This window comes from Clinocottus analis, unplaced genomic scaffold, assembly GCF_023055335.1.
Source record: "Clinocottus analis isolate CAN_PGR_092001 unplaced genomic scaffold, fCliAna1.0.p SCAF_5, whole genome shotgun sequence".
Taxonomy (NCBI): Eukaryota; Metazoa; Chordata; class Actinopteri; order Perciformes; family Cottidae; genus Clinocottus; species Clinocottus analis.
Genome location: NW_027176207.1, coordinates 13,697,719 through 13,768,622, shown reverse-complemented (window position 1 = coordinate 13,768,622; position 70,904 = coordinate 13,697,719). Strand labels below are relative to the sequence as shown.

The window sequence follows — 70,904 nt, the reverse complement described above, 5'->3', positions numbered from 1 at the left end:
TAGAGAGTGTCATATTTCCTTTGATTACACAGAAGATTCACATAAGTTTAAGAACATATTAATATATCCACAGGAGTGAAGTCTCGAGACTGTCAGAGCAAAGTTACAAGTCTAAACTGTTTTTTACGTTGCCTTGCTCTGCTGATGTTAATTGGCCTTCCACAGCAGTTAATAACCTTATGTACATAAATGAAATATATTATGAAATATATGAAATATATATATTATGGTTACATGACTGTCTAAGGTGGCATATCAACAATATATACCAAGCTTATTAGGATACTTCCATTGGACTTCAGAATTCACAACTCCAGCTGACACATCTTTGAGGTGTCTGATTCTCATGAAAACATGATGGTGCATCTTATGGGGTACATCCTCAAATTGAACATTTTAAAGTAACCAGCCCCCAGGGCTTGAGATAGCGAGAACATGCAGGGGTTTCTTTTTGAGGGGTTATATTCTTTACGAGTTAATCCATTGACAAAAATTTCAGTTTATTACACCCTGAGAGATGAAAAAGAAATCAATGCTCTTTAGTGTCTTATCAGTTTCTTCCAAAAACTGAAATCTGGTTTAAGTTTCTGGGGACATGTACTGATGATGAAATGTTATCAAAGTGACATTTTGTGCTTGATCTTAAAATTGGCCTTGCTTGCGACAAATCCTTTGCAGATGCCATACACGCAGCTGACTCCCACCTGCGTTGAAATCATCACACCCTGAACGCAGCCGCCAAGGTGGGAGGAGAAAGACTCAGGCATGAGATGCAAAGTCAGCTCAGATCCACATGTGTCTGACAGACAGAATGAAACTCTCCTTTAGAATTGCTCTTGCAGGGTCTGGAGGGCCTGTCAGTTGACTTTGGTGCGCTTTAGACTCAGGGCTAATAAGGATGTGCTGTTGGGAATTTGTGTGCATGACAGCGAAGCAGAAAGGGAGGCTTTCATTAGCCACGGGGCCTGTGCAAAGTGAAGCAGAGCACAGAGTTGTAAACTTGAACTAAAAAAGGTTCAAATACTGCAGAGGTTTCGCAAGGATTTAAGGAAATTAGTGCAAATAAGCACCATCTTCTCTGACTAGATGCAGTACATTAGAAGATCAAATGGGCAAACAGTCTCTCAAAGTCAAAGACATCCTGCCACTGACAAAAACAACAAAAATGTTTTGGTTGACCATCAATCATTCTGAGATAATACAGATATTACTCATCCGTGGCTAACGTATCAAATGAGTCAGCAGTGCCATCAAACGATCCTTTCTACCTTTGTGGCATTTCAGCCAATCACAGGGTGTGAAATTGAAGATCATCATGCAAAACAAAGAGCAAGGGTACAAAGTCCCAATCCCAATGTCAACAAAGTGGCCTGCCATACATTTACACAGAAACATTAACAAAAAGGATGAAAGACGGTAACGTAAAATAATTTTGCCAAAAATGAGAAAATAGATTATTTTACAATTACCTCTCATCTCATAAGGCAAGAACCGAGAGGATGTTCAAAGTAAGGTTTAAAAAATATATAAAACCAAGATAAATACGAGATCGGTCCATAAGGTCATCTTGTACCTGCCCTGTAACCGAGCTTTGAATGTTTAGAGAACGTCCTCTCTTAAAAACTAAGACATGGATTGTGACAGAGAATGATTAAAAAACATCAGAAGCCTCCGTAGGTGCCCCGGTCTCATTTGGGGAGATGCTGTTTTCAGTCTATGTCGCACTATGAGGGACTCATTAAGTGCTTCAGAATCATTTAAATTGAGGGTTTGGAAAAATTATACTGTGACCACTTTGGGAAATAAAAAGAAAATGTCAAAACAGCAGCAATAACAGCTTCTAGCAGCAATCCATTAAGGCCAGCACACCATTAGTTTGAGACACAACATTGCTACATTAACAACATTCATCTCATCTCACTGTGTCCCCTCTCAGCTTATTATTGATCAGTTCATGTCATTTTTGCACATTTATCTACAAATAATCCTCAATCTATTTTATGCTGATCGGACAACACTCATAATTCAGAGTGTTATGAACACACAGGAGAAACCAATGCAAAGCTTCAGTTATGTATTTGTGGCTTTGTATATTATGTTCAGCAAATGTCATTTATATCCTTTTTGGCATTATTGCGAGTTCCCCTACATTGAACAATAGCTGAAGTAGTAATAGATGATAGATTAGCAACATCCCTTCAGGAGCAAAGTGTGTCATTGTTTGTTGCAAAAGCTGTTTTCCATTTGAGATTGACTGAAGGATTATCAAAGTGGGTCTGAAGTGAGTTGATACAGTTTAAACACCTGCTGTAGTATGTATTATGAGCAGATATATACTTTTTTTTAAAAGAGATTACTACATTAGCAATGACTTAATGTATAAATTAATGGATTTATATATGATGTTAGAGAAACATGGTTATACCTCAGACTGAGGTCATGTGACCGTCTGTTGTCATCCAGCTGAACCTCCTCTTCAACAGGGTCAACAGGATTGACCTCAAGGGAGATTGGCCTTCCACTCACAGCAGAGAAGCAGAGGATGGTCTTCATCGTGTCACACTCACTGGCCGGGGTCTCAGGGAATGTAAGTGTTGACTCAGCCCCTCCAGCTGTCTTGAGGCCTTACTTCATAGTGACACAGGGATCCTGAAAAGCGACGGCGTCCGACTTGAACATGAAAACATCTTTGGCCAACTTTTAAAAACTCTAATATTTCTTCATGGCATGAATAAATAAATTAGAAATGATCAAACTTAAAGTATTAACTTCTCCAAAACAACAGAATAGGATGTTGAACAAGCAACACTATAAATTAAATTTCCACACACCAAAAACATAAATTAATGAATGACTATAGTTGTTAGAATGTTATGTTAATATTTATATAGCCTCCTTAAAGTTTATATATCAATAACAAAAGATGTTTTACTTAAAAATTTTCTTCCACAATGACTTGCATTGAATCAAAAGCAAAATAAGATGCAGCTCCAAGATGAGGATACAGCTTCTATGCCTTATTAGAGTGGGGAGGAAAGAGTGAAGACATGTGGGAGAGAATTGGATAGGATGTGCTGCAAAGGTCATGTTTTGGATTTAAATCAATAGTTTGCACCTGGTTGACGATTTCTTCTTCTTCTTCTTCTTCTTCTTCTTCTTCTTCTTCTTCTTCTTCTTCTTCTTCTTCTTCTTCTTCTTCTCCTCCTTCTTCTTCCACACGTCTGTGTCAATTAATTTTACTTAAAAAAGGTAACTTTTTTTCTCATGCTTCCATGGGCGCGTGACTTAAAAGCTCCTGACAGAGCCAGTGACAAAATGACAGCGTGTGGAAAGAGTGGAAAGGCAATGAGAGATTCTTGTAGACAGCTTCATGTTACTTGTTATTATTTTGAATGCATAATTATTCCAAAGCTGTTTACTCCCTGAAGTTTAATTGGCACAGCTCATGTAGATGTGCAATGCTTTACAATAAGCATCAAGAATGCAAATAAAGTAAAATGGGGCATGTTTGCCAGAGCCAATGCATTCCCCTGACTCCCCGTCACAGCACAACGCTGAAATTTCATTACTACTAACAGCCTAGCATGCAATTTTTGGTTTTATAACACTGCTTTTCTCACATTGCTGTAATGCATAACTGTCTCTATTGACATGGGAGAAATTACGTTTTCAAGCAGTAGTCAATCTAAAATTATTTCAAGTATCTAGAGACGGCGTGGTGGTGTGGTGGTTAACTTAAAACTGCTGAAAAACCTCAACGTCCTACAGAGACTAAAATAAGTCTGAGAAAAGAGAACAGCTGTGATTTAGCCCGACAAAATGGGAAGAAGACGTGAAAAGAGGATGTACAAATAATATAACAGCAGTCAGGCCAGCAAGTGCAGACAGATGGCAACATCTCAAGGCAAAGCCAAATGAGAGGAGGAAATATAACTGCAAGTACACCAAAAATAGATGATGCAATAACGCTCTGACACTACATAGAAAGATGGAAGCTGAAGAAGGAGACGAATGGACGGAGGGTAAACTAGACAAGAAATCCTTGGAAACCTTTTTTTTTTTTTTTTTTTAGAAAAAGAATGCTGGATGGCGAGCAGCCGTTCACATCTATAGAAGATAGAGACATGCAGCAATAGAAGAAGAGAGGTTGAAGCAGAGAAGTGGGCGGGTGGCCGTTCAGCGCACAAGCCTGAAGGAATGAAACATTACGCCCGGATAATGAAGATGGTTCTGCTCGGTCACACTCCACATTAGCCCGGAGTCAGGCCGACCCCAAAGTGTCAACAAGTTAATAGACTGGGTATCAGTGACTCTTTCACACTGCTGCTCTCCACCAAAAATAGCAATTATTTACAGGAATTTTCTAGATAAATAAACACAGATGCCTCCACATGGAAATTAATAACAGGGCCACAGCTTGAGGTACAGCCAAGAGTGAGATCATTTAATGAGTGATTGTATGGCCACCGGCATGACGACCATGTTAGTGTTTATTGGCGTTTCTGTGTCGGTGAAAGACAAAGCTAGAGCCGTGTCAGCTGTGTATTTTGGGGCTTCCTTTGTTTTCTATGGACGTGAAAATCCAACTATACCCAGTATGACGCATTAAAAATAAAAAATAAAAATAGCACATTGTTATCCTGCTCAATACCTTTTTGTTGTTGTCTTTTGACAGACAAAGTTGTATCAGTACACAATGTGGAGGGTGATTATACAAAAATGAATATCGGTGGTGTGTCATGTTGTGGGAGAGAGAAATAATGAAACTGTCTGACAGAGATTAGATGTCGAAAGAAGCAGGTACGATGGTGGTTAAATTGTTTTCCTTGACAATGCAACATTGCCAAGTATACTACACCTTCTATAAAGCAACTAGGTGGATAATAAATAAGTCTCAGTGTGGCCATCAGTGCTCTGAGTTTAAGTAATGTCCACAGTCTTAGCTTAGCATGCTGGCATGTTTACCATTTTGTATGGGAATGTAATTCATTTGTGAGGTATTTGGTCATAAACTAAAGTATTGGACAAAGTGAAATTCTGATTTGTGCTGAATGAAAAGTTGGTGAATCAAAACATTTTTGAAAATGAGCGAGTAATTTTCTTGCCAATTAATTAAATAACGGTCAAGACATTTTACTTTTTTAAACCACAACTGCATCTTCTCATTCCCAAAGTCAGGAGGATTTGTCTGCTGGCAATGTCCTTACAAAATATCACAGAAAACCATCTACTGTTGCTGAGATACACACAACATATGCATTCTGAATCCCAGTCAAGGTGTTCACAATGTCCTCCGTTAGAAGTCTTTAAGCTTTTTGACACTGCCAAATCTCCCAAGATTTTAGTGTGACGCATTTCAATAATATTATGGACCCAAAGCCCTGATTTTGAATTCAAATCACTGATGAAATACCATTCTTTTGGCTTGAATACTTCAGACGCCACAGAACAAACACATGAACGATTTGGGATCTTGTATAGAGTTGAGAACTGTGTAACAGCCACATGGCACATAAATCCCAAATTGATCCCTTTGTTGGTTCACAAAGTGTTTCTTCAATATTTAAGACCCGTTTGCCAGTTGTGAAATAAGGTCTGTCAGCTTATGATATCAAGATCAAATCCTTCTTAAACTGCAAGTGCAAGATGTACAAGCGACTCTAAATCTCTCCGTTTATTTTGATTCTACTGCAGTAAACATTTGAATGAGGCAGCCATAAACAAACCAAGCATCTCCAAGTTTTATTTGGGCAAATTTTATCGAGAGGGAGTTCTTTAAGACAATTTGCAACCCTCCATCTCAAGCAATTAGGTGAAGATGGGATTGACAGCAGCAGGGATCAGATGCAGAGATGTGAGATGCAGCCAGACACTCGTCCGTGTGCTACACCCAGTGCTCTTAATGCTTTGGCTTGTAGATGACTTTACAGATCAGTTATGATTATGTTGCTTTTTAATTCAATCAGTCAGCTTCGGCTGGCTGATCTTTTATTAGTGCAGTCTTTTACTAATTCACTCCACAAAGGCATGATGTGAGTGATGCAAGCAAAGAGAGAGAGAGAGAGAGAGAGAGAGAGAGAGAGAGAGAGAGAGAGAGAGAGAGAGAGAGAGAGAGAGAGAGAGAGAGAGAGAGAGAGAGAGAGAAAGGAGTCACACTGGGAGAGAAGACAGAGAAGACCTTTGGCAAACTCTGCAGTAATTGCCTCGAGTCTTTAAAATAGGGTTTTGAGGATGAAAAATTGATCCATAGATCTATTTAATCAAAAGCTGACTCAAGAGTTGTCCTTTAGTACCTTTGGCTGCAGACAAGACTGAAATGAAAATGGTATACTATGTCTTAGAGTTCACTTTTTTGACATTCATGCTGGTGTCCCATTAATTGAGCACGGAGGGCGCGACAGCTATCTAAGGATTCAACATCACTGTGTCATGAACAGACCAAACACGTCCTCTGAAAGCCATCTGAGGCTATCTGAGTATTATTTTTCTTTGGGTATACGGGAATGTAGAATCTGCCTCAATTATTTATAATATCGCACTTAAAGGTGCTTAATGCGAAATTCAGAGCATATCGAGTGCCTCCACATGGCTCTCAACAAGGTGACGGCTGATCAGATGGCGTGCAGCTAACTAGCTAGCCCATATGGTGCATACTCATGCACTAACATGCACTAAAACCATGCTCAGTCGGCATGGCTACGTTGATAAAGAACCAAAAAAGGGAGAGTAACGTAATTATCTAGACATTATTCCACTATATATTTACATAGACAATAGTTGTTTGATGCTCTTAATGTTCAGCGTGTCATATAGAGAACACGTAAAGTCATGCTAGAGCTTAAAAAACAAAATTAAATCATACCTATATCACATGATTAAGGTTCATCTTATAGTGGGTATGGGGCTTTTAAGAAGATCAACATAGAGGGTCGTATATTTATTTTTCTTCTGACACTTTAGAAAGATACTGTAGTCACACAGTAGTCACAGTTGGATAGACAGATAGATAGGTGTGTGTGTGTGTGTGTGTGTGTGTGTGTGTGTGTGTGTGTGTGTGTGTGTGTGTGTGTGTGTGTGTGTGTGTGTGTGTGTCCATTTGTAATGTAAGGCATATTTATTTGCGTTTTCTTTATTGCAATTGTAAAACCAAATCATAAAATGTGCAATCATTTCCCAATGTTGACCCACCCAGTGTTGTCTGTCTATCTGTCTCTCTCTCTCTCTCGCTCTCTGTGCGTGTGTGCACATATTAAGTCCTCGATCTTATTCAAGAATACATCGTATCAACTAAAGCATAATGGCTTATGATCTTCTGATGTAAGAGTCAAGACATAAAATGCACTCGCACTTAAATAATATATGAGGCCAAACGACTTATCCTTGGATTTGGACATTTTCCCACCACAAGTTGACATTTTATATCAATTCATTGTATGACTTCCATTAAATATCGGGGAGAAGCTTTTTGTTTTTGCTCAAGTGAATCCATTTTTAATCAGTTCCGGACATTGTGCTGCTATGACTGGAGGAAATTCAGATATGCTGCTCCATACACATGAAATAATTTACAACAGATGCTGAAGCTCCAAACTCTGGTGTCTCCAAATAGTTTCAGAGACCTCATTAAGCTGGGCTCCACACTAACAAAACCTCACACTCAAACAACATCATTTTCTTCGCCATTGTCTCTGTTCTTTTTAGATTCATTTATTTTATCGTTACTCTTCCAGAATAGTCCCACTAAGATGTAAAATCTCTTTTTTGAGGAAGTCCTGGCCAAGATGGCAGCATAAAAGTTTCACAAAAGCACAAATTCAACTAAAGGTTAAAAGCAACATAAGACATTTCACATAAACAAGACAAGTAAACGACCAAAAGCTAAGTGTGTCAACCAATGAATTAGTAGTGATGTTCAGGTATCGGACATTTACATCCACTGCTTAATAATCCTTTATTCTGTGTGTACACCTGCGTGTGCGCACGCAGGTGTACACATCTACATTTCTTCAGTGTTGTCATGCGCAGCGTTGCCTGGTTTCGGTTCTGACAGTAACATTAATTTTTAAAACTACTTGTATATTATTTATTTTTGTATTATTTTATTTGGGGTGCACATTTGCTCTTTGTCTCACATTTTGTTGGGTCTCTCAATTCTTTGAATGACAGTTGCAACAAAAAAAAAATGTAACAATTGTATTTGGCACGTCTCTCTCTGCACACCACCAGAGCCTCTAATTAATGTAAAATAATTAAATCAGAGTTTAAAACAAAAGCTTATTCACATGCTATCAATTGTGCTTAATTAACAAAAACATATCACAACAATAGAAACTATGTAAACCCCCATAATTATTCAAATAAAGTAGCTAGAGTTAGATACACCTAATATATATTTATAAACGTCACTCAAAATTAAAAGTTTGACTTGACATGCAGGATATCAAACTCTTTCTGCAAATAAAAAACACAAAGTACAGTTTTTTTTTTCAAATCAGCTGTGAAGACATTTGAAAGATTCTTTTGTCCTTACTCTCATTAGTTGTTAATTATTATGCTCAGTTTTTAATTAATTTAGTGTCAAGGCCACTGTATGTATTTAAGAGTGAGAAACGAAGAGTGAGACAGAAAGAGAGCGAGCGAGAGGAAGGAAGGATTTTTTTTTTTTGCTTTCCAAATTGACTGAGCTTCCTCAGCTTTTTAAAGCTCAAAGTGTTTTGCAATGTACGCGCATGAATACCACAAAAAGATGTCTGAATCGGAGTGATAAAATAGTGGCATAATGGGAACTCAGTGATGTTTCGGCTTTCTTCAAGCCTTGATGAGGTCTATCTGACATGCTACTTCTTCTGGGCCTTGATCTAAAAAAAAAAAAGAGCAGTCCCCTGTCAGCAGTTGCAATAGTGCACAGATCTTCACCCACAGCGATGCTCTGTGTGATGTCCTCATGTCTGCAAGTTCATCAAAAGTGCTGCATTGAACATAACCCAGTTTGTACACTTGAAACACTCCCTGAGAGGAGCATGGGGACGTGGTCAGACAGCAGGGCCTGTAGGAGCAGACGGTAAGCATCAGTGTTTGACATGAAACTCAAGTGTTGTGTCCACAGGGGCATGTCTTCTGTTGCTTGTCGTTAGGCAGCTCAAAAGCCCGATCGGTGCGGTTAACGTTACCAAACGTGATAACAGCTCCTAGCGTGGGAACCTTCCATTGAGGAGAGGAGCTGAGCCCGCTCACAAAAGAAGGCAGTGGCTTTTAGCAGGATGTAAACATCGGTTACAACAATGGAAATGAAGCGTTCACGGAGGGAGAATGGGCTGTGTGAAGTTTTCAGGGAGGTGAACACAACTGTTAATGGTTGTTACAGTGTGTGGAGATGTGGCACCACCAGTGCATAACCTCGAAGTGAATAATCTCACCTTTAAATGTAAAGGGTATTTCTGTCATCGTGAAAAATAGTGTGGCCTGAGAGGTTCATTTCAAGCTCTGGTACAGATTAGAGTTTTAGGGTTAAATAGTTTTTAAGAGTTAATTTTACATCTGAATAGTTGGACTACTTTGCTGTTCTTGGTTCACTCTCACTGAAATGTGAAAGCCAACTGTTCAGTAACTGCTGTCAGCACCAAACAGCAGACAGACACAGTTAGTGACAAGCTGGTAAACTTAGTGGAGCACTTAGCAGCTAAAGAGCCAGAACTTTCCCTTAGGAGTTCGTAGAAACCAAAAACACAGCTAACAGAAAGTGAATATTGCACTATTGAAAATTAATGATAGTGTTGCTACATCATTTCTGAAATGCAGTTTGCTTCAACAACTTATACAGTGATGCTATGTCAACTTGCTTTTGCTGTGTTTATATATATATATATATATATATATATATATATATATATATATATATATATATATATATATATATATATATATATATATAGAAAGAGAGAGAGAGAGAGAGAGAGAGAGAGAGAGAGAGAGAGAGAGAGAGAGAGAGAGAGATTATGATTATTATAGGTTTATCCATTTCCTATGATGCTTACACACAAACTGGCTGTGTGAAGCTTTTTTTGCATAGAATGTAAATATTCTAAATATCTTGTGGATCAACTTTGGGATCTCCACTAGAATGTAAAATATAGTTTTGTGAGCTCAAACAAAGTTTGGCCCCACAGTGTGGGTTTGTAATAATGGAGGTCAGCCAGGTTCTCAAGGCCAGAATTGCCATTTGCAGAAGCCAGAAAGGTCAAATGTTTAACCTCAGTGTTGATTTCTAGAGTTCCATGCATCATCCTCATCATCCTCATCATACGTTTCTGCTAGAGCAGAATCCAAAAACACTTTGTCTTGTAATTCTGATGTTTTTCTCTTTTTTCAGACCATACCATAAAAAATGAGCTCACTTACAACAGAAGATAAGCTGGCAAAAGTGTAACAGCAATAGACATTTTATTAATTACCTGAGAGCATTGCACCATTAAAGAAAACATGTGTAGTCCTGCTCTGAATATGTCTCTTCTGGGTTCCATGAAAGAAACAGAATAGATATCAGAATTTATGTAAAAAGTCTTGAATCATAAAACATTTAATCACGTATTTACATAGCTTTGTGAGCAGCAAGCCATCGTACCCATCCCCGCTCTGTGCTGCCATTTCTGACCTGAATTACGTCTGTAGATAATTAGGTCTGACTGGCTTATTACCAGCTGTGAGTCTTAGTGTGTCGTCATGCGAGATGTGGTCCTGGAGACACCTACTGGAACCAGAACTGCCATAGAAGCAATTTTGAGTACTTTTCCAGTTTTTTACTAATTTTTTCCATCTGTAGAAATATTCTGTCAAATCAAGAAACTTTGAAGATGGCTGTGCGCTGAAGGAACGGGGGTAGGAAGTGAGGAAGTGGGGAAGTGGTTATTGCCACTTTACGCCCCAGTTAAAATGGTTTAAATCAAGTGTGACTCAGATTGACTTGTATCAGCTGGCTAAATAAGTGCAACCAGCCAAAATCCACAATGCTCAAAGAAGACCAAGAGTAAAAAAAGTATCGCATTACAGGAAAAAATAACTCTGGTGTAAACGCATATCGCTGACAGATATTTTCCATATGAATTAGTCGGTTACATGTTCCCAGTGTCCTGTGAAGTTGGATGGGGAGGGGTATGTAACATTAGATTTATTGTGTCTGCACCCGCTCAACTCAGCACCTGTCCCTAAAGGCAAATTAATCCCATACCCAAAACATATCCTTCTCTCCCCCCCTCTGTGCACAGACATGACACATCTGTCTTAGCCATTATCCACGGCCTGAAATGTTTCTGGGACATGTCTCACGCCACCTTGACATGAAGGTTACTGCAGCACTCTGCCTCTCTGACAGATACAACAACTGAGTTGTTGTTTTTTCCTTTAAAAAAAAATCTGTCTTCCATTCTCCTCTCCTTATTTAACCTCAATCTAAACATTTCATTCACGGTAAAGACTAGACAACAGACATGAGCTCCTGAGGAAAAGCGACTTAAGATTTTAACATTGCTTCATAATGTATTGAACCGCCTGCTTTCCTGCCTCTTATGAGGGATTTATGCATTTCTGATTGCTGGAAAGCACTCAAGTACTGTACCCAACTAAAGCAATAGCTATATCTCAATATAGTATGTATCTGAATGATGTATTTTTACTTGAAATTGATTATGTTTACATTGTCAAATTAATACTTTTACTGATGTAAACAAATATTTTCATTTCATCATAAACCCCACTAAGGCCATGAATCTGATCTGGTGCAGACCAGTGTCTGACCGTGTCCCTGTGAAGGCAGAGAGGTGCAGTGCCCAGTGCTCAGGTGGTCGCTGCCCTGATGAGACATGGCTGTTGGCTGTTCTCAGTCCAACTACACAACATCATCAACAGCCAATCACAAGGCCCTGAACTAAGCCCTGAAGATCAAAACCACAGGGACGGGGCATGTGTGTATAGCCGCTTTTTCACGCTTACTTACACAAATGTAACAGATGTACGTGAATGTTTTTTTTGTTGTTTTTTTTGCTTTAAGAGGGAAATATTGCTGTTTTTGTTTTTGCTTTGAAAAATCTTTTTTTTTGCCTTGACACTTTGGCGGATATTATTTTTAAGTATTTTGTTGCTTTCTTCGCCATAGTCACATCAGTGGAAGCAATATACTCCATCTATGTCTTTGACTTACAGCTGCAAAGAGAAAAAAGAGAAGAAAACAACCAAATGCAACAGTATCCTGGCATCTTTTAATGAGGAGGAGTACTCACGTTTTAGGTTTGGAGCAGATAAAAAAAACACATTGATTTGAAGTCATCTGAACATTTGATCTCTGCCTTTGAAGACCAGTATTTGCTTGTATTATCTACACACGTTGAGGATCAAAAAAGTGGTCTAAAAGTAACCTTTGTAATTAGAAAAAAACAGCAGATCAAAACAACATATACTAGGTTAAATAAGTATGCATTGTATGGATTTTTCAAACAGCTTTGTGGTCCCAAGGTGAAAGTGTACCAACACAAACAACCACACACAAAACAATCAAGCACATTGTTGGAATATTTTCCCTTTCAATTACACGGCTGTCTCAAAATTCTGTCTCAGCAGCTCCGTCATGCACTCCACTGCCCCATACCTGAAGGATATGTGTGTGTGTGGGGGATGTTTAAGTGAACAAAAAAAAAAAGAATTGCAATGTGTGTGTGCGTGAGAGGGAGGGATGAAAAGAAAGAAAAGAGGAAGGGCTGAGTGAAAGGCATGGACTATATATGGCCCGTCTCGGCCCCTCTTTCAACCTGCTCAGTGAGGCATGTGCTCGGCCTTGTAAACTGCAGTGCTACTTGATTACTTTGTCAGTCTTCTAAAGTGGCTTTTTCTCTGTGGAGAAAGAGGGAGACTTGTCCGACAGAGGATGTCCAACAGAGAGAAGGAAGTGCAGGGAGGCGAGAGGAGACACTGCATCCAAATGAAGGGAAATTATATTCTGCTGTCTTGTGAGAGAATAATTTATCATCAGAATCATCAGATACATCACATTTTTTCAAACCAAACAAGCACAACCTCGGTATCATGTTGCTTTTCTGTGTAGTACCAACTCTACTACTGCTGTGTACATATTACAAAATATATTCTGTTATTCTGATGTCTCCCCGAGGGAGGAGACACAAGTATAATGCCTTATTCAAAATACCAATTTCAGTTCTTCGGATAACCATTTATTTAATTATGAATTAAAATATGTAATGTTTTACGTTTCATTTATTAACATAAAGTTCAGCAATTAAGGAAAACATTCTAAACTCCCTTCTCCCTGAGGTACCATTTAAGGACAGCATAAGAAGGATGTGGATGTTCAACTCCGTTGTCAGGTTTGGAGACAAATTATGAGGATACCGCCACATTATTTTAACCCACTCCTTTCAAGGAATACACATTATAAATTGTTTAAAAGTTCCTAAAAAAATATAGATTTTACAGTTATACACAATGGGTGTTTTATTCCTCCAGTTAGACAGTGCCATCCCCTGGCACTATTTGGTACTCACTTCTTCATGCAATCACCCCTATGTGCCAAATGTCTGCTCACTGCATATCCCTTCTTCTCACTAGAATGTTAACATGCATAACCAATGCCCATTGGCACAACAAAGTTGCAACATACATGTTAAACAGATAACTTCTAAGGCAACTGCTGTAGAAAAATACAATAAATAACTATTAAGTTATAGTTATACTATTTACACGTGTGACAGTAAAGCATTATACTTACATAGAGTTGTTGCGCCACTGAAACAATTATGATAGGAGTTATATTCTTAATAGCAATAATACTTTGTAAGGTTACATTCAACACTTCTTTATGAAGGAGTGTGTCCATAATTATTGGAATGAATGGGAGAGTATACCAATTTGTTTAATCCTATTACTGTATCCAAAGCTTGGTTCCTCTCCAGTACATTCGCATTCTTTTTCTCCTCAAATGGTATGAAGCTCATGTGTCAAAGCTTTATGCTACATTACTTTCACTGAAGAGCCAAACTCAAACCATTTGCCTATTCACGCATTATGTTGCAGAGGAGAGTTTAACGACCCTCCGTCGCCCACTTCCATTTATTTTGCTCTTCGCCGTTAATGGATAAGGCAACTGTGGAGATCAACCTGTATGAGGTCTGTGATGAATGTGGTCCCTGTGAATAAAATATATGGTGTGTTTCTCGTCCAAACTTTACAAGAGAAATGCCTTTGACAAACAATACTTGTAGAACCAGCCTTCTCTATGATCAAAGTGCAGTTAGCAGTTGTCATGTGGGTTTTAGTGGCAGCTCAGTGGGTGAACACCTGTTGTTCTACTGTTTCAAGGGAGCATGCTATGCCTTTGAGCCTTTGAAAGGGTTGGATTTAGAATTTCTATCACTTACAACTTTTGAACTTTTGCATCAGCTGCAGATCTTAGTCGTCAGATCTGCCTTTGTGTCATTGAGTTTAAGATTAAACGAAAGTGTACCTCAATCATTATATTATACTAAGGGTAAAAGTGAGAGTTTGAACATTATACATAGGGATGCTTGTACTTGTGGAAATCCCGAAGCAATTCTGCTGATTTGGACAGACAAGAACATGATGAGCTATGTTAGATCTGCACCAGTGAAGCGTGGCCGAGCTTAGGAGCCATGACAGTGATGAGGGCTGGGCAGGCAATCAAATAAGACACATTATTGGCTAAATGAAGAGTGATAATATTGCTGTTCTTTCCAAACTCACTTCTGAATTAGATATTGATTAAATTAGTAGCTGATTCTATGAGCACAAACTCAGATTATACTGACAGAATAGAAACAGGGTTCGGCAGAGCATAAGAGTCTCTCTAAAAACGGAAATAAAGATTGAACCCTTTGACAGCAGTTAATGTGTTGCAGGCTTCTATTATCAGCAAGTTAGTTTTTATTACAGTCAGAAGGTTGGTTAGTTATGGAATACTTGAACCAGCATGGTGTATTGATTGGAGGTGGCTGCAGCTCGGCCTTTAATCCTAAAGTTGGCAGTTCACGCTCCAGTTCTCTACTGTCTGCATGTCAAAGTGTCCTTGAGCGAGACATTGCACTTAAAGTTGCTCCCAAGACGCTTCACATCAGCCTCATTGGTAAAATGCAGAGGTAAAATTTGATGTATATACTTCTATGTGACGGTTGTAATAAAGTATATTCTGTTTTATTGCCTGGTTACAAAGTTTGAATGTCAGTGGCTGTCTAAATTGCGTATTTATAGCAGCAATGATATCTTTCATTTTAAAGTTCTTCTTTGTAATGTGTTTTACCTTAATGACGATCTGACAGATCAATTAAAGATGACCACCATTCTTTCCTTCCAAGAACTATGAAGACAAGTTTGTTGTACAACTATTTAGCATCACAGACAGACAGACGTGTGAAAATAGACTGCAGGTTAGGATTTGTGTGACTATAATTAGTAACGGACATTATAGGGGTAATCAGTGGGCATTTGCAAACTGTAAGTCATGCATGATGAATATATCTAGTGCAAATCCATAGTCCATATCTTCAGAAAATTTAAAGCTCTCAACTTGGTGAATGGTTACTGTTGTGTGTGCTCTTGATTGTGTTGATGTTTGTGTGTGTACTCTCAACTGCTGATATGTTCTTATTCTTCTATCTGTATTCTTTTTTGTCCTTTTTTTGTCCTTAAATGTTAAGCACTGTGTGAGTACTCAAATGTGCTATACACACAAATGTGCTATATGAATAACATTGCCATTGGTTTGTAGTCAAATCATAATATTTGATTAGACAATGAAAATCCTGTTGCTTTGATCTAACTTTCGTTCACATTACTTATTTTAACTCTGATCCTTTGGGTTTTTCAGAAAGTCAGGGATCACCCTGCTCTGAAGCAGGGTTAAACCCTGGGCTCAGAGTAAGGATATCCCACAATTGAAGTTTTGAGTGTGAAATGACTATAAGCTCAGGGCTAACAGAGCTGTAAGCCGTGAGCTAAAGAAGGTCACAGCCTAAGGCTAAATATAGAGTAAAAAGTCCTTATGCTGTTGTGATATCTTTATCCAGTTTGTAATGGCTGGTGAAGTAAACAAAGCACAATTGGCTTTGTCTAAATTGATATAATATATTAGAGGCAAATACCAGTGTGCATATAATTACTGTATTGAACATGTTTTGTTTTTGTTGAATCCATTTTTAACTTCAAGTGCATTACTTGTGATATTGCAACATTTGTCCCAGTGACATTAAACTGTCAGAGAGAGAAATCACTGAGGAGACATTGATGTTTAAGAACAACAACTGAGACTAAAAAAATAAATGAAAGCACTCATCACTACGTCTGCAACATAGCTGCCACGCTTTATATAAGAGGTGGTAGATGTTACTGGAGGCTATACTCACAGTGCTGACGTATCTACTCCTATTTTCTTTTTTTTTTAATGCATCACTCTTACTTGTAGACTGGATTTTATTGTCCTGTTCACCTTGTGTGTGATATATCGTCAAACCTTTTAGTGTCAGGGAGACACCACTATGATTCCATGCACATGTTGGTAACCTTCACATTAATTGTATGTTATAAAATGTCATTTATGAAGCAGCTGAAGAGATGTAAACTAGTTCATGCTTCAAGGACTTGATGATGTAAAACATAAGACATATTATATTCAAGTCAGTTACTTTTGTTGTTTTTAGGTGTCATTGTTTACATACAAATATGCACAACTACACTGCCTTTAATATTGTACTTAATTCTAGCCTTTGCTTGCTAATGCTTAATGGATAGGCCTATATGGGATGAAAAATACATAACTTATGTTGAGTATTAGCCGTGCAGTATTAACAGGTTCGCATGTGCAGGCGAGACAAAAAATGTCGTAAAAAGAAGATAAATAGCAACATGGTTTTAAGAATGTGGAATTCTGTTAAGAGTTGATAAATGTATGGATGCATGTAATTACAATTGTTCAAGGGGAGGCGCTGTTGCGCCTCATATGGCATGAAGTCACGTGACACCACTACCTTATAAGGGAGATGTTCGCTCTCTTCTTCTCTCGGTCTTACCTGACTCTCACGGAAGAGCAGCTTGTCCTAAAATAAACAATGCCGTGCATTGATGGCTGAAGAGACAAACGCCTGAACGTCCGTTCATTCCTAAGAATTAAGATTCCGCTGTGCAGGTAGGCAGAAGGTATAAGCCTACCTGTCAACAGGTTATGGGCCCAGCTAACGGAGAATGATTCTAAAATTTTGACGGACACGTGCGCGGATTGCTAGCAAGACTACGCTAGCAGACAGAAGCAAAGAGCTAGTTTAGCGCCGGGAGTGCCGGGAAGCTAAAGCTAGGCTGAAAAGGAGCTAAACTGAGCTACAAACAGAAAAAGTCATGACAAACAGAGGCAAGAGCAAGTGGCCCACGTTTGACGGGAGAGCAGAGGAGTATGAGCTCTGGGAAGAAAGGATGCTATGCTGCATGCATGGAGCGGGGCTGAAACGCACGATCCTCACAGAGCCCCAAGGACCACTGACGGTTGAAGAACAGGCTGAGGATGATAAACTGAATGCTGACGCCTATTGTGCATTGGCGCCGCTACTTGACAATACGAGCTTGGGACTAATATTCAGAGACACGAAGGACAAGGGCAGAGAGAGTCTCAAAGTGTTAAAAGAACATTACATCGGAAAAGGTAGACCCCGGATTGTCTCCCTGTATATAACAATGACTGCTCTGAAGAAAGCTGACAACGAGACTGTAACTGAATATATTATCCGAGCTGAGCAGATCATTACGGCACTCAGGGGTGCAGGTGAAGCACCGAGTGAGGGACTGATGATGGCGATGGTCATGAGGGGGTTACCGGAGAAGTACAAGCCATTCACACTGATGGTGACACATGGTTCAGCAGACATGACGCTGGGAGAGTTCAAGGCAAAGTTGAGAAATTTCGAGGCTTCAGAAGACTTAGACCCTGTCACGGAAGAGGCGGGAGAAAGGGTGCTGAGGGCCCAAGCTGAGCCAAGGAAAAAGACCGTGCCAGTGGAAATAGTGTGTTGGCGATGCGGAGAAAAGGGCCACAGAAGGAACGACTGCACAGAGAAAGTTTGGTGTAGCTTTTGCAAAAGCAAGGGACACACAGACAAGGCATGCTCAAAGAAGGAGCGTGAACAGAGCACCAGGTGTGCGTGTGTCCAAGATGGCGGCGACAGCGGTGGCTGTAGAGCGGGTCGTGAACAAGATGGCGCCCGGGGAGCTGCGGGAGGAGACCGCACCTTCAGGGCACACACCGAAGATGTTAGCCTCTCAGGCCAACAGCTGCGGACCCAGAGAAAGGGGCTGATCGTGGACACGGGTGCGTCGTCCCACATCATCAACGACAGGAGCAAGTTCAAGAGCTTCGACAGCACCTTCAAGCCAGAGAGGCACAGCATGGAACTGGCAGACGGGAAGCGTACCGCCGGGGTGGCGCAAGGCAGGGGAGACGCACAGGTATGCCTCATAGACAGCGATGGCCGCCGATGTACAGTGACTTTAAAGAACGCGCTCTACATTCCCTCGTATCCTCAAGAACTCTTCTCAGTGAAGTCTGCTACCTCTCACGGTGCCAAAGTACTCTTCGAAGAAGGTAATGATGTCATAGTGATGCCGGGTGGCACAAGGTATAATATTCATGTATATCAAAGAATGTACTACTTGCAAACCGAGTGTGATGTAGACGATGTATGTCATGTCAGCTATGATATGCAGACATGGCATGAAATAATGGGTCACTGCAATTACGAAGATATTTTGAAACTGCAGGATGTCACAGAAGGCATGCACATCAGAGGTGAAAAGCGTAGGCCTGATAAAGAATGTGCAGTGTGCATAGAGGGAAAATTTACTCAAACGAGAAACAGATATCCGACTGACAAGGTAAAGACACCACTTGAGCTGGTGAACACAGACCTAACTGGTCCAGTAAACAATGAGTCCATAGATGGTTTTAAGTACATGCAGTCTTTTACAGATGTGTGTACGGGGGCAGTGCTTGTTTACTTCCTGAAAGCAAAAAGTGATACAATTCAGGCCACTGAGAAATACCTGGCAGATGTAGCGCCTTATGGCACTGTGAAATGCATTAGATCAGATAACGGGACGGAGTTCACTAACAGAGGGTTTCAGACGCTACTGAGAAAGAACAAAATCAGACACGAGACTTCCTGTCCTTACTCCCCGCACCAGAACGGGACAGCGGAAAGGGAAGGGCGCACTCTTTTCGAGATGGCCAGATGTAAGCTTATTGACAGTGATCTACCGAAGAGTCTCTGGCATTACGCCATCCAGGAAGCAGCCTATACTAGGAACCGGTGCTTTAACAAACACACTGGCACTACTCCATATACAGCAATGACAGGTAAAAGATGCAATCTAGCCGAGGTACATAAGTTTGGTTCAGTGTGCTATGCCTACCAGCAAGACAGAGGGAAGCTAGATTCTAGATGTGAGAAAGGACTCTTTGTCGGCCATGACAAGAGCAGTCCTGCCTATCTAGTTTACTACCCCGATAAAGGAAAAGTGCAGAAGCACAGACTGGTAAAGTTTGTCACCAAGACAACATGTGAAAACGAGACTCAGACAGAGGAGCTAGAACTGAACCCCAAAGCAGGTTGTGACAAGAGCATAGATGTTTCACAGCCTAGTGTACTGAGCACAGAGGTACGGGCTGATAGTCCACAGTCAACGTCAGAGGATGATGGCGAAAAGCAACCTAGGATGACGCCACATGCCTCAGACAGTGGGAGATATCCCGTCAGAGAGCGTAAAGCCCCGGGGTATCTGAGAGATTACACTACGGAAGGTACTGATGACGACAGTACACTCATTAGTGTAGATTATTGCTACCGAGCCGTTTGTGGTGTACCTCTGACCTTTAAAGAGGCCATGACATCAACTGAGTCGGGAAAGTGGAAGGAAGCGATGGACGAGGAGATGAAGTCCCTAGAGGACAACCAGACCTTTACCCTGACTAAGTTACCAGAGGGCAGGAAGACAGTGGGAGGAAGGTGGGTATACTCGATTAAGGAGGACATTGACGGACACGACCAGTACAAAGCTAGGTTTGTAGCGAAAGGGTACAGTCAGAGAGCGGGAATAGATTATGGCGAGACATTCTCACCAACAGCAAATCTTACAAGTATACGGGTAGTGATGCAGAAGGCAGCTCAAGACGATTTGATCCTGCATCAAATGGACGTGAAAACAGCCTATCTGCACGCACCCATTGATCGAGATATCTACATGGAACAACCTGAAGGTTACGAAAAAGAGGGAGAGAAGCTAGTGTGTAAACTAGAGAAATCAATTTACGGCCTGAAGCAGTCGGGGCGTAATTGGAATGAGATGCTCCACACATGTCTTGTAGATGACGACTTCACTCAGAATCTGACTGACCAGTGCGTCTACACAAAAGAGTCTACAGAGGCAGGAGAGGTAATGGTAGTTATCTGGGTGGATGATCTTATCATTGCAGCCAGCAATACAGAGAGTCTTGAGAAAGTGAAGAACATGTTGTCTACCAGATTTAAAATGAAGGACCTGGGTAGGTTGAAGTATTTTCTGGGCATTGACTTCAGCCAGTCCGATGGCTGTGTAAAAATGTCGCAACAAAGATATGTTGAAAAGATACTGAAACGTTTCGACATGCAGGACTGCAGAACTAGAGAAACACCATGCGACCCAAAGTTAGACTACTCTGAAGACGCGTCTAAAATGTCTGATGTGAAGAAGTACAGAGAGGCTGTTGGCAGTCTCATTTACTTAACGACCTGTACACGTCCTGACATATGTTTTGTGGTGAGCAAGTTATCACAGCATTTTGCCGACCCTACAGATGAACATTGGGTTACGGTGAAACATGTTTTGCGTTATCTCAAGGGTACTGCAGACAAACAGCTTTGTTTCAGAAAGAGCAGAGAGGGTCTAGGTTTACAGGCATATAGTGACGCAGACTGGGCTGCGGACGCTAGCGACAGACGCAGTACCACAGGGTATTGTGTGTGTATGGGTAAAGACAGCTCCTTAGTCTCTTGGAAAACCAAGAAGCAACCCACGGTAGCATTATCCACATGCGAAGCCGAGTACATGGCCCTAGCTCTAACAATACAGGAGTGTATTTATTTGGAGCAATTACTGGGAGGTATAGATACCTATGTGTACAAGAAAACGGTCGTTTATGAGGACAACCAGGGGACAATTGCGCTTGCCAGAAACCCTGTATGTAGACAAAGATGTAAGCATGTGGACATTAAATATCACTTCATTAGGTCTACCATAAGGGAAGATAAGATGTCACTTGCCTACTGTCCCACAGACGACATGGTCGCTGATGTTATGACAAAGCCCGCATCCAGACTTAAGCTGAAGAACTTTGCAGGATTTATGTTTGGTGTGTAAAAATGTTGACTTCTGAATATGCCTTTTTGTTTGTTTTGTTTATGATGTAAAAGTTGTACATTATACATGTCATTCATAAGTGGGAGTGTTAAGAGTTGATAAATGTATGGATGCATGTAATTACAATTGTTCAAGGGGAGGCGCTGTTGCGCCTCATATGGCATGAAGTCACGTGACACCACTACCTTATAAGGGAGATGTTCGCTCTCTTCTTCTCTCGGTCTTACCTGACTCTCACGGAAGAGCAGCTTGTCCTAAAATAAACAATGCCGTGCATTGATGGCTGAAGAGACAAACGCCTGAACGTCCGTTCATTCCTAAGAATTAAGATTCCGCTGTGCAGGTAGGCAGAAGGTATAAGCCTACCTGTCAACAAATTCTCTGACATGACAAATAATTGACTTGGCGTGCTTTTATTTTGGAAGAAACAAAAGAGCGGAAGTGACGCCATTAATTGTAGGCGGAATTACCTCTTGTAACTTCCACCAATAGCATACTTGCTTGGTCAAATATGAAAATGGCGGCTCTCTGTAGTGAGTTTGGGGACCTGGTACAAATCAAGAAACATCTAATATCGGTGATATCGCTTTGTAAAGAAAGAGGACTTTTACACAGCGCCAAGTGGTGAGACGGACTGTGGCCAGTCTGCTATTAACTGCCTGTCTGTCTGCTCTGGTGCGATAATACCTGAGTGTTGACGCTTGTTACCAATCAGTTAACGTGAGCTAACGTTGTGTTAGCAGAGCTGTTGACAAGTCTCATTATAACAGTTTAGCTAAAGCTGATCAATACAGCAGCTAATCATACAACGCTACTAACGCCACCTTAGTTAAGAGCGTCGTAAATGAATACGGGAGTATCAACGTTAACGTGACATTATATCGTTAATGTTATTTATGAACCATTACTGGCCTAATTTGGTAGATGTTAATCGCTGCCGATTCAAAAATATGTAACATGATGAACGCTGCTGCACACAGTTTGAATACATAGAAAGTAACTTGGTGTTTTTGTTTGCTGGCTAACTTTCTGGGGTTTTATTTCAGGGCATCCGAATTGGCATTTGCTTTGGACCGTCTTCCCAAAGATGAATTACCGCCGTCGCATCCTTTTACTGAGGTTTGTGCACCGCCAGGGCTGAGGGTTTGTTTTGGGTTGAGTTAGCTTTCATTATATGATTTTTAATACATACCGTCCAGTTTCCACTTGAAGCAGATTCTTGGTTTAAACATAATTACATGTCCTGTTGTCTATCAGTATCACAAATGTACAATCTTTTTTTTCCACTTTTCAGCTCCAAATAATGTTGAGTGACTAATGTTATCGTCCCATAGCTTTCTTTCAATCCCAAAAAGTATATGATTACAAATGTGTTTCAATATTGTTGTTCATGAATTGTGTGTTCATTGGACAAAGCATCCTACCCCACAGCCCCCAATTTTAGGATGTCTTTCAGATACCTGAAAGTTTTATAAATAATAGGCTTAACAGATGTTGAATATTATGTATGTATATATGTATATCCTCTCTTTCTTTACAAAGCAACAAGCTGTTGATAACATTGATTCAATATTTATCCACCGAACATGTGATAGCAATCAGAAAAAGATGACTAATAATACAAAAATGCAGAAAATGGAATGGTTCTGCAGGCTTTTTTGCTGAGCACATTGAGGTGGGCATGTGTGTCATGTTTCAAGTATATTCAACTTACGTTGTGCGGGTTATGGCATTTCTAAAATTGCGTTTTTGTGTCTGAGTCATATTATTTTGAAAAGCACCTGGCACGAGCACATCATTTCCAGTTATTTAGCCAAGTTTCATGTTTCTCTTTTACCTTAAAACCCTACATTTGTACTTTTTTTTCCGAAGGCTTGCCTAAATATATGCCCTGAACAGTTGTGCGCTGTAGATTTTAGTAAAGGTCACAGGAGTATATAGTAACTTTGTTTTAAATATTCTACATATTCTACAGTGCACATGTTCATCGTAAATAAAGAACATATAGAATGGTGTGATCTGATTTATTTATGTTTTTCTAGGTCTGCAGTGCAAAGGAATAAGCTCAATCAGTTTTGATCTTTACAGGGGATTTGTATACAACAAGACAAATGAAGAGCAGCCCCCTTCATTCCTTTTATTGTTAATTGTTTGAATCCATCTCTCTGCTAAGGAAAAGTTGTACTGCCCCCTGGTGACAGTTTTATTTATGTAAAAAGCTAAATTGGTAATCATTTCTTCAGAAGTGGCCTTGACAATCACTACCATATAAAAGGACTTTTGTTTTTCACTGAGATTAATCATTTTATTTCATTAATGAAATTTACTTTATTAAGATGATCAGGAAGACTTTTCTCTTTTTCATTGTCTTTCACAAATACAGGAAGATGCACAGGACTTGGATGCACTTACACTGGCCAAGTCCTACTTTGACCTGAAAGAGTATGACCGAGCTGCATACTTTCTGAAGGGCTGCTGCAGTCAGAAAGCTTACTTCCTCTATATGTATTCTCGCTATCTGGTAAGATTCTGAAGATATTTTGCATGCTATCATCCTTTGAGTCTGGATTTCATGTCATGACAAAACTGCTTGTGTACCATTTTGAACGTGTCCTCCTCTCTCTTAAGTCAGGCGAGAAAAAGAAGGATGATGAGACCGTGGACAGTTTGGGTGAGGACTTGCCAGTTTGAACATTTCAACAGAACTAGAAGTATTTTTACCCTTGACACTAAACTTTTTTTTGTGTTTTTCCTTGTGGTACTAGGCCCTCTGGAGAAGGGTCAGGTGCGCAATGAGGCCCTGCGAGAACTGAGGGTTGAGCTCAGTAAGAAGCACACTGCAGGAGAGTTGGATGGGTTCACCTTATACCTGTAAGAACTTGTCCTCCAGCGTGTCCACACTTTTCTCAGATTATGCAGAGCAATATGATGGACTGCTCATAAACAGCCTACGTGTGTGTGTGTGTGTCCGTTTGTGGGAATACAGGTATGGGGTGGTGCTACGAAAGCTTGATCTGCTGAAGGAGTCGGTGGAGGTGTTTGTTGAAGCTATTCACGCACTTCCTCTTCACTGGGGAGCATGGCTCGAGCTCAGTAACCTTGTCACCAACATTGAAATGGTAAATACCTTTGTGTTAACATGCACACAACCCAGCCTCATGACCATTAAACTATACATGACAAAGACACTAAAAAAAAGCTACCTCAGGTAATTCTTTGGATGGAAATTATTACATTATTACAATCATGACCTTTTTTGATCTCTTGTTTTTTTCCCTCCCAGCTGAAGTCACTGTCTCTCCCAGACTGCTGGATTAAAGACTTCTTCATGGCCCACATGTACACAGAGCTGCAGATGATCAAAGAAGCGCTGCAGAAATACCAGAAACTCATTGAGGCTGGCTTTTCCAAGAGCACCTACATCATCTCACAGATTGCCGTCGCCTACCACAACATCAGAGGTAACATTTTTCTACCCTTTCACCAAGACTTTTGTCGCTCAGAAGAATATGATGGGGACAGGTTATCTTGAACAGTATCCATTAATTTCAGATATTGACCAAGCTTTGGCTCTCTTCAACGGGTTGAGGGAGCAGGATCCGTATCGCATCGACAACATGGACACATTCTCCAACCTGCTCTATGTCAAAGTGAGTTCACCTCACTTTTTTATCTTCATGCTTTTTATTTGACCAGTGTAAGTCAACTTTTCAGCAAAAGTGGGACCAGAACAGATTTGTGTTCTTGTGAAGACCAACAATGAATCCAAAATGTGTTACATTTTATTTTAATTTTTTTTCTATTGCTTCCACAGACCATGAAGCCAGAGTTGAGTTACTTGGCCCACAACCTGGTGGAGATCGACAAGTACAGAGTGGAGACTTGCTGTGTTATCGGTAAGAAGAGTCAATCTGATTAACATGAAAGGTGCTGTTTCATTTTTTCACTAATGGGACAATTGGTTGAAGGGTATTTGAAATACATTGTTACTTGTCATATATTGTTTGTATTATTGACCGGTTACATCTTCACAGGTGTATTCGCTCAACCATTTTAATTCATAGTTTAGACTTGTCCGCTTGTCAGATTTTAAAGTCAATGTTCCGAATTACAGTATTGTGAGTAAGACGTTACGCGTCCCATCCACAGGTAACTATTATAGTTTGCGCTCTCAGCATGAGAAGGCAGCGTTGTACTTCCAGCGGGCTCTCAAGCTGAACCCTCGATGCCTCGGTGCCTGGACCCTCATGGGCCATGAGTACATGGAAATGAAGAACACTTCAGCTGCCATCCAGGCCTACAGGTCAGACTGACGATGTCGTAGAATAGACCTTTAGTTTCATTGTGCTCAGAACAATTAAAGTCTGTGTGGAGGTTATTCAGCGGTGCGTAACATTAAAAGGTAAGCTGAGTCTGGTGGTTTTTGAGATGTTGAGGTTCAGGTGTCGGACCTTCTCCCTTTAAGCTTTTTACTAATTGTTCATTATTAGTCCTACTACGGTGGTGTTCTTGCCAGACCTTCCACAGCAGCGTGAAGGAGTCATAACAGCTGTATTGTTGCGTTGGGTTGTTTCTTTCTTTTTATGTGTATTCTTTCCATCAGGCATGCCATTGAAGTAAACAAGCGGGATTACCGTGCCTGGTATGGCCTCGGTCAGACATACGAGATCCTCAAGATGCCCTTTTACTGTTTGTACTATTATCGAAAGGCTCACCAGCTCAGGTATGGATTTTGAAAGCGAAAATAAAGATGTTTGATTCAGGTGTTACTAAGAATTAAAAATGTTTTTAAATATGCATGCTCGGAAACCAAATGCTCAATAGTCATTTTGTCATACAATGATTCTTGTAGGCCCAATGACTCGCGTATGTTGGTCGCACTGGGGGAAAGCTACGAAAAGCTGTCGCAGCAAGTGGAAGCCAAGAAGGTACGCAGGTGTGATTCCTGGTTTGTGTAATACATTCATTCAATTTTCTGGCTTGTTTCTGATATATATTGTTTTTTTACTCTAGTGTTACTGGAGAGCATACTCTGTTGGCGATGTAGAGAAAATGGCTCTGCTGAAATTGGCAAAGTAAGTGTCTCTTATTGTATCCTGAGGAGATACAAGTGAAGAAAATCAATAACAGATCTTGGGGTCTAAAAACTAATTTAGTTACTACTATAGAGTCACATTTTCTTTAACATTAAAGCACAAGTTGAAGATTGGATCAGCAGTTTTTTCCTCATTGTCATATGTCACCATGTTGATTTTGTCACCCAGAAATGGGGTCTAAATGTGAGTGTGCTCATTCCCTTGAAAGGCTCCATGAACAGCTGACTGAGTCGGATGATGCTGCCCAGTCTTACATGCTTTACATCAAAGACATTTTCTCTTGTGGGGTAAGCATTTTGAGGTATACATATGAAGAATACATATGAAGACTCCATATGACCATTTTTATAATACAACATTTCCTTTCTTTTTTATTACATACAACTACACTATGACATTATTTACGACGTTTTCTTACAGTTTTATAGCATATGACGTTAAATATCACCTAACTATGACGTAATCTCAATGGCATATTATGACTTTTTATAGGATATACATGTTAGCCCACTTTATTATCAATGTGACAATTCCTTCGTGCACAAAGCAACAGTTTTGCATTGTGTGGAAGAACTCGACTGGCCTGAACGGAGCCCTGACCTCAAATCCATGTCAGACCCAAGATCATTTAAGTCTTTCCAGAGCTGGAGACTGTTATAGCAGCATGTTAATGCCTATGGTTTGGAAATGAGATGTTCAACAAGCCAAAAAAATAAATATTATTCACGCGTCCACATGCTTGTATTGTATTTGTTTGCGAACGAAATCCATATCTGATCAAATCTTGATATCACAGGAACAACTGGAGCATGCGGAAGTGAGCACAGCCCTGCGTTACCTGGGTCAGTACTATTTCAAGAACAAGCTGTATGATGAGGCGTCCCTCTGCGCTCAGCGCTGTTGCGACCACAATGACGTAAGTGTGGCAACATAATGTGAGCACTGTGTTCTAGTTCCTGTCGTAGAGCGTAAGTTGAAGTAACACACTAACTGGTCTCTGTGGTCACTCTGCTCGTAGGCTCGCGAAGAGGGAAAGGCTCTATTGAGGCAGATTTCACAGGTCAGAGATCAGACTGAGACGCCATCGGCAGATCTGTTTGCTCCGCTCTCAAACAACAACACACCCGTCAGGAGGGTGTCTCCACTCAACCTCATCTCCTTCACACCCTGACACTCGCCTTCCTATTCGCTGGCTTTGAAATGGACAATTTGTGTATCCAACTGTTTGAGGGTCGACAGTGTTGGGAGGATTAACTTGTTGATGCATAGATTTGTAAATGACATTAAAATATCGTTTGTTTGTAAAATGTTCAATCCAGATTTTTGTCCAGGATAAAACCAGTTCTATGCTGCCTGAGGTAAAACCCCGCCGTGAACCAAATAAGGTTTTTAAGTAGATGTTTTAATACTCATGTACCTTTTTTGTAGAATCCAAAACTAGTTGTATTGAAGCACAAAGACAAGAAAAATTATTCAGAGCACAGACACTGCAATGCATCTTCTTTGCAGAGTGTAAATACACAGAACATGTAGACCAAAGACAGCATCATATTTTGACTTGCAGTCATGCGTTATCATTGCTGTACATGTAAATAGTTTAAATAAAGCGTATCGACAGTCTGTTTTTATCTATAATTTGTCCTGAAAATATAGCTATAGTGCCAAAACAATGTTTTTTAATAGATGTTATTGTGAAAATATAAAAGAATATTTACAGCAAAGCAGATGAATTACACTCTTGCACTATTTTTAACATAGTCCATCTCTTAGCCACTGAGCAGCTCTACAGATCAAGAGCACTTCAATCCCCTTAGCAGTGTACTGAAACCCTATTTAAAGCACGTTTGAACTGTTCTACCAGGAACATAGCAGTATTTAGTGTCAGATTTAAAATATAACTCAATGAACTCTAAAGAATACTCTAATAATAAATGAATGATCCCTCCTTTCAAGTAAAATTGGGACTACAAATTTGAAAATAGCCTCTTGGCTAATTCTGTTAATGTGCACTGTCCCGTAAAGAACTAACTGCATTGTCCTGCAGCTCTACATTCACTTTATTCAGATGTGAAGTGATGTCACTCAAAAACGCCAGGATATATGTTCATCTTCTAAAAAGAGAAGTGTGTGCAGGGACTTTATCTGTTATGAAAGACAACTGTTTCAGCTCTCTTTTCTACATCATTTTTGGACAGTGAATTATTTTGTTAGGACTCATATTTTTCTGAGCCTTCAATCCAGATGTGAGTTTGTATGTTTGATCTAAAGATGTGTGCTTTGTCCCGTAGTCATAGTAATGTATGCCATGAGAAAAGAAAAATACAGAGGTGAAGTCTGCCTTTCAGTTCTGAAATTGGCCCATAAATAACACATTTGTCAATTGAAATGGTCTCAAAAACAACTTGTTCACTTTTGACTATACCGTACATATTCTTTTCCGAAATAAAGTCCCATGGGTAAAGTAGAGGGACCCATATATAGTACGTCATAATAGTAGATATGTCAATAATATATAACAAAGGTTATTTAGTATGTCATCAAAACACTATATCAAAAACTGATAGAAAAGTAGTATAGTATGATAGTTATACTACACCAGTGTATGACTATAGGCACTACTTTTGATTTAAACTAACTTGTGACATGTTAAGGTGCACTATACTATGACTATTTTTTGGAATATAACGCCTTTTCATTAAATATTGGAAATAAAATGCTTCAGTGCTGACGTCATTGAAGACCACATCTTCATAGATTTTATTTGTAGAAAACAAATGTAGTCAAAGCAAAGGGATAAAGGCTGATTACACACACATGCACTATTCTCAACATACAGTCTCTTACATATACATCCATTAGTCACTGTGATCTAAAGCACCTTGACTCCTTAATTTGTAGTGTACTGAAACCCTTTTTAAAGCACGTTGCAACCGTTTTACTGGCATGAACAGTGAGGTAACTACACTGCAAAAAGTGAGTATATAAAATACTAAAAAGTTGCAAGCGAATAAAAACTTTTGTTTGCATAACATCAAAGAGAAAAAACTCCGACGGCCTCTCCAAAGCACTCAGTACTTCCCCCTGAGACTCCGGGGCGTGGGGGCAGGGCTGCGAGGAGGAGACTGCTGGCGAGAGCGCAGGATCCGCGAGTACGGGGTAACGTTGGCCTCCTCTACAGCGCGAGTGTTGTATTTACGGGTCGGGGTACGCGTTGGGAAGAGAGACTGGAAAAAGGGCCTTTTTTCTGGCAGCCGGTTCTCAGTGTCTTTTGCTGCAGTGACCGCACAGCCCCTCTTCTTGCAGGAACCTGTCGTGGTGGAGGCAACATGGCTCGAGGAGAGCAGCGGGGGCAGGACAGCCTGTGTCTGGGCCAGACTCTCTGCTTTCCGCCTCAAGTCAGCCTTTACAAGCATCATGCCATTCTGGAGGTCCAAAAGAATCTGGTCCTAAGAAGAAGTCAGTCATCAGGGTTAGACAAGACCACAGAGGGGGAAGTGAAGGATAAGGTGGGAGGTTGAGAGTGATGGTAAAGAAAGCCATAACGAAACTCGTGAACATGCTTTTGCACAGTAATCACCTGGTGCAGAAGTTAGAAAACTAGATTTAGTTTAAAAGCTGGTTGTGCATCAAGATTGTTAGAAAAGAGAGTAGAGGGAGAAAAAAACAAAGTGTTTTAAATTGATGATTGCACTTATACAGATCTTGCTGAGAGATACAGATAGTGAGTGTTTCCAGTGAGAGAAGATGTAATGACTGTCAAAACTCGGCTGGAACTGAAATTGTACACGCAGAGATAACAGTATCTGGGAGTCTTGATATGGTCAAGTACTTTAGTTTCAGCTGCTTTTACTTTACGTCGACAGCAAAGATTTCTTTTCAGTTTGAAAATTGTCCAATTAAAAATGATAAATGAAACTTGATGAATTTGTTAAAGTCTTGAATAACTAAACAACAAAATAATTAAGATTAACTTCAGAGCTGCATTATTTAAGTGAGCCTTCTATAGCCCTTCCTAAAAGAAAAAAATTGCACACTTTCCTCTACATATCTGTGGTTCTACCTGTTTGGCCAGTGTCTCCTTTGCAGCCGTTAGTGCCTGTCGCAGCTTCTCGCCTCCTGTGTTGCGACAGCAGGCTCGTTCACCTGACAGTAAATCTACCTCGAGCTTCTGCAAATCCAGGCGCAACTGACGCAGGTTCTGTTGGAAAATGCCAACATTTTAGTCTCCGAGGGTTAAGAGACTCGCAAAAGGGCAAAATCAATGTGCGGTAACTGACCCGTTGACCCTCCTCCAGCTTGCGGTCTGCAGCATTGGTGAGGGTGCCGGTTGAACCCGGCACTTCCAGCTGCATCTTCAGCTTCGTCAGCTCTGCACAGGCAAGCGGAACAAGACGGTCAAAACAATGTACAACATCGCGACATCAACACATCGTCAGGGCGGCGGTTCACTCACCTTGAGTCTTGGCGAGCAGCTCCGCGCGACACTGGCCGAGTTCAAGGTGCAGTCTGCCGCATTCTGCCTGACCAGTGAGGCGCTGAGAGCGTCGAGGCCCCTCAGAGTCTCCATGCGGGTCAGCCGCCTTGCTTTTGTCCAAAGCTGCAGACAGAGCTTCAATCTCCTGATCACGCTCCTAAAAGAAAACAATTAGAGAAATATATCTCAGCATGGGCACAACAACAGAATTACAAATATAACTAGAGTGTGGAAACACATTGCATTTGGGGAAAAATATAATTTGACCGAAGAGCAGATTTTAACAGATTATGGAGTATTCAAGGTCTGAAATGAGGTCATTTTAAAGCAGATGATTTTGCGCTCACCGTCAACTCCTGACTGTAGAATTTCTTCAAATGCTTTTGGACGTTAGTTATCTTGTCCTCGTACCTCTCTTCGATTAGAGTTCTCTCTGCCTCTAATGTCTCACTGTGGGGCAAGAATACAACTGATTCATTTCAAATACCGGCATTCATCATAGTTCTTTCATGTTTCAGCTGTTATGGGGTATATTTTTGAGGAAAAATAAAAAGGAATCGAAATCAAAAAATTCTAGCAAATTTGGTTCCAAGAGGATTGTTGGTTTCAGATCTAAAACATTGTAAGACATGCTTTGTAAGACACCCTTTAAGATGTTTTTTAAAGACCCTCTCTAGACATTTCAAAACCTCATCCCCGCTTTATGCTCTCACCGGGTTACATTAGCCTCACACTTCAACTTACATTGAAGATAGCACAAATAAACAGTGTTAGTTTTGTTTTAATACAAGATAATAAAGTTAGACTGGAGGTGAATAAAGCATGAGAATGACTTGACTGACTCAAGTCATAACCAAAGCATGATTTATTATAATGAATAATATCATTAATACAAACTATAATAGATAACTCTTCATAAGCATACTATGTCACTCTATTATATTTTTAACCAGGGTTTGACGACATTAACAACATTCTTAAAATGTGATAGTATAGAATGAATGTCAAAAAAGCTTGTGGCATAGGATGCCATAACAAAAAAACATTAAATGTCAGAGCATTGATATTTGTGTGAAATTGTTGTGAGATATAACAATGTGATATATATGTGGTATATGAATTGAGTTATTTTTGCAGTGACCTTGACCACCAAAATATAATTAGTTTATCCTTGAGTCAGAGTGGATATTTGGGATAAATTTTAAGAAATTTCCTCCAGGTGTTAGTGAGATGTCAGTCACGAGAATGGGATAAGCGGCATGAAAGTAATCATATAGTACAGCCTAAAAAGTAGCAGTATGCCATATGTACGCCATGTCACATAAAAAGTCCATGTATAGTATGCCATAAACAAAGTCTTTCTAATGTTTGCAATAAAATGTCAATGTTATCCTTGTAATACGTCATTCATATATTCACTTAAAAATGTAATTAAATGCTGCCTTGTTCGTATTAAATAGACAACATAAACAAAGCAAACACACACCTGAAGCCATCTTGCATCCCAGAAATGACCTCCATCATTTCAGAGACCACCTGCTCTCTCACATTTGCCTCAAGAACATCTTTCTCGTCCCGCTGGCGCTGCACTTCTCTCTTCAGCACATCAATAGCCTGCAGCAAAGCCTTAATAAAGCACAGTCAGCTATTAGGAACATTGGACAAGTGGTGGTTGAGATCTTTACGATATAAATTAGATAAAACACAATCGTTGAACGCCTTGATGGCAACATTTTATGACTGTTAAATATATTTATATATATAGTTTTGTAAAGGAAAGAAAACTGGGTATTGGAGTTGAATAAATATCTAACCATCACATATGATGTCAAGGGTGCTTACCTCAGTATTTAACATGGTGATATCTCCGTCTTCAACATCACTCTCATCCCCTTCCTCCTCCATCACTGAGCTGTCATTACCATTTGCTGTTGGCTCACGCAGAAGGGACAAGATGTAGGCCACTCTGGTCTTTGTGGACGGGCCATGGACCAGCTGAAATGATACGAGGGGTCTCTTATTCCTGCTTTTTCTTTGGTCTCACATGAAAGACTTAAATATCAGTCACAAAGTTGTACAAAACAAGATGTTTTTATTTTTTACTTGAGTAGCAATAGCGGAGAATTTGAGGGCTTGGAGAGTCTCGTCGTAGATCGAGGAACATGGGTTGATGTTGACCACCATGCTGGAAGTTCCTCTGCCACAGAAGAAACCCTGCAGTACCCGGGTCATTTTACTGTCCCTGAAGGGCACCACTTGAGGAGGTCGCAATCTGGGGATGTCATATGAAGTTAAAGCTCTTTCTCTAACAGATCATTCTAATAACATATGATAAAATAAATGTTTTGTATATGAAGCACTTGGCAACACTGCCTCACATGATAATAAACTATAGTATCATTGGATTGTGAATTGCAGAAAACAACATTACAAAAGCTGAGCAAGTACATATTTTACTACTAACACGTCAAGAGAGTTCGCCAATGGTGTCCTATCTCCCCAAGTTTAACACGTACTTGTTGTTCTGGTTGTGTCTCAGAGCAGCAATACAGCGTCCCAGTGTTAAAAGGGAGGTGTTGATGTTGTTGGCCTCCTTCATCCGCTCACCATTACGCTGCTCTTTACAGCGTTCAGACCCAGCCAGATCACAAACAGTCAATCTGGTGAGGAGAGAGTGCAAGAAGATGTTTTATTGCCAACTCAACGTATACTAAAATCAACCGAAGCTCAAATTTAAAGTCGGTAACTAAAGGTTAACTTACTCGCTGATGTGCGTGGTCTGGGCTGAATCCGTCTCTGGATGGACGTGCAGTACACGGATGGAGAAAATGCTGTGGCTGAGTAGGCGATACATTTATTATAAGAGATGCAACGAGTGTGCGTCAAACAGATTTATCAAAATATGGTAAAAGTTGAATGTGCTCCTACCTACGGCTGGAGTTTTGGTTGAGGTGAGTGCAGGCAAAGCTCTGGTTACGACGTCCAGCCTTCAGAATCCTCCAAGCTTCCTCGGCACTGCGGACCTGGATCCAGGCAAGGTCTGGAATAAAAAGTGAAAAAAGCAAAAGAATGTACACGGGAAATCGGCAGCAGCAACAATAAAACATGTTTTATGTACTACTGTATGTCTAGTAATAGTAAAAAAGCAAACACACCGTTTAAAGTATTTCATCATCTATGGCAGTGTATTCATATAGTGGTGTTTCACATGCACCCAAAGTAGCAGTCTACAGTTTATAACGTAATTTCCAGCTTAATTAAGTTTAACATACATCAGATGTGAGAAGCTGCAAACTGAGATTGAACTTCAGGAGGTTCTGCACACGCGCAGAAACAGCCTGTCTGTAAATGAGAAAGTGTTACCTTTCACATAAGGGTTGCCATGCTTGTCGTCACTGAGCCGCAGCGTGATCCTTTTTCTGGGCTGCAGGGAGGGCGAAGCGTCCAGTAGGTCGTAGAGGAACTCATTGTAGATCTCGTAGAAGGCCACCCAGACAGAAAACTGCACCCCTTCTGCCAGCTCATCTGCTCCACTGTGTGAAAGGCTGTCAGGCTCCAAACAAACACTGTCAGTGTCTGCAAAAGCAATGTATGGTGTTTTTATAAAAAAGGCAATAATGATTTGAATTAGAGATGTTAATAGTTAACCACCACGAGCAATTGTGACTTTTGTCAGTCTTACAGTTAATATATCGGATTACAATTTTGACTATTTGAGCTACACAGTCAAGACGCACCATGCCAAGCTCTGTGGCACTGAGTCTGGTGTGTGTACCAAACATCTGGACATGCACTAGATGTGTGTATCCAGTTGTTTTGCTCAAAGGGCAATTATTAGAGCAGGCGAGAAAGCAGAAACATTTGTATTCAAACTTTTCAATTCAAACTCAATGCATCATCTGATGAGTCTTTATAAAGACTGCCGATCACACAATTATGACAAATGGATATAGAGACAATTATGACAAATGGATGTATAGTACAAATTACATAATTGTGTTGTCTTGTACTATCTGTAGCTGGTCAGCAATACCATATAAATTATCTATACTATCCACCCTTCAGAACTGCAACTGGCATTCAGCTAAACAATATGTAGAATGTATGCCGTTTAACATACTTCCACACCCAGTAAAAGTACTTGCATTTGCTCAAAACCATATTTGAAGAATGTGTGACACACTTTAAAATGTCTCAAATGTGTTTCCATTCGTAATTTACTGCCACCTTCTTACCTTCAAGCTGGGTGGCAATGTTACTTGTAGAGGAGAGTCCTCCAATGCCGCTGTCCCAGATCGAAGTGTTACCACCTCGACGAGAAGTCAGATTCTCATTCTGCAACAACAACAAAGGGACATAAGTTCATGTCTGTGTGCAAGAAGTCATTCCAATATTTCAAATTATTTATGAGTAAACCATGATAGCCCAATAGACAAAAGATTTTTTTTTGTAAAATATATTTTTACACTACTTTCTTGGTTTTTAGTGTCAATTTGCTTTCCACAAAGAGGTACACAGACATATTTGGAGATAAAAAGCATGTTATATCAGTAGCACACTTATGGCAAGTCATGAAAATCTAGCTGGACATACCCCTTTAAGCAAAGAGTTTCTGCGGATTTCCTCCACCCTGATCTCTCCGGAGTTGAGCTGTCTCACATCCTGATTCATGACAGGCTTCAGGTCCATGGCACCATAGAGGCGACCCTGCAGTTTCCTGAACAGAGATACCAAAGCCCGGGGCAGGAGGCCGGCCTCTAGACCGCTGCCTGCAGGTCAAAGTTTGAGACTTTATATTTGCATTCTAGGCAATTAATTGTCCACACAAGCATTGAGAATGTGATATCTGCATCTTCAATCATTCAACAGAGCTGCAAACACAACATATTAACTAAACCAGAGCTTTATACTTCAGTGTTTTACCTTGTATAGTATAAGTCTTTCCAGAATTGGTGACACCATAAGTGTAGAGGAGCCGGTTTTCTCCTTGAAGCACATCTTTCACCATCTTCTTCATTGTGCACTCATAAAACTGTTGCTGTGTGGTCTCTGGCCCAAAAATCTATGGAAGATGGGTGATGACAAAACATCAGTATGTGGCTTCTCCGCCCCCCAAAAAATAGAAATATTAACAAAAAGGCAAAATGTTTCTGCAATAGCCAGATTTCAGCTAGTTTTTCTTTAAGGAATTCTTTACTTCAGGATACTCCTTGTTGTTATTGTTTATTACTGACTTTGATTGTATGTCCTTGATTGGCAATACTTTAGCATTTAACAAAATACACAAGCGTGACTCTACCTTCGAGAAACTAAACTTGTGCATGCTCTGGGTGATGCCCCTCTCTGCGGTCCTCATGTTCTGAGATTCTTTTGGAGCTTTGAGCAGGAGTGTCTCTTCATCTTGGACAGCCACACAACCCTAAAAGAAGAGTGAACGTTGAGTACAAAGGTGTACTAAATAACTACATACTAATAAATGCATGGAAACAACCCACAGAATCAAAGTCTTACCTGTTCTTCTTCCCTCTGACTCTCGGTCTCAGTAAGTGGCCGGATGCGCAGAAAGACCTTCACCCTCTCTCTGTCCCCTTCGTCACAACTCCCTTGTCTCGCCACTGCAGGTTTCACTGCTAGTTTCTAGAGACACAAATTTAAAAACATCTTTATGTTTTGTTGCTTATATTAAATCATTTAAAACCTTAAGAAAAACATCTGCAAGTCAATGTTTCAAAACATTTAAAAAAAGGTTTTTGAATGTGTTTTTGTTTCATCTTGGAGATACTCACTGGGTCTGAAATGGAAGGACGGGTGTCCAGCCCGGGGGAAATGACAGAGAGCTCAGGTAGACGTGGTCTAGACAGGCCTCCATGCTCTGCTGCCGTCGACTCCAATACAGCCATTTCCTCGTCCTCATCAAGGGTATATCCAGACGGGGAGGACAAAGTCAGCGCCATGCTTACCTGTTGCAAAAGGAAAACTTGTAATGAGTGGGAAGTTGTAGTGAAACAATTACAATTCTGTTTAAAACCTGACATGTAATGTGTCCTTCTGTATTTATTATTATGTTTAGAATGTATCAGGATATAATATAAATTTAAAAAAAATAGATTTTAATACTCAATAAGACCTGCCTAAGGACTCGCACACACAAAAAGTGAGTGTCCCCCACACCACTTATTCATTAAAATAAGGGTGTGTCATGAGACAAGAGTAGTATACAGACAGAAACTGACTGAACCTACTCAGCCAAACAGTTCAAATGTAAGGCTAGTCAAACAAGAAAATGATTTCACATGCAAGACCTGTCTTGACAAGTTTAGTACTGGTGCAGAAGTATGACATCATTAGTATCAATACTTTAAAAAAGCACTAGGCTTCTGTGCTGGTTCAACCAGCCTTCTTATGAACCCCAAACCACAATGGCAGTAAACAACAAAAGGCTTATTACTTTACTCTATTCAGAGTTAACGTAAACAAGACATGTGGTCAGACAACAGTATAAATGGCTAAGTATATGTCCTGGCACTCCTCGCAGAGAGAAAGATAAATAAACAGTTAAATTTATTTATATATATATATATAAATATAAATATATAAATAAATATAAATACATGTATATATATAAATAAATATAAATACATATATATATATAAATAAATATAAATACATATATATAAATAAATATAAATACATATATATATATATAAATACATATATATATATATAAATACATATATATATATATAAATACATATATATATATATAAATACATATATATATATATATATATATATATATATATATATATATATATATATATATATATATATATATATAATGTAGACAATGCAACATTTGGGGGTAACGTTCACTGGTATGGGAATGAGCAACATACTAACGCTAGCTAAATACAGGGAAGTTAACAACTAGCTAGCTTAACCTAACATTGCATTAATTTAACTTACCTCGAAATTGCGACGAGCGGCTGGATTCGAGTAAGATATATTATTAGCACGTTAAATGTCCTTACGTTTCCTAATATATCGGCCAAACTCAAGTTAGTTACTTGACAAAAAACCGGGGATACATTTGTATCAAACGCACATGAAAAGAGCCTATTGCTTCGTCTCGCTATCGAAATCCTGTTCTGAGTCGCAGCTGACTAATTTTACCCGACTGCGTTTGGATTTTGAACAATGCGCGTTCCCTCCGGAGCGAATCGCTGATTGGCTAAAGCTGGCGACGTCGTGCTCAACGCATCTGACGCGATGTCACGTCAACCGTGACGTCGTCGAAGCGGAAGTATTACAGCAAGATGGTTCTACTAGTTCACTTCCAACAAAACATTACGTGATCTTTCGTTTATAGAGAAGCTCTCTCGTTGGGACGTTACTGTCAGTCATCCGCAAACACTAACATCATGAATCAGTGGCGGCTGGTGGATTTTTTTTTTTGGTAGGGGCATTTTATACATTTCAGCAAACAAACCTGTATGATTCAATGCAAAAAAGGTATCACGCATTACTACTTTGCAGTAACATTTATTCCAACACTTTGACATAGTAAGGGCATGTTATTAATACTATATATATATATATATATATATATATATATATATATATATATATATATATATATATATATACATATATATTTCATGTTGCTACAAAGGTACACACATTGGGTTACTTACATATATAATAAATGACGACTGTCAAACAGCTCGTTTTGTGCTGTTCCAGACGTGCGTGGCTGTCTTGCTCCTCCAGGACTCAGGAGTCAGTCCCGTTATGTAAGGGCAGCTTAAAAGTCCACAAAACTTTGCACAATCAATTATTTTGGATAAAATGTGCCTGTTTTTATCCACCTCATTATGTTTCTTCAACGCAGTCCTGCATCTGTGGGTAGTGATGTTGACTTAGCTTGATATGCTAGTTTAGTAGCTTGACGGAGTTATCCATGTGTGTCCTCCTGGTGTTCTCACGTTTTCTTTTTTGAATTTTCTCAGCCAAAGTTCTTCTCTCAAACTGGTGTTGACGGAGAGATTATACCGAGTTAACGTTTGGTTAATGTTGGCCTTTCCGAAAGTCTTTTTTAGGGCGCCGATTGAATAAATTATCCATCGAGCCATGTCTATCATATATATCTTTGATCAGTGATTGGCTGAACTGCCTCTTCGATCCACCTTTCTTGGGCCAAATCGATCTATCGGGTATATATACCCGATAGATGTAATCGGGTATATCTTATCGCTCAAAAATACAAATACTGACAATTTGTATAATGTATTACTATTATTATTTTTATAATTAATAATTTTATAAATGTCCCTCTATTAACCGGCCGCCAAAATTACGTGTATTCAGACAAATTCTGACTCCTCAGGGTCTTAGATGTAATCCATACATACACATGCAACATCAAGAGTTTGGCCAGCAGATGTCGCATTTTTTTAACTTTTAATTCAAAAACCCTCTTTGAAATCAAATGCATTCAAATTGTGAACAGCAGTGTTTACCAAAGTATAAGCTAAGCGCCCCACTGAAACTGCAATTTACTAAACTAAGACCCCCTTTGCGAGTTCCTATTATGGTTATGACTATTATTATATTAGTAATAATAATAATATAATATGACATTTATTATATATTTCTATGAAGTAATGACCATACTTGGACATTGCAGCGATGCATAGTGCACTTTATACGCTGAGCAATATCATTATCATATTTTTGTGCAATACTGTTAAATCTTTTATATTTTGTGCCTTATTTTTATTTCTTTATTTACCTTAAGTTTGTTGTAAGTATATGTTTTAGGAGGACCGGGCAAAATAAGCATGTCATTGTATAGAATAGTCTGTCATCTGTGCATATTACAGTATGAATATGAGTTTTGAGTCTGTTTCCACTTTAAAATAAATGTCATGACGGAGGGACGAGAAAGTAGACGTAAAGACAGGAAGTGGACAACAGAGAAGTAAAATGTCATGTTTATTTCACATGCACAGAAATTGTTAGCCTACATTTTATATGATAATATAATACAAATATGTTAATCACTGGATAGGGAACACAGGCTAAATTAAGAATCCTGCAGTGGGCAAACAGTTGAGAAGCTCAACAATATGAATTCTGCCTCTAAATAATATGGCACACATGAAACAGAAAAAGGGATATATGTGAATTGTGAATAGCGTGACCATGTCACTCATGAAGAAACTGTAGGGAAGTGAAACACTGGAATTTCTTTGAAAAATGTCCAGATAACAAAATAATGAATTATACATTGCAAGGACCGTATTTAATAGCATCATACCTCTGAGGTATGAGCTGCATGTTGTGAGATGGCACCGAGACAACATATTTGAATAGTTGCTCTTAAACCTCAAACATTGCTCTGTTCTTTGCAAAATTGTACACACTCCCAGGCCTGTTATGTATCAATATCAAGACATGGAACAAAATTAATAAATGAAAACACAATATTGCATGGAGCCTCATTCAGGGATAAGGTCAGTGTGAATTATACACAAGTGTGTGACTGCAATTTTTAATCGCTATAAAAATCTAAATAAATCAAAATGAAAAAAACTTCTCCAGACATTCAACTTTTTAGACCGCAAGATACAAATAGATGTCAGAGGTTGTGACTGAAATGTGTATTATATTCTTACCTTATTTAACTTTCTGAATCCATGAACATGATATAACATTTCAGACATTACAGGCCATTTTTAAGAAATTAATGAAAGCATTTAGCTTTTCTCGATGACTCGCGAGCCTGTATCAGTAAACCTGCGTGTCACATTGTTTAGCCATCAAAGTCTTCTCCTGGTTCAAAGTTTTGCTCCATAGTGGTGGTGATGCTGTGAATACTGACGTGGTTGTGTGAATTTTGGAGCCTTTGTTTCTGCACACTGTGCTGAACACCATAACAGAAGTAGATGATTAAACCTGTTTGGAGAAAAATTACATTTCCTATGATCATGTTTGTTATTTTGATGCCTGTGCACATTTTGCTTCAATAAAAATGTGTATTTCATAGTGATGTTGATTCACTTACCTATTGCCATCCAAACTGCATAGCGGATCCATGTGTCCGATCCAAGTTGAACCATAAGATAGACGTTGATAAAGGTGCTGAAAACAGGAAGCAATGGTACAAAAGGAACCTGGCCATATGAAAGAGCAGAATTAGTATGGTAATAATATCAAAGCAATACAAAACAACTTAACTTCACTGTTTAGAAGTACACAGTTGAAAGAAATCTGTGAAATGTGACTAGTTAAGTATTTATTTTATGTTGGGACTGATTATCTACATTTAGTAATTATGATTTCAGTAAAATGTTATGTATAGCTCTAAATGTACACTTTAAGATAGATGTGGCATACCATGAAAGCAGCTTTGGTTGTGTTCTGTGGTTGTCTCCAGATGATTAAAGTAATGAGGACTAGCATCAGTGAGATGATGGAGACACAGAGTAAACTCCACCACTCCAGGGCATGCAGGGAGTCCACACCCTGAGATATGACGAGGCTTAAGATGATAGCTAAAAAGACTGAGGAGAACAACGTAAGTCCCAATGATTATTAACAATGGAAATGTTTTACATGCTGTATAATATTTAAGGATGGAGCTGAGATCACTCACTCATAAAAACAGTGAAAAGAGACACATTCTTTGATGTCTGTGATGTGACTTGTGAGGGAGGAAATATAACTCCAGTAACTGTAAAGGGTTCTGCTTTGCTGAAGCTTGAATCCTCGCTGAGGTCTGTTTGGTACCTGTGAAAGTGAGGAAATATGAATAAAAATACCCAAAAATAATGTATTTCTTTGTTTTGTTTTAGCTGTGACTTAAACGTGGGATCTGTCGATTTTATTCCTGTTTCTTTGTTTTTCCTGGTTTAGATTAATTAATTGCTTTCATGGGTATAAAAGAGATCAATGTCATCTGATTTCATGATATTTTGTCATCATCAGTAAAGGTAATTACATGGAAGAAAAAATGCATTCTTAAAGTAGAAGCTGCAAAGTATCTGTCAGCTGGCATAAAGAACTAAAGTGTACTATTTGCTCAGCATTTTCCGCCCATGATACCAACATCACTCATACACATCACAAACAAACATGGTATTAAGATTAGAGGAATAATACAACACATATGTTCATTATCATGAATCTTACCTTAATATGAGGATACATATGGCCACAAGAGTGTAGGCAAAAAGGGTCCCAATCGACATCATGTCAACGAGCGCCTTCAGGTCAAACAATAATGCCATGATAGCTGAAAAGACATGAACGATAATGACAAGAGTAATCATTTTTTGTGTGCTCATTTCAGGTCATCATATTTCAACTCCAATGCTCCTTTTGATATGGCTTTAAAAAAAAAACATTCACCGAATATTTCCATTTAGATGTATAGAATAAGTGTAGTTTTCATAAACCATTGAACTACTGAGGTCAAAGGAGAGCATTTAAAAAAAAACTAAACAGGAGTAGACTAAATCTTTCAGAAACAAACATAGAAAAGCTTTAAATTATCATAATTAGTGTTGTCAGTTTTACCTGCTACAACCCCTGAAGCCAGAGTCGCTATAACAGGACTTTGTCTTTCACTCATTTTACTGAGAGGACTGAAGAGAAGTCCGTCTCTGGCCATGGCAAAGAGGACACGGGGCATCGGGAACATCGATCCTAGTAGGCTGTAAGAAAAGTTACTCATATTATTTGCTTTTGTTTTAATCCGTAATAGGGATTCCCCTTATTTTAATTTACAGGATGTACTGTATGTTAGCTAAGGAGAATGAAACAATCCGCTTGAAATTGAAAATGAGGTATATCCAAGTAATGATTGATTTGCAGAGTTGAATTGCTTTTCATACCTTGTTGACAGTGCACAAAGGGAACCCACAGACACAACATACTTTGCAGGGCCCCAGCCGATGTATGTAAAGGCCACAGGCAACGGGCTGTGAACACTGAGCAAATAGTACGGCATCATAAGAGTCAGGGCTGCGGACACACCAAAGTAAGCCAGGAAGCAGATGAGGAGGGACGCCACGATGCCGAGTGGGATCGACTTCTGAGGGTTTTTAACCTCCTCTCCTGAAGAAAATAACTCGTCATTACTATATATTGTAATAACTTATTGTTCTAACTCACACAGGCTCCACATTTGCCCGCTGAAATGAAAATAAGCGGAGCCGGCCTATCACGAAATGCCTACCTAAGTATGTACAATATTGTAACGTTTTATATAGTTATATGCCCTTGCATCCATTTTCAGTCTTGCACTACTACTGCATCCATGTTAGTTTACCTGTTGTGGCAATGCAGTCAAATCCAACAAATGCATAAAAGCATGTGGCCGCTCCTGCTAATGTTCCTTCGAAGCCAAAAGGGAAAAATCCGCCACTGCCATATATGCTTGTATCATTCAGTGACGTGCAGTTTCTGCAAAGAGCAGACATGTTGATGCTTGGTCATGCAATGATAATCGACAAACTGAATTATACATATTTCAAACTTACATTTAGCAAGAAAGGTCAACCATAGCAGCCTGAATATTACAGTCACTGTACAAAAAGTGAGACATATGGGTGTGGCACAGTAGGGTGTGGAAACACTTTTCTTTTTTTCATTATACAAAAAATAAAAGAACCCATACTCAAATCCATCTAGGAGAGACTCTTCACTGATGTACCAGTTTTTGATGTCCCCCTTAATGACTCCAGAGAGGATAACAAACAGTAACACCAGGACGTTAACTGCTGTAAAAACCTTATTTACAATAGCAGACTCTTTAACACCGAATGCAAGAACCCCTAGAAAAAGACAGAAAATATAAAGTTGGTCATGAATAAAATGAAAAATTATATACTCAATATGCATTAATATATATATATATATATATTATAAAATGTTATAATCTACTTTTATTTCCTTCAGCGTCCACATAATTACAATACAAAATGCCTACACTTGGTTAGAAGTCACAGGGGTTTAGATTATAACACTTGCCTGCCAGGAGCATTATGAGGCCAGCTGCAAAGAAGTCTGGGTAGGCGGCCAATCCAGGTAAATTCATTGCAGCTTGTTTGCCCAGAGAGTTGGCAATGGCATTTCCAATGAGCTCGTCAAAGGTCCCACTCCACGCTCTGGCAACACTTGACGTTCCTTCAAAACAATTTGTTTTAGATTTGAGGCTCATTTAAAAGTTTAGAAGAACAAAAGTATTTACAAGATACTTTTCCAAGATGACTAATAAACATCCACCGCATGGATGACATGTATTTCAGAGTGTGCCACTATTTTTTACCAATGACATAAGACAGCAACAAGTTCCAGCCAGTGATAAAAGCCCATATCTCTCCCACAGTCACATAGCTGTAGAGGTATGCAGAGCCGGTCTTGGGAACGCGAGCTCCAAATTCAGCATAGCAAAGTCCAGCAAAGACGGAGGCCACTGCTGCAATCAGGAAGGCGATTATGATACTGGGCCCGGCCACGGCTCTGGCCACTTCTCCCGACAGCACATACACACCGGCCCCCAGTGTGCTGCCGACCCCCAGTGCCACCAGGTCGAGGGTAGTCAGGCATCGCTTGAAGTTGGACACCTCTCCTTCAGGCTCCAGAGGTTTCCTACGCGACAGGCTCTGCAGGAATAGCAGTATCTTTGCACCAGACATCCTATTAATCAAGACAATATGTTTTATTGATCGCTCGAGATAAAGCAACTCAAAAATGGCTAGACAATTGCTTTAAAATAGCACAGATTGTAACTTTACATATACATTTAGTTTACAGTATTTAAAACATGGCACAAAAATTGACTCAATAACAAATTCTTGAGAAAATGTTAAATGTAAGCACATTTCCAAATCAAACATTCTACACAAATAAAACTATTTGTAATTAAAATCTTATCCTAATCCTCATTATGTATCTCATTATAGTCCATTTCATCAGAATTGCACTGCATTGCATTGCATTCAGCTTTTGATAAAAAAAATAAATATTGCAATAGTTCAAAACTGAAAAATTGTGAGAGACATACAGGACCAAAGTGATGACATTTACATGATTACATTTTCACAATGACATCATATGATTTTGCAGTTTGTGCTGTAAAATTGCTGTAATGTTTTTCAGCCAAGCAATTACTAGTAAGATGATCACCTTGTACATATATTCAATAACCTGCAAGCATAAATACAGACACTGGAAACAATGATGAGTTAACCTTACGTGTTAAAACCTTGCGAAACGGTTGCCTTAAAAAAATCGAGTAAAGGAATATATTACAGGCAAGTAAAGTTGACTATGTATTGTAAGTTGTACAAACAGGTTTCTTTAGTGTAGTATAACTACACTTGAGTTTAAGTAACTAAAAATATGGAGGAAGGATTATTTAAAACTTTACTCAATATCTACTTTTGACTAGTATAGCCTACTTTAAATCATTATTTCAAACAACTAAATTTCTTCAAGTGAAATATACTTTGTGTGTTTTCCAAACAACATATTTATTTATGTTGGGCTAACTAATGTTACATGTTTTGCCATTAAAATATATCAGTAATGTTTACTTGAACGGCAGTGTCATTTACTAGTTAAAACCTTGCAAACTAATTGCTTTAATAATAAAATTATTTCAAGTGAAATATACTTTGTGTGTATTACAAACAAAACTTCAGGCTGTGCAGTATACCGGTTCAACCAGTTCATAGCTCATCAGCAGGCAGCAAAATGTAATGTTTGCAGCTCACAGGTGAGGAAGCAGCGATCTGAGCTACTTATGTATCAGGGTTCTAACTTTAATCAGGGTTGAATTTTAGTCATGGTTAAAACTTTATAACAACAATTAATAAGCCACAACTTACGCTCTTTAACAGCGCAAAACTCCACGACACAACAGTTTGTGACACATTTGTGACAACAATTTACACTAATAATTGTACATTCATAAAATTACACCGCAAAACAGTATGCTGGGTACATGTTACCTTCCTGTTGCTGCAGCCTCTTGCAAACCGTCAACACATTTCTCCAGGTAGCAGTTGTTGGCTTTATAAACAGTAAATATGTCTCCTAACACGCACTGAACGTTTCAACACGACCTTATTTAACGTTGCTTCTGCAAAAAACTCAGTCATGCAGTGTTCATTTGGATGTATAATTTTCAGGTTATTTGACTAGCTCGGGGGATGAGTTGTCATCCCGTAACCACAAGGCAGGCTATTCGATCCCTGGTATTCCCTAGTTCACATGCTGAAATGTCTTATTGTTTCCCCCTCCCCCTCCTATTAATCAAAGCCGACTTTCTTGCCTCAGCTTCTGAGTCAGCTAGATCCATTGTGTCTTGAGCGTGCATGGACTGAATGTTGGCTTCAGCACATGCTTAGACACAAGCCGTTATTTGTCATTTAATGTAAGTCTGCACTACTATTACATTTTACCGTGCATTAGCACTAACAGTATTAAAAGTCCTTAATTATATAAAAGGAATTTAAAGTAGGTAGTCGCTCCATTACTGTAAATTTTATATTTTACTGTTCACATGATGTATCAATTGTTCATCACTAACTACATGTCGAGTCATTCGATAACATTTAATTTAAAAATTACATTTAGTTATCTAAAAAACTGAGATCATATCCAATAGATTACATGCCGATTCTTATCAGAAATTCATCCTTACCTTTCCAGCTGAATACCGCAGTTGTGTGACCGCACACTATCTGTGAGGATAAATCCATTCGCTGTGAACTCTTTTTGCTCAACATTTTTGACACATTATGTTACATTTCAGACATACTTGCCATTTCTGAAAAATACAGAGTATGAATGATTTTTTGTAGGGCACGTCTGCAATGTCAAACAATAACACACATTTGAGAAAGCATCGAGGCCTTTACTTGAATTTTGTAAATGAACAAATCAAACACACATTTTTAACTCACATTTTTTTCAATAAAACACAATTAAATAACAATAAAATCATGATTTGCATTAAAACATAAATTATACATGTCTTGATTGACACACAAAAAATTGACACTGTTGAGGAATAAGTATTGCTGTGACTTTGCTTTTATGAAGTACAAACATTACTCAAAGAAAAGATAACCCTTAAAACATGCATTTATTACTCATTATAGTTCATTTAAACTCAAAGTTAAAATGATATATACATTTTCAGATAAGTGATTTTATTTTATTCTAGGCAAAGACCAACAACAATGCCGGGCGAAAACATCACAGTTAAACAAAGCTGATTGACTTTTTTTTTACACTCTGTTTCAGTAAATTGCACTTTCTGAGTCAAGATCCTGAAACCTGTTGAAGTCTATAAGTCCTCAGTCCTCTTCCATCATGTCCAACAACTCCTTTTGTTGCTATTTTTTGTTGAAACAACTCTTTACTTGACTTTTATCATCATACTATCATTATCTTGACAAAGTGATACGTTTCAGTTTGAATTATAACATTGAACATTGAAATCTGGGTATCCCTTTGAGCACTTTGAAACAGCTAACTAATCCTTTGACTGAATCTTTATAACTGTGTTTGTGTTTGATCATCCACATGAGGACAGTGTTTCCAGCTCTGCTAATGCCTGTTCCGGAAACATTTGAGTATTTCTGAATCTCCTGCTGCTGTTCAAACACCTCTCACATGTTGTGGTCCAAATGTGCTTTTCTTTATCCAGTTAAACTCTATCACTGATGAAGAGATATGACCTTCTTCTAGCTGTGACAAAAAAAGAAACCTTGAGTAACGTTAGAGTGCAGACTTTTCATTCCATGTGCCCGATGTCTCGAGGACACACACCTTTGGGTCGTGCCAGAGATAAGTCAACAAGTTGTAAAGTCAAATTGTTTTCACAGGAGACATCTGCCCAGCAACTAATTGGAGACCCGTTCATCAGAGCATGAGGAGGCAGCTAATTGTTTGAAGAACATAATGGTGCGATCCACTGCTTCCAGGGCTTCCTGGCATCGTGCGGCTGCTCTTCTTGCCAAATGCAATACAAGTTTAACCTGGGAAAAAAAAGAAGATCACTGAGTGTCAATCCCATGAAGATCAAATCTGAGTGTGATGACAAGAACACTGAGAAACGTGTTATTCATTGATAAAAACATAAATGAAAATAGCACTGAGGGAATTTTGACTTAATTTGAGAAATACAAACACAAACATCCAGTTAGGCCTACACAACCTCAACTACACATCTTTGAGACACCTTATGTCTCTCTTTTTTTCCCTCATATTCTAAGCTCGCGTGTGATTGTGTTCCTGTAATTCTGTGGTAATAGTTGATCATTTCTAAACCCTCTCCCACTTTAGATTGCGATGACTTCAGTTCAGGCGGAGTGAACTGGGTGGACTTCATTAGCTGAAGGAAATGGACTATCCCTCTCCCTGTTAATGATTCATCTGCAGAAAGAGGTTCAGAGGCTCATACTATTGTTCAGTGAATTCATTCAACACCGTGGATATTTTGGGAAAAAGACCTTAAAATCGGCATATGCCCGCAAATTCACTTTTTTATTTAAATTACACACTCAGGAGTTCAGGTGGTGAGTTTGATTCTGTACTATTTTCCATGTTTGATGTTTTATTGTTTTTATTTTGGAGTTAAAAACTACTAAATAACTTTTAGAGAGTTAGAATTTAGCCGCAGTCAGGTTACTTTTTGATTAAAGTTTGATTCAAAATGAATCTGTTTTTTATAACAGATGGTAATTTTACGATCAATTACTATGCTGATTTAGCTCTTTAGACATTTGTGTTTGTATCTATTTTTTATTATTATTTTGAAACAAGTAAAATGTGTGAGTTTTAATTTGGGTGTTTTTTATCATTGTCATTTAAAAAGACGACATAGTGGAAATTGGATACTAAATGATTATAATGATGATTATTTGATGCAAAAAAAAGAAATGTTTATTGATAATTTAATGCAAAATATGCTTTCCATCCAAAATGATGTCATGAAGAAAATTAAATATATTTTATAAGGCTGTGCAAAGACCTCAATAATGGTTAATATGGCAAACAGTGGCTCTTACAGCCGTTAGTCACTTCATTATCACAGCTCTGCCCCAGCATTTTTCCAGCAGTATTAGCCAGATGCAGCAGGCTTCTCTCCATGGTGACTGGCTTCACTGGCCACAGCATGGGACCCAGCACTTAAAAGAAGGAGGGTCATTAGAATGTGACTTCACTCATGTATGTCCACAATCTATTTCAGTTCAGATGGATATTTCAAGCAGCGCTACTGCAGCGTTACTGAGGTGTGAACAGTTGAATGAAATGAATCTTCTTCAGGTCAGCCCGCTCTAAAAAAAACATTTGCAAACTCTTAAAAAAAAAAAAAAACATGTGTAACTGCGTAGCCCAACTTGAGAATAATAGCCTCGGGTCATGTTGGTTTATAACACCATTTTGCCTTCTCTCCCTCCTTATATGGCAAAGTGAGCTCATGGGGTTTATTGGGTAGCGTCCACACAGATGGAATAATCAAGAACATTAGAAGTATCTCAAAATATAGTTTCCTTTTATTGAAATATATTGAATATCCCATTTGTAGCCGATTTGACGACAAACGCATGATATGTGTTTCTCTTTTCTCTACAGCCAGACAATCTCATCAGGGCAAACATGAAAAACACAAAGCAGCACAGCGGGCAGATTGATGGGAGAAGATAATATTTTGAATACCTTCACTCTCAGGAGTTGTAGAGAATAATCCTACACGTTAGAAAGAAAGAAAAGATGAGACTGGTTCTGTATTACCTGATAGTGTTGGGGTCCAGTTATGTGATTTCAACCTATGGACCCCATCAGAGAGCACAGATGACTGGTGATATTTTGCTCGGGGGTCTGTTCCCCATACACTTTGGCGTTGCATCCAAAGACCAAGACCTCGCAGCTCGGCCCGAGTCCACACAGTGTGTCAGGTAACATTTTGAGACTGGTTTACATTATTGGACTGAATGAGTGTGCTCAACTTGTCTCAATCCATGCTTTTTTTTTTTTTTTTTTTGCTCTTACAGGTTCAATTTCCGTGGTTTCCGTTGGCTCCAGGCCATGATTTTTGCAATTGATGAGATTAACAACAGCAGTGATCTCCTACCAAACATCACCCTCGGCTACAGGATCTTTGACACGTGCAACACAGTGTCAAAAGCCCTGGAAGCTACACTTAGCTTTGTGGCTCAAAATAAGATTGACTCCCTGAATTTAGATGAATTTTGCAACTGCACTGATCACATCCCAGCAACCATTGCAGTAGTCGGAGCAGCTGGATCCGCGGTCTCCACAGCAGTCGCAAACCTACTGGGTTTATTTTATATTCCTCAGGTGAGTAACCGATCAGTGGTTATATTGGTACCATATTAATGGAAATGTTACAAGGCAACACCGTCCAAAAAAATTATGCAAACATAGTTTACTCACAGCGGATAATACATTTCACAGGAAATGGTATGCCTCCTGGATGATGTGTTGTATTAACAAATTGACGAAACCTTTATATTAAATATTGATAATGAAGGAACTCTAGATTACCTGAAATCTTTAAATCTTTACCTTTCCAGATCAGCTATGCCTCTTCTAGTCGCCTACTGAGTAACAAGAATCAGTACAAGTCCTTCATGAGAACCATTCCTACCGATGAGTACCAGGCCACAGCCATGGCAGACGTCATTGAATACTTTGAGTGGAACTGGGTCATTGCTGTGGCCTCGGATGATGACTATGGACGCCCAGGGATTGAAAAGTTTGAGAAGGAGATGGAGGAGCGAGACATCTGCATTCACCTTAATGAACTTATCTCTCAGTATTTTGAGGATCATGAAATCCAAGCGCTGGCTGACAGGATTGAGAACTCCACAGCTAAAGTCATTGTGGTGTTTGCCAGTGGCCCAGATATCGAGCCATTAATCAAAGAGATGGTGAGGAGAAACATCACAGATCGTATCTGGTTAGCTAGTGAAGCGTGGGCTAGCTCCTCTCTTATAGCTAAACCAGAGTATCTTGATGTTGTGGCTGGGACTATCGGCTTTGCTCTCAAGGCAGGGCATATTCCTGGCTTAAGAGAGTTCTTACAGAAAGTGCAACCAAAGAGAGACAGTCATAATGAATTTGTCAGGGAGTTTTGGGAAGAAACCTTCAACTGTTATCTGGAAGACAGCCCGAGACAGCAGGAAAGTGAGAATGACAGCACAAGTTTTAGGCCTTTGTGTACTGGTGAGGAAGACATCACAAGTGTTGAGACGCCGTACCTGGACTACACACACTTCCGTATCTCCTATAACGTGTATGTTGCAGTTTATTCCATTGCACAGGCGCTGCAGAACATACTCACCTGCACACCTGGACATGGACTCTTTGCCAACAATTCATGTGCTGATATAAAGACAATGGAAGCATGGCAGGTAAAATGTTATTCATTAACCCTAAACTAAAGCCATTAATTACAAAATCATATACTTTTAGACACTTTGAAGCATCTAAATGTGTGTTTCTGCCCCGTAGGCCCTCAAGCAACTTAGACATTTAAACTACACCAACAGCATGGGAGAAAAGATGCACTTTGATGAGAATGCAGACATGGCTGCAAACTACACCATTATAAACTGGCACAAGTCTGCTGAGGATGGCTCTGTGGTGTTTGAGGAGGTGGGATACTACAACATGCACATCAAGAGAGGAGCAAAACTGTTCATTAACAAGAGAAAGATTTTGTGGAATGGATACAGTTCTGAGGTCAGTGTTAAACAACATCACTGTTTTGTAGAGTATGTGCACATTAATGTAGGTTTTGGTGTGTTTTCCTTTTCCTGGCATTATCTACTAATAATTATGAGCAGATAATCATAGCAAAGAAGGGACACATCGACACCTTTGCAGGGCCACTTAAAGCTGCAGCAACTGGATGTGTTTGTCCACTTGTGGGCAGCGGAAATCACTAAAAATACAACATATAGACACCTCATAAAGTTGTTATGGCAAATATGTTGACAAATACTTTCCCATAATTTGCTCGTTAACATTGGCCGTCTGGACAGGAAGCCTTTGGATTCTTCCTCTTACTGTTTGTATCATCATTATGTAATAACAAAAACAACAACAATACTAATAATAATGCATTCATGAATACATGTAGAGGATATGATTTATGGACATGTCCTTGTAGGTAAAAAAAAAAGTGTCAAAAATCACCAGGTCTTTCAGGACTTAATTTTTTTTTTAAATGTATATGAAGAAACTTTGCTTCACTGCACAGGTCAATTACAAAGTCCATCACACATTTTTCAAAAAATGCATAATTAATTACCTTCAAACAATCCTGAAGGATTTATTAAAACCAACATTTAATCACAGATTATTTAGTTTCTAGATATGAAATGGAGTTTTATTTATAATTCAGCCTGCAAAAAGCAAAAGACAAGCTGATGAGATTTCTTTGTTTAAATATAACTACCCATTTTCCTCCTGATTTCATGTTTTCTTTCCTCTTTTGTTGACTTTGTTGAAAAAGCATGAAATGTTCCTAAAATAGTTCACGCTTTTCCAACTTACTATTCTTTTTTAAATAAAAACCTTACACCAATCACATCTAAACACCGTCTACATCTATTAAAACTGTATTTTCTGCCTTTTGTATGTAACTTTTCTGTCTGTTTACATCCTGTAGGTGCCATTCTCTAATTGCAGTGAGGACTGTGAACCTGGAACAAGGAAGGGGATCATTGACAGTATGCCGACATGTTGCTTTGAGTGCACTGAGTGCTCAGATGGAGAGTACAGTAATCATAAAGGTATTGGGATGCCACACATTCACAATATCATATCCTCTACTGTTACACCTGACTAGAGTTGCACTTATAACACAGATGCGGTTTTGTGTCTCTACAGATGCCAGTGTTTGCACCAAGTGTCCATATAACTCTTGGTCCAATGGGAATCATACATTCTGCTTCCTGAAGGAAATCGAGTTTCTCTCCTGGATAGAACCATTTGGGATAGCTTTGGCCATATGTGCAGTACTGGGTGTGCTCTTGACAGCCTTTGTGATTGGAGTCTTTGTCAAATTTCGCAACACGCCAATAGTGAAGGCCACAAACCGAGAACTGTCCTACGTTCTCCTGTTCTCGCTCATCTGTTGCTTCTCAAGCTCCCTCATCTTCATCGGAGAGCCAAAGGATTGGACCTGCCGTTTACGGCAACCCGCCTTTGGGATCAGTTTTGTTCTCTGTATATCTTGCATCCTTGTGAAAACTAACAGAGTACTTTTGGTATTTGAAGCCAAGATCCCGACAAGTCTCCATCGTAAATGGTGGGGATTAAACCTTCAGTTTTTGTTGGTGTTTCTGTGCACATTTGTACAAGTCATGATATGTGTGGTATGGCTTTACAATGCTCCTCCTTCCAGCTACAAGAATCACGACATTGATGAGATCATTTTTATCACCTGCAATGAGGGATCTGTGATGGCTCTTGGGTTTCTTATTGGCTACACATGCCTCCTGGCAGCTATATGTTTCTTTTTTGCATTCAAGTCACGGAAACTTCCAGAAAACTTTACAGAGGCAAAGTTCATTACTTTCAGCATGCTCATTTTCTTTATTGTTTGGATCTCTTTTATCCCTGCATACTTTAGTACTTATGGCAAATTTGTTTCAGCTGTGGAGGTCATTGCTATACTAGCATCCAGCTTTGGGATGTTGGCCTGTATCTTCTTCAACAAGGTCTACATCATCCTCTTCAAACCCTCTAGGAACACCATCGAGGAAGTCCGATGCAGCACCGCAGCCCACGCTTTTAAAGTGGCAGCAAAAGCAACACTGAAACATAATACAGCTGTGAGAAAAAAGTCAGGCAGCATCGATGGATCTTCTGCCTCGACTCCGTCCTCTTCTATCAGCCTCAAGACCAACGGCAATGACTGCGACGCGACTTCAGGAAAGCATAAGCCAAGGGTGAGCTTTGGCAGTGGAACAGTTACTCTGTCCTTGAGCTTTGAGGAGTCGAGGAGGAGCTCTCTGATGTGATAGCATATGTGTGGAAACATCAGCGTCATCTAACCCAATAATGGGGTGGGACTTTATTTGGAAACGCATTCACATGTAGATCTTTTTCATCTTCACTTTTCCTTAACAATTAGTCGGAAAGATAACAAGTCCAAATGAAATAGTGTACTTTACCTAAATCCTGTGACTCTTATTATTTTCAGCATTACCCTGATGTACACGAAGCTAATAGCAACCATTTTGTACAATTAAAAAAAACATGCAATTAAATCTTGAAGTGTTTTTTTCTTTGGAGACTTAAAATAATATTTGTTGTAAACATTGTGTCTGTCTGTTTATCTATCTATCTATCTATCTATCTATCTATCTATCTATCTATCTATCTATCTATCTATCTATCTATCTATCTATCTATCTATCTATCTATCAGTCTGTCTGTCTGTCTGTCTGTCTGTCTGTCTGTCTGTCTGTCTGTCTGTCTGTCTGTCTGTCTGTCTGTCTATCTATCCACCTATAATATTGTTACATATATTGTAAACAGTAGGCCTATAAGAGTAAACATATAGTCAGAACAAATTTAAGTTAACTGACAAAAGAACCCTCCATTGGCAGCACAAAGACATGCCTATTGTGCCAATATTTGACCAGAGGACAATAAAGCTCTTTAAGCGAGGAAACAGGATTTATGACTCACAATGTAAATACACTATTGCAGGATGTTGACTCAACGTTTGATACTTTGTAATTAGGTTCTATTGTGGTCCATCATAAGAAAAGAAAAGGATGAAGTCCGTCAACATGACATTGCCAAATCCATTCCACCTTATTTTGGGTATATAGAACATTGTGAAACATTGTTGAGTTGGCTTAATATTAAAAGCGACACTGCTGTCATCACAGTCAGACTAAACCACAACATCAAAAGTGTCCCCTTTCCAATTTAGACTGTTTTGTAATAAATCATTTGGGATTTCGTTGGGATATTCTGTGTTTTTCAGTTTTACTTAAGACAAAGTCTCCTTTCGGCATCATGTCTAATGTAGAACAATTACAAATGTTGTCTTCCAGCTAACACAACTGAAATTACTTGAATTACTTTGAAGTACAGCCACAATCTAGGATAAAAACAATATGCATGTGTAAATAACTTAAACTCTTTTAGAAATATAGACCAGAATAAAAGAAAAAAACCTTTTCAAAACAATGACCATGCTGATGGGACATTTTGGTGTATATCTCTCAAAGAACTTTTTCTGTTTCCAGCTATCACAAGTCTCTGACAACTGCAAACAGTACAGGCCTATCTCACATGTTAATGTCATTCTCACAATAGGACGACACATGACCTAACAGTTTGGAGGAGGTATAAAGAAGAGGGAGGAGCGGCTCGGCTCTGATCCCCTCAGAACTCAGTTAATAAGGTGTAACTATTTCCTGATTGGAAACTACTGTTCTTGGCCTATAAACAAAATATTATTATTATTAAAACAATATGAAAGGGGACATTCTGCATACGTGTATTAGGATGTATATTGAAATTAAGTTCTAATTATAAACAAAACTTTTACTTGTTATGTCTTTTATTTATTGTAAGAAAAAGGATTCTTCATATAATTAACAAGCGAAGGCTCCTGCAATGTGTGTTGAGAAGAGAAACACATTGTGTTTGTCCATGCTCAAAATAAATATTCCCTAAGGTCTTTGGGAACGTGTATGTTGAATGCTGAAGCGCAGCTGGACAACCACCAGGTCCTCTATTGGCCGGAGGACAAGACCTTTATCCTCAAATCTAGTGTAGCCAAGAGAGACCAGCTGTTGTATGTTTGATCTGCAGAATGGATATTGCATGATGGGAATGCGTTTCACAGTCGTAGTCCTGGGCACAAGAGGGGTTTGTATAATTTATCCAAATAATTTACAATCATCAGTTATCAGTTAATGAAACGAAAGTATGTCAAAGTTAGAGCAATTGTCATCAGCGACAAGCTTTACTTTGAAAATTCTTTAACAGAAGTGTCTGTACAAAACATGCATTGACATTATTATGCATCAAGAAAATCACAAAAAAAACAACAACCTGTAATGACGTCCTCTGTGTTGATGCAAACTTTAAATTCTAGTGTGTGAATCTAGTAGCAGAATAACATAACATATATCTTGAGGTATCTGTTGAATACTGAGTACATTGTCCCATATTATTAGACGATGTTACCCTTCAGAGTATGATCACCAATCATAGTAGTCAATTTAAATGGGTCTACACATCTAAACCATCTTTATATAAACGGACAAACATTTAGCTGATTTGTAGAAATTGCTTTTACTGAAAACCTCTTTGTTTACCCCAATAAGTGTCTGTATTTGTTGTATTTTATTTACACGCTTTTAATATGAAAAACACCCAGCAGAAGTATTGTGCACTTCTATTGACTTGACACTGGGTGGTAACATGGAATAACGCTTGTGTCACAGGTGAGATGCACCAACGGCAACGGTTTTATCTTTTAATCCAGATGTCGTGCAAGATTGTGTAAAACGTGTTTGGGCTCCACAAGCTGCGACAGTTAGCTCAGAGCTTCATGCTAACGGGTAACTTTTACAGCGCGTGACGTTAACATTCGCAGTCGTTAGCTAGCAAACAGCTCTGTTAACTGAGCTCACCTGGGGCACAGCTGCTGCCAGGTCGCTTTGTTACTGTGCTAAAAACATGGACCGTAGACGTTTATGGGGAGAAGACGGAGCTGCCGACCAATGTAAAAGACCAATGTAAAAAGGTAGAGTCCTGCTAAGGATGTATATATTATAAAGCTAGCTTTATATAACGTTATATTAGTGTCGCTCGGAGCTAGTCAACGTTAGCTTGTCACTCTCTGGTGCCCAATGTAAATACACAATTGCAGGATGTCGACTCAACGTTTGATACTTTGTAATTAGGTTCTTGTTGCCTCAAGTTGTGTGAGAAAAATAGCTCGAAGTAACAGAGAAGACTTGGCAGTAAACGGAAATAACGTGTATGATTGTGTCAGGTATTCATGAACACAGTCTTCGTTTGTTTGGCAGCGTGACATCCGCTTTCATTTTTCTCTTATTCATGTTATGTTGTCGTAGTTATATGTGTTGTTTATGACGTAACGCTAGTGTTGAAATGAATGAAATACAATTGCCAATGTTGTTTTATCACTGTAATCTGAATATACTGCGTGTACGCTAGATAAGAGTTAAAACAAGTCATTTGGTAAGGTCAATTTTGCTGGACATTTTATCCAGCAAAATTGGAAATGAGGAACCTCAACACTTGTTTTTAATTTGTATTCTAAGATACCATCTCAGGTGTTTTGGTGTAATGTTGATGTCTCTTTAAAACTAGCACCTGCCTTGTCAGGTTGCAGTTTTACATGATACTGTGTGGTAACAGAGGACCATTCATGTCAGTAACTTAATTTCTCTCACAATCAACAGTTTTTGGAGAACTGGAGTCCTCGGCCTCTCGTCCTGAAACTGGATTTTGAAGGTTCAGCGATGGATTTTCACCAATAACTTTTCCTTAATTCACAGTGACCATATATTTGATACACTGTTTAGTTCACCATCATGTTTTATCGCCATGGGATGACTGGTTATTGAGACTGGCTTATTTGCTTCAATGTCCTGCAGAGAAGAAACATCCTAAACCAGAACCACCAGCATCTACCGTTGACACTTTTACTGTTTCACAGCAGTCACACAGCTATGGGCTTCTGTTTGCCTGGGTACAAGACTTTGCGGAGGGGGAAATATGTTCTGCTACTCTTTGTCTCTCTGTCAGTGCTGGCATGGATTGCCACTTTTTCAGGCGAAATCGTGAAATCCGCTCAGATTTTCTCAGCCTCACCACAAACTCTTGTCCAAGCCGACAGTCTGAGAGATCAACTTAACACTGAGACGGCAGCACCCAATCAAATAGAAACACCAACACCAAAGGCTGAATGCCCTAAGGAATCTCCATTGCTACGTAAGTATTATTTTTGATTTAGCGTTTGTTTTGTTTTACAAGTAATTTAAATCCATCAGCTTCTGGTACCCTCTTGATTATAGAGATTGTATTGTTGTAATAATAATAATCATGAATGTGCTTGATATATTTAATATTTTCGTTTGTACATATGTTTGTCAATATTGTTGTATACGTACAGATCAGGGATTTTTCCTCCAATATTTGTCAGTGATGTAAACTAATAACACTTGCGAATTGCATTTGTAGATGCTACTTGTTGTCTGTCCAGTACAGGTTTGAAAAGGTAGCAAAATAAATAAATTATATGTGATATTGACCACACTATATATCACCTAGAACCGTATAGTCACTAACATTTCTGGTTGAATTTGCTAACTTCCACAGAGGGAGCTGTGAAGCTGTCCTTTGAATCATCTCTGACACTAAAGGACGTGGAGAGTAAAAACAAAGGAGTGACTGATGGCGAGTATGAGCCCTCGGACTGCACGGCGAGTCAGAGTGTGGCGGTCCTCATCCCTCATCGCAGTAGAGAGAGACACCTCCTCTACCTCTTGAACCACCTGCACCCTTTTCTGCAGAGGCAGCAGCTACACTACGCCATTTATGTCATCCAGCAGGTATACCGGCTCCATGTAACATTTTCTTTCACATATGTTTCACATAAAACTCATACATTTTGATTTTGTGCTTATAGAACTGAGTATTGATTTATGATATCAGAGAACTGATGTTGTGAGAATACATTATTTTTAAATATATGTATTATTAGCATTAGCAAATTACAAGTAGTTTTAATTCAAGCTCACCAATGTTACCATGATACTTTTTAACTTTCTCAACCAAAAAGTAAAAATTGGCATAATTGTATATCAACTCAGATACTGTATGTCAGTGTCGGTTATTTTGACCAATGTCTTGCCTGCACCCAAGTTTCGAGAAATACATATGTTAATTGAAATGTATTGTATTACGTTATATATTTTGTTTTGTTTTATTGTATTTATTTGTTACAAAATGTCCTGCAAAACATAGAACTTGCCAGAAAAACCTAACAACTGGCAAGTTGAATTTTTTTTTTCTCAAAACAATTGAAAAATCTGTTTCGGCCAGCAGTTTTCATCAGTGAATTCATGCTAAAACTTGTAGACTTAAAGACTTCATAAAAGCAACCATTCATGTCCAGTCATGCACAAAAACACCACTGCTGTAAACAAAGAAACTAGTGACGCTAAACATTCTCTAAAGCCAAAGGCAAATTATCTGTGAGCAAACAATGTTCCTCGTACTTTAAGAAGAAAGGAACATTATTGTTAACTAGAAGCTTATAAATGGAGAAATGCAATTCCACAGTGTGTCACAGTATTGGTCCAGCTTAGGCTGGGGCACATTGAGAAAATCAAATATCATGGCAATGATCTTGTAGGTTTGACTATTGATGCTTAACAAAACAAGGAGATTTTTCATAAATAATGATCAGTAATGTGGCTATATTGACTAAGTAGGTAAAGGCAAATAATGGAACTGTCTAGTACGTTCAGATAATTACACACTAATGCAGCCTTTGAAACAAGAAAAAGACAACACCTGTGCTATATTAGGATATCCAAAATCTTAACCAATATCTAGTCATATATCACATCGATATATTGCACTGCCCGAGTACATCCACATATGTATTTAGACTAGTTTATTTTCTGCCGTGTATGAACTTCTTTATAATGTTTTGGTTCCCATGTGATCATGTGCTTCTATCCTGAAGCAGTCGCCGGCTTTCATGGTGATTACTTGTAAAAATCAATCAGCGAAAAGTACAATAAACGCCTTCATATTTACTTGATATGTAGTTTATTCTCCGATAATAGCCTCAAGGAGATTCCATAACTGGCTCACACAAGTAGTATTGAATCACTTTCTGAGCTGTGGCTTTTCTGTAGATAACCCTCTACTTCGAGCCTCCTACCTATTAATAATCTTTTTTATTGATGAAGCATAATGACACATCAGATGCAACAAAAGAACGCAGGCAGCTACACTGAGCTTTGAACTGTACAACAGCAGATAGTGAATTTCTATTGTGTCTTCTGTTATTTTAAAGGCTGGGGATGCAACTTTTAACCGTGCCAAGTTACTCAATGTTGGATATTTGGAGGCACTGAAGGACTACAGTTGGGAGTGCTTCGTCTTCCATGATGTGGACCTGGTTCCTGAAAATGATCACAATTTATACGTCTGTGACAATCAGCCCAAACATCTTGTGGTTGGCAGGAATGCCACAGGATACAAGTAAGTATGTGATTAAGAGTAATTTGCTGCAAGCCATGCGTCAGCAATCACTCTTTATTTTACCCATGTGAATAAACAACACAATGTTAATGGATGACAATCTCCTCTGTCCTGATATTATCTTGAATGCCCTGAGATGAAATCTGAACAAAGAACTGTGCTTTTTCTTCATACTCTTCTGCTCTCAGGCTGCGTTACAAAGGCTACTTTGGAGGAGTCACAGCTATGACCAAAGACCAGTTTCTTCAAGTGAATGGATTCTCAAACACTTACTGGGGTTGGGGCGGAGAAGACGATGACCTTCGCATCAGGTGAGACCGAAACAATTGAAAACAGGATTAATTGTTCTTTTGATCACATCTGGCACAGATGTCGTACTTTCCTTTTCTAATTTACGTGCGGGTCTGCTGTCTCAAACAGGGTTGAGCTCCAGAAAATGAAGATTGTGCGGCCGCCTGCTGATGTCGCTCGCTACACCATGGTGTTTCACAAACGGGACAGTGGCAATGAAATAAATAAAGACAGGTCAGTAAATGCAGAGATGAGGATAATGTGTTCTGCTTGTCTCTGCACATTATTACTTGTCAATTAAATGGGCTTTTGGGCTGCAAATGGAATCACTTTATTAATTTTATTTTGCTTCCTAGGATGAGGTTGTTGGGACAAACACCTCTGGTGTGGAAAAAGGACGGACTGAACAGCTGCACATATAAGACTATGTTGCTCGAGAGGCAGCCTCTTTATGTCAACGTTACTGTGGACATTGGTAAGCCATAGACTTGAGATTACAACTGGGAAGCCCTACTGTGACCAAAACATATTTGATGGTACATGTCTTTTAAGACTGAGCAATATTACTAACTATAGTGAACCACTCCTCTTCATAGAAGCTTCATTATACTCTAAATTTCACACTGTTGATGAACAGAATAACTGTTCATAAGTCGACAGAATGCTGCAGCCATTAGGGAGCTCTCGAATGGTTTTGGCGGACGGTCTTTCATGTTCACATCTCATACATACATGTTTCTTTTAGGGTTGCTTTTCTACTGAGAGTGGAAAATTTTTACATGTAAAAAATATTGTTAACCTTCAACTTCTCAAATAATTTGTAAAATTATCACAACCAAGAAAATTGTTTTAATATTGTAGCATCAATTGTTTGACTGACATTTTTTAATTGAATTTGTACTTGATAGGAATCAATGTATGACATTCCAAGTGATTCCATATTAACTCTTTGAGAATGTTTTTTTTTTTTTTTGACTAATTTTAAATGTTTGCAGGTTGATTTGGGAGGATTTGTCATGTTTTGTATGCGTTGATCGGATAATCCAGATAATCCAGCACCTCTTATAGGATGTTTTTCTCTTTCGAACACATATACAATAAATAGTATTTTCTTATTTATTGTCTTCTGGTATTTATGCAGGTGTAAGAATCTACAATTTTGGTTTATTCAATAAGATATGTGCTTAAATATATCTAATAATGTATATATTTCTGACTGGATGGATTTCAGGATAAAACAAACCAACTCTAAACAGCTTCTTCCTGGTTATTTGGAATACCATAAATAATTGTATTTCTACTATGTTATAGAACATGTTATTGTAGTAGTTTGCATATCATGGGCACTGAGATGGTAACAGCATGCAGTGCATGGATCTGACCAGTAGGGGACCTGAGAGCACAACCTCTACCATGGGGGAAAACCCTCTTGAGTGAGACCTCTGCTCCTTGTTAACTATGAAAAGAGTGCTTTTATTGCCTTGCAATTTGCACAGCAGTAGCCTTAATTCACCGTGGTAACAAAATAACAACCTATTTAAATCTTGTTTGGAGGAAATGTGGGAAGACGTCACACACAGCACATGCGTGGACCATATTGTAAGATAAAAAAACACACAGATTATGTATATTTTTGTATTCATAAATGACAAATCAGAAGAAAATGACAACGAAAGATGACTTACTAAATAATTTACGCTGCGATTTTAATATGCACAAATATGGGCGTTCTGGATTAAGTGGAACTGGATCAATCAAATCAGTTGCTCACATTCCCATAAACATAAGTTTATTGTTATTTAGAGTAGAGGTAGAGGCTAGCTAAGGGCAACTGAAATCAGTTCTACAGTTCTCTGAAATCAACAAAAGTGTTGTAATTTCTTCTCTGTGGCATTTAGCTAAAGCTAAACTATGCTGCAGATTTAGCACTGCATCCCTCTGAGGACATAAAGGACATGTAGTTAAAGTGAGGACGAGAATAAGCCCTTACTACTATTCAGATACAATGAACTGTCTTCTTATCACAGACAGCATAGCTTTTTTTTCTTTTTTTTCAAACTACTGCAAAGAAAGAGTGGGGTGTCTGACGCTTTGTATGGACAGAATGATGTCATCTCCTCTTCCTATAGTACAGAAAGAAAGCTTTGTCTTGTTGGGGCTGAGCCTGGTCATCTAGATCACATGTGACATTCACAAAATACTTCTAGCACACAAAATATCAACACTGCAAGTCAGTACTACAAACTAGTCCATTCTGATATGTTCAGTGGTGCCTGTAATGTGTACTTTATTGTTCCTGCTTGCAAATATAGGAACACTTGTACGAGTAGAGATTGTGTAAGTGGGATGTTCATATTTTTATTTGGAAGAGATCAATGCTTTATGGAAACGGAAGGCAACTGTGCTTTAGATAGAATAGAAACGTCTTGGTTTAGTTCACACTTTCTGAAAAGATGATTATTGGATGGAAAACCAAGCTATTCAATTATTCCATCGCAGTATTTGTGCAGATTTCCGCTGTGTGCTCCACATTTCATCCAGAAAACATGCGAACAAACTACTTAAAGCTGCGATCAATTTTGAGATGAAAAAAAGCAAAGAATAACTTCTTCTGTGTAAAAGAGGTCACTTTTAGTGAAGAATCCACATAGAAATGTCACCAGAAACTGTAGTTTTTCTCAGCTCTCTGTCGAGTTTTTGCTCTGTTAACTTGTTGTTTTGGTTTTCTGGCCTCCAACTTTATCAATTTGGTTCAGCACTTTTCATCTGTGTCATTTTTGGCCTCAGCTGGCAGCTGTTTTTTGCAAAATATCTCTGATAAACACCCTTTACACTACCTTGGTGGCATTAAATGTCTAAATCGAGCGAAAGAGACAGATATTTCTCTCAGGAAAGGTGGAGACCAAAACCAGAGCTAAAAAAGTGTGAATATTAGACTTACATTCATCAGTTGGCAAGGAACATGATTTAAAATAAAGTTACGTGTCTGCTGGATGTCCACATGGTCAAATGTAGCAAAGAAGTTTGTTAGATCAACTTAAAAGGTGATAATTTGTCAGGGTTGTTTCACAGCTTGTTTCCACTGCCACCAAGTCATTACAGTATGTTAAGCTTTCATATGCTTTTAAGGGAGAACATTTACTTGTAAACCATAATTGTGGTGCAGTAATGAGGCTAGTAAGAACAGACCGTGTGTATGACAATAAACCAAACCAAGTTTCCAAAAATAGAATAGCTTTACGGCCTTAGTGTCAAAATTGAATTAGTGATTAGGATTTAAAATATCACCTCATGGAAAGTTACAGCAACAAAAAACTAGATTTATGGAATTTGGGTTCTAGGATCTGTAATTTCTGTTACAAATATGAGGAACATGGCATCACTACAGGGGAATGTTTCATGATCTTTCTCAGGTTAGGTTGGGGATGTAACTGAATTACATTTTGTAAAGACAGGAAGTAATAAAGCCATTGTAGTTTGTGGATAACATGTAAAAGCTATACATTTAATGCAATCATCGATTACGTTTTTGTGATAACATTGCAGTCTGGTTTAAAAAAGAAAAACATGACATGCGCAGCAGTTAGTAACGAGAACCATGTGTCATCCATCGCCTCACCCTCACCCCTCCAACCCACCCTCCATTTCCCATCTGTGCCCTTCAGGCCCTCACTTCAGTCACCTCCCACTTCCCTCTTCCTTCTGAACCCGTCTGTTTTTGTTTTCGAGACCGGGCTCTTTGCACAGGAAATTGTATACATTGGGAGCATTCAGGAAGGCAGAGAGCAGCTTTCCCGTCAGCTCCAAGTTTGGACACATGAAAAAAAAATGGGTAAAAGAGGTCAGTAATTCCTAAACCAGGAGAAGAACAGAAGTCAGCTGTTCTCCTCCCCTCACTTGACTTCCCTCCTCTTTACACAGTCTCAACATTTCAAAAAGCTCTGCCACGAGTCCATCTCTAAATATAGAATATTCTAAAAATCGCAACGTGGAAATGTGATTACAAATATAAACTAATGTTCCTGAGGGGATTTGCCTCTGTTCATTTGCTTCCTCGGCGACAGAGGAGCTAGTGAAAAGGGGAGACTGTGGAATGAAGGAAAAGAGGAGGAGATAAAAAAGGAGCAGAGGGAGACTGGCTGGGGGTAACAAAAAACAACAGGAAACCGACCGATTTTAACGCTGTTTCTGCAAATCCTTCAGAGATAAAGCAACAGACTGCCACGTCGCGGCCAAGCAACATTCACACCAGGAGTTTTCATTGATCATCACTTCAACTTCTGACAATCTAAAGGACTTAAAGTTCAAAATGTGACGTCACTTCTGCTCTCAGCCTCCAACAGTGCGGTTAATCAGAATGTGAGCGGATGCAGAGTTTTCGGGGCTGTTCGCTGGGATTTCTCTGTCGCTGCTTTTCTGACCTACAAACTCAACCTCTGTCGAGGTCATATGGATCGATCGCTGTGTTTCAAAGGATCTGTTTGTTTTAATCATCGGGACTACTAACTGGAGCCACATGAAGAATAAAGGGACGAAGCAGAAATCCAAAAAGAAAGGAAGTGAAAATGCGTTCGGCTGTGACCTGATAGAACATCTCCAGAGCTCAGGACAAGATGGTAAACTATTTATTTTACTTCATTTCACAACTTAAACTCCTTTACAAGCAGCTTTCATCACACTGTACACAATTCCTTTCATTAGTTACTTCACTCATATGTAGACGATCATATTTATACTGAATATTAAGGTTTTATTAGTTATTTTGAGTATTATTATAGCTGGGATAACCTTTTACATCCATACAGTGTGGCTAAATTAGGACAAATAAGACAAACAGTATATTTATGTAACAGATACAGGCTTTGTTAAAAGATTACATGTATGAATAGTAGGTATAGATGTGTTCTACGTTTACTGTAGCAAGGCCATTCATTCACACGCTGGCTGTATTAAATGGTCATTTGTGACTTTGGGTGTGGCTCTTACATTTTTTGTGTCATTTTTATAAGGCGACTATACTTTCTATGACTAGTTTTATAACTGACAAAAGACCGGGTGGTGCTGTTGCCAATGATTGAGGGAAAATCAAGAGCTATGATAAACAGAAAAGAGAAACTAAATCAAATATCAAAAGATCAGATTTGTTTGGGAGAATATGTCATTTGATCCGTTTCCTGTCTTCTGATCTTATGTTCCTTTGTTACAACCATCCTCTGATAAACTTTTTGGAAGTGGAGACCTATGATATGTCCAAAAAAGAGAGGTATCCCACGTGTAAAGGCATATGAATAGCTGTGTTGAGTATAACTTTGAGGAAGACCAGTAAGAGTGGACATTCAGTGCAGGAAGTGAGGGAGGACCTCTCCGTCATCGATGTCCAGTAGAACTACTGTGTATAGAATGGTTTGTGCATTGATGTGTTACTGCTTCTGAATATTACTGCAAGCTAACAGACAAAAAGTACATGTTGAGTTCAGAAGTAGTGACCATCAAAAACCTGCTTACGTTACAATACATCTGTAAGCAGTTAAAGTTCACCTGATGCCCACGTGTACCCTGCATAGCTCTACTTTTGTGTGTAAAGTTAAGTGTTGAAATAAATTCCATTTATGCCTCAAAACTGCACAAAAAAAGTGTAATGATAATTTATCTTTTCACACCTAACTTGCACATATGACAATGCGTGAAGTCTTTTAAAGATTGAAAATAGTATGGATTGTTCACTTTTATATGATTGAACATTGAAATACCTCAAATAATAATGAGCAATAGAAAGTGATCAATAAAAGTGTCTCATGGAGACAAAATGAATTATGATTATGTTCAAATGTTTATAAAATGTATTGCATGATGTCATTGTAAAACTACAATATGTTCAGACAAAATAACTTCAAATCATCAGATATACAAACATGAGGAAATACACAAATTTAATCTTTTCACTTCACCAATTTTATGGCAAGATTTTGTTATTCTTGCCCGGCACCTTTAAAGTCCAACAACATACCATAAAGTTCAATAACAATAAAATTGGTTTATAAAACCTGACCGAAAAAATGACTAGAGGGCTGTTAGGAGTTTTTGTAAAGCCAACCACTGAGTGGCAGCTGCAGTTTCAACCATTAATGGAACATTTAACATTATTTTGTGAACAAACAAGTTGCATCTTTGGCCTCTGTTTTGAAATTGACTCCAATTGTATTGCATTGTGCCCCTCAAGACATCATGAAATGATTTGACGTGTCATCATAAAGTATCTTTAGAAATCTGTCCAAACTGTATTTTTGTTGCCAGTCTGCAAGAAGCAGAGATCTTCGACTGAGAGGCGCTAAATGAAGGCTTCAGAGTTAAATTTGACCACAGGCATGTCACTGAAAGTCCAATTAAGTCAGTTGAAAATGTAAATGACAGATTCTTTTTTCTGAGAAATGAACTATTGCCGAAAGTATTGGATGGATTTTGTTGGTTTTTATTCAACAACAAGAGAAATGGAAATAATATTGTAGTTCAAATGAAAATGTCTACAAAAGTAACTACAAACGCATAACTACAATGACATAATGAATAAAATTGCATTCCTTAGACAAAAGGATTTGAAATGTAAGTCAACTTATGGGACTAAAACTCTCAAAAGACTTGAACTTTTCTATTGTAATGTACAATGTTTTTCTGTGAAAGAAAGTTATGCCATATTAACGATTGATGTTCAAATGTATATACACATTATCTTCTTAAACCTGCACCGACACATTACTCAATACTATTTAAAATCATGCTGTTTGAGGTAAAAAAAAAAATTAAAAAAGAAAAGAAAATGCAATGAAAAGCAAAGCAAAAACAAATTGAAAGTTAGTCTTTATATCTAAGAAGAGTTTCACTTAATTGACATGAATATGGAGCCAGGAGCCTCATCTCTACATGTCTGTTCCTTCAGCCACATTTTACACTGAACTGTAGGTAAAATACAGCTGAGCTTAATTGTCTTTGTTTCAAAATAAATCAGAATGCAATCAAAATAAACTCAAAATCAATAAAGTATGTTGATTAGCATTCAATTACTTTCAGTATTACTAACGTTGTGGTCAGACTGAAGCAGAGCTTGTGAATTATCGATCAAGTTTTTTCAAACTGCAGGTAGACTCACTTGTGTACAGAAGGTGATGTACTGTACTTCAGAAATCTGTGTAGGTCAGTGGTAACATTTCAAAAGCCTTTTTCTATTAGAGGAAATGTCGTAAGTAATACCAGCTACAAGGACTGGGTGTGTCAACCTTCCTCTGAAACAAACAAACCATTTTTAACTTCCTGTCAAAGTCCACCTACAATCAGCGGCCCTAAGGAATAGAAAACAGACCTAGTGGAACAAACCCCTACATAGCATGAAGTGTGCATTGTTACTGCCGAAACATTAGATTCACAGTTGCTTCTCCTGCTTTTAAGATTTGTGTGTGACCATCAAGTCCAGTATATGAATAAAAGTATAGGCTAACACAGTTTCTTAACTTCAGTTCCTCAGGTTCTTAAGAAATGTGCAGAGTTTATTGAGGAGCATGGGATCGTGGACGGGATCTACAGACTGTCGGGGGTCACCTCAAATATCCAGCGTCTCAGGTACTCATGCAACATGTACAGTAATGCTTTTGAGGCACAAAACCTCAAGTCATTAGAGAATATTATGATTTCAATATAAAGGAGCAGTGTGTTAATCTTACATTCTCGATAACTACTCGTGTAGTAAAAAAAAAATGGTTGAGATACTTTTATGTATTCATATGCGATGAATAAAGTCATGATTATCTTTAATTTCCATAATATTCTTTTCTGAGATTGGTATTGAACTTGTTTAGCATTACTTATTTTTTTATCACAACAATGTTAGTCGACTGAGTATAACTCACTCTGTTATGCCACGTACTGCAACAGTTAGCAGGGGTAACAATCAAAGCATTCAGCTCACTGTGTTTGTTTGTGTGTGTCTGCGTGCGTGTGTGTCTGCGTGTGCGTGCATGTGCGTGTGCGTGCGTGCAGGCAGGAATTCAGCTCCGAGGCGTGCCCTGACCTTACAAAGGAAGTGTACCTCCAGGACATCCACTGTGTGGGTTCCTTATGTAAGCTGTTCTTCAGGGAGCTCCCCAATCCTCTGCTCACATATGAGCTATACAGCAAATTCACTGTGAGTACATTCACATTTTCTGTGAAAATAAAATAAATAAATAAATGAATTCTGCATGGTTTTACGTCAGATTCATGCTTTACAAAAAATAATTACTAACAGATAGAGTTAGTATGTTTGTGGCAGCACTATGAATACCTTAGTTATTATAATCTTCATGAATCTGGCCTCACATCTTTGGCTCACGATTTATGTTGATGTCGATTGATGCTGTTTTCATCTCTTTAATTGGAGAATACAGAATCATTAGCAGATTTCAACTGAATTGAGTGCAAAGAACATACAATATGAAGTAATTCAACTAAAGTATGATTTAATTGTCATCTTTGTGATTACGAGTAGGTTTGCTGCCTATAATCATAAAAAGATGTCCCTGCACATACTGTATGAAAAACCTAATTGTAAGAGCCAACTTATTATCTGTTTTAACTTTTATGTGTGTGTTTTTGAGGACTACATTGTTACCAAGCACTTCTGGCAAGTGACACTGTATTAATGATGCAATATTTAAAGATTAAAACGTTTTGTTGCTGTCCCTTTAGGATCACAGGGTGGGTTAAGGTTTGTAAGGAAGTGCGAGCAAAAACATTCAAATTTACATTTCCAAACGTATCTGGTAACCTGTGGGGCCTTAGTTGGTGTGACAGTCTCTACATTTAGCATGTTCTGGATGAACTGCAGATGTGAAAGAAACTTTAGAGAGGAGAAGGAGTCCCAAACTGTGAGACTAGTCCATGCTTTCTGTGAAGCTGTCTGTGTACCCTGACGGGCCATTAGCATACCTTGGCATAAATACATCTGGTACTGCTCGTGCCGGAAAAACTGCAGCACTGCCGTGCTTTAGAAAAAGGCAGTTCCTCACATGGCAAAAGAAAAACACACCCGAACCCAGTTTAGTCTTTCCAGCCAAGTTGTCTTGGAAGGAATGAACTCTTAACAACATAGTCATTAGGCAGGATGTGAGCCTTACCAGTGTAGTATTGAATAAAACACCTATTTGACCTGGCACCATGTCTACTAATGCTTAATATCATTTAGAAGTTCATCATCGGCTTTAGCTATGAGACGCACTGCGCAGGAGCAAGTTTTAACAACTACTAATGTTGACGACCACACGTGACGAACAAATGCAGCTAACATGCTCAGCTGTTTGAGCCTGAATCAGATTAGTTTGACTGCACGCACTCCAGCAGGTCTGTTTACCTTTGTCGAGCAGGGAAAACTGTTGGGAGGCTTGATGGAAGGACAAGGCATGCGTTGGGATCACAGCTTTACTCTTTTACACACGGACCCTGTCATTTGTTAAAGAACATGTATGCAAACAAATTATTGAGTCTGAATTAGATTATAGTTACAATTACTTAGAATTACTGCCATGCTGGTTAGGGTCCAGGATCAATCATCCATATCTTGCATTTGTACCGACATTTGAAGTCAATTATTTTGACATCTTTCTGTTTTTGCGCGCAGGAAGTGGTCTCGGTCCAGGGGGATCATGAGAGACTTTTACACATTCAGGGGGTCATCAAAGAACTGCCGACGCCTCACTTCAGGTGAACTTCCCCCCTTTACACTCATTTCACAATAGTCCAGATTTTACAAATATTATTGTTGGGAATAGGACAAGGAATATTTGTTAACTTTCCACAGGACTCTGGAGTATCTCACTAAACACTTGGCCCGCCTTGCCACCTTAAGCACTCAGACAAACATGCATACCCGTAACCTGGCCCTGGTTTGGGCTCCAAATCTATTACGGTGAGTTTTGCTTCAGTTACGTGCTTCACTTGATCCATGAAAAAAATATAAATAACCTTCGATAAAGAAGGTAATGGAGATATACTTTCCAGTCTAACAGATTGGTACTTTTTTGCTCCTTTAATAACTTTGTATTCATACTGAAAAGGTTTGGAAAGTATGCACACATGATTATTTATTTGTATTTTTTTCAAAGGGGTTCTACCGTTTAATATTGTATCTCTACTTTTCTTAGATCCAAAGATATTGAGGCGTCATGCAATAATGGAGACATGGCCTTCCAGGAGGTGCGGATACAACAGTCAGTGGTTGAGTATATTCTAAACCA

At 38.9% G+C, this 70,904-nt stretch overlaps 6 protein-coding genes across 8 annotated transcripts in view; 4 read left to right on the top strand and 2 right to left on the bottom strand.

The window, feature by feature from the left end:
• The first annotated feature begins 21,960 nt into the window (after positions 1-21,960).
• On the top strand, positions 21,961-27,853 carry cdc23 (CDC23 (cell division cycle 23, yeast, homolog)). Its single transcript, XM_068600648.1, has 16 exons — positions 21,961-22,074; positions 22,497-22,569; positions 23,834-23,971; positions 24,079-24,121; positions 24,216-24,321; positions 24,437-24,569; positions 24,734-24,911; positions 25,003-25,100; positions 25,265-25,346; positions 25,600-25,753; positions 26,054-26,173; positions 26,303-26,378; positions 26,464-26,525; positions 26,755-26,833; positions 27,343-27,462; positions 27,565-27,853. The coding sequence occupies exons 1-16, from the start codon at positions 21,962-21,964 to the stop codon at positions 27,715-27,717; spliced, it is 1,728 nt and encodes a 575-aa protein (XP_068456749.1). The 5' UTR covers position 21,961; the 3' UTR covers positions 27,718-27,853.
• A 1,418-nt stretch (positions 27,854-29,271) lies between these two features.
• On the bottom strand, positions 29,272-38,187 carry kif20a (kinesin family member 20A). Of its 2 annotated transcripts, XM_068600545.1 has the most exons (20): positions 37,987-38,187; positions 36,807-36,980; positions 36,532-36,657; positions 36,320-36,439; positions 35,944-36,082; positions 35,614-35,789; positions 35,256-35,355; positions 34,384-34,596; positions 33,949-34,060; positions 33,783-33,857; positions 33,537-33,680; positions 33,124-33,292; positions 32,863-33,015; positions 32,507-32,646; positions 31,368-31,470; positions 31,000-31,177; positions 30,824-30,915; positions 30,607-30,744; positions 30,124-30,161; positions 29,880-29,992 (listed from the first exon to the last, which is right to left on the bottom strand). In XM_068600545.1, exons 2-19 carry the CDS (start codon positions 36,972-36,974, stop codon positions 30,150-30,152), a joined length of 2,358 nt encoding a protein of 785 aa, XP_068456646.1. In that variant the 5' UTR covers positions 36,975-36,980; positions 37,987-38,187; the 3' UTR covers positions 29,880-29,992; positions 30,124-30,149. The 2 variants fall into 2 exon arrangements, with proteins under 2 accessions (XP_068456645.1, XP_068456646.1); XM_068600544.1 differs by lacking the exon at positions 30,124-30,161 and having other exon boundaries at positions 29,272-29,992.
• Positions 38,188-40,834: 2,647 nt separating this feature from the next.
• zgc:175280 (cationic amino acid transporter 2 family protein) lies at positions 40,835-44,723 on the bottom strand. Its single transcript, XM_068600169.1, has 11 exons — positions 44,354-44,723; positions 44,056-44,211; positions 43,703-43,859; positions 43,355-43,488; positions 42,918-43,140; positions 42,601-42,737; positions 42,214-42,316; positions 41,678-41,811; positions 41,419-41,585; positions 41,087-41,195; positions 40,835-40,977 (listed from the first exon to the last, which is right to left on the bottom strand). The coding sequence occupies exons 1-11, from the start codon at positions 44,721-44,723 to the stop codon at positions 40,835-40,837; spliced, it is 1,833 nt and encodes a 610-aa protein (XP_068456270.1).
• Positions 44,724-49,815: 5,092 nt separating this feature from the next.
• casr (calcium-sensing receptor) lies at positions 49,816-54,098 on the top strand. The gene is made up of 6 exons (XM_068601212.1): positions 49,816-50,000; positions 50,097-50,403; positions 50,640-51,479; positions 51,580-51,810; positions 52,742-52,865; positions 52,963-54,098. The coding sequence occupies exons 1-6, from the start codon at positions 49,816-49,818 to the stop codon at positions 54,096-54,098; spliced, it is 2,823 nt and encodes a 940-aa protein (XP_068457313.1).
• A 2,409-nt stretch (positions 54,099-56,507) lies between these two features.
• Positions 56,508-61,821, top strand: b4galt4 (UDP-Gal:betaGlcNAc beta 1,4- galactosyltransferase, polypeptide 4). 2 transcript variants are annotated; one of them, XM_068600763.1, is made up of 7 exons: positions 56,508-56,549; positions 57,537-58,068; positions 58,456-58,688; positions 60,167-60,354; positions 60,543-60,665; positions 60,775-60,879; positions 61,002-61,821. In XM_068600763.1, the coding sequence occupies exons 2-7, from the start codon at positions 57,807-57,809 to the stop codon at positions 61,129-61,131; spliced, it is 1,041 nt and encodes a 346-aa protein (XP_068456864.1). In that variant the 5' UTR covers positions 56,508-56,549; positions 57,537-57,806; the 3' UTR covers positions 61,132-61,821. The 2 variants fall into 2 exon arrangements, with proteins under 2 accessions (XP_068456864.1, XP_068456863.1); XM_068600762.1 differs by lacking the exon at positions 56,508-56,549 and adding an exon at positions 56,713-56,851.
• A 3,177-nt stretch (positions 61,822-64,998) lies between these two features.
• arhgap31 (Rho GTPase activating protein 31) overlaps positions 64,999-70,904 on the top strand; it is an 11,282-nt gene continuing 5,376 nt past the window's right edge. Inside the window, exons 1-6 of the mRNA XM_068601370.1 lie at positions 64,999-65,261; positions 68,154-68,256; positions 68,674-68,818; positions 70,289-70,371; positions 70,469-70,576; positions 70,812-70,904. The exon at positions 70,812-70,904 is cut by the window's right edge and continues 47 nt beyond it. Of these exons, the coding sequence (XP_068457471.1) occupies positions 65,162-65,261; positions 68,154-68,256; positions 68,674-68,818; positions 70,289-70,371; positions 70,469-70,576; positions 70,812-70,904 (632 nt within the window). The 5' untranslated portion in view covers positions 64,999-65,161. The remainder of the gene's footprint in view (positions 65,262-68,153; positions 68,257-68,673; positions 68,819-70,288; positions 70,372-70,468; positions 70,577-70,811) is intronic.

Bases quoted from the DNA above. Each gene is read 5' to 3' on its own strand.
- kif20a (XM_068600544.1), bottom strand. From the start codon at position 36,974: ATGGCGCTGACTTTGTCCTCCCCGTCTGGATATACCCTTGATGAGGAC. The intron at 34,061-34,383 runs GTAACACTTTCT...TTTTTATTCCAG, and splicing joins TGGCAACCCTTATGTGAAAG to ACCTTGCCTGGATCCAGGTC. The intron at 33,293-33,536 runs GTACGTGTTAAA...TGACATCCCCAG, and splicing joins AGACACAACCAGAACAACAA to ATTGCGACCTCCTCAAGTGG.
- b4galt4 (XM_068600763.1), top strand. From the start codon at position 57,807: ATGGGCTTCTGTTTGCCTGGGTACAAGACTTTGCGGAGGGGGAAATAT. The intron at 58,069-58,455 runs GTAAGTATTATT...TAACTTCCACAG, and splicing joins TAAGGAATCTCCATTGCTAC to AGGGAGCTGTGAAGCTGTCC. The intron at 58,689-60,166 runs GTATACCGGCTC...GTTATTTTAAAG, and splicing joins CCATTTATGTCATCCAGCAG to GCTGGGGATGCAACTTTTAA.
- casr (XM_068601212.1), top strand. From the start codon at position 49,816: ATGAGACTGGTTCTGTATTACCTGATAGTGTTGGGGTCCAGTTATGTG. The intron at 51,480-51,579 runs GTAAAATGTTAT...TCTGCCCCGTAG, and splicing joins AGACAATGGAAGCATGGCAG to GCCCTCAAGCAACTTAGACA. The intron at 52,866-52,962 runs GTATTGGGATGC...GTGTCTCTACAG, and splicing joins AGAGTACAGTAATCATAAAG to ATGCCAGTGTTTGCACCAAG.
- cdc23 (XM_068600648.1), top strand. From the start codon at position 21,962: ATGAAAATGGCGGCTCTCTGTAGTGAGTTTGGGGACCTGGTACAAATC. The intron at 22,570-23,833 runs GTTTGTGCACCG...TCACAAATACAG, and splicing joins CGTCGCATCCTTTTACTGAG to GAAGATGCACAGGACTTGGA. The intron at 26,526-26,754 runs GTAAGTGTCTCT...TTCCCTTGAAAG, and splicing joins GCTCTGCTGAAATTGGCAAA to GCTCCATGAACAGCTGACTG.
- zgc:175280 (XM_068600169.1), bottom strand. From the start codon at position 44,723: ATGTCTGGTGCAAAGATACTGCTATTCCTGCAGAGCCTGTCGCGTAGG. The intron at 43,860-44,055 runs GCAAGTGTTATA...GTCTTTTTCTAG, and splicing joins CCTCATAATGCTCCTGGCAG to GGGTTCTTGCATTCGGTGTT. The intron at 42,738-42,917 runs GTATGAAAAGCA...CTTTTCTTACAG, and splicing joins CTTTGTGCACTGTCAACAAG to CCTACTAGGATCGATGTTCC.